At 44.3% G+C, this 72,089-nt stretch overlaps 1 long non-coding RNA gene across 1 annotated transcript; it reads right to left on the bottom strand.

Moving 5' to 3' along the window:
- Window positions 1–50,070: 50,070 nt before the first annotated feature.
- Window positions 50,071–53,173, bottom strand: LOC142295695 (uncharacterized). The gene is made up of 3 exons (XR_012751522.1): window positions 53,111–53,173; window positions 50,235–50,567; window positions 50,071–50,156 (listed from the first exon to the last, which is right to left on the bottom strand). It is a non-coding gene; the product is annotated as an uncharacterized LOC142295695 (long non-coding RNA).
- Between the last annotated feature and the right edge of the window lie 18,916 nt (window positions 53,174–72,089).

The following is a 72,089-nucleotide window of genomic DNA, read 5'->3' as shown; positions in this document are numbered from 1 at the left end:
CTAACATCTATGCACTTTTGGCAAAGGCTTCCAAAAATTAGAAGGAGGAATCCAATATACCCTGGAAGACATGTACCGGAGGGCCTTAAAAAAAAATAAATTCCCATTATTAAGAGTGAGACTCCTGCACTAGTAAAGACTATGCACTACATACAAGGGCTGCCAAAAATTAGTAGGAGGTACTCCAATATACCCTGGCAGACATGTAGAGGAGGGTTTCAGAAATTTTTTTCTTCCCATTTTTAAGAGTGGGACTTCTACATTTGTAAAAACTATGCAATATATGTAGGGGCTGCCAAAAATTAGAAGGAGGTATTACAATACACCCTGGAAGACATGTACAGGAGGGCCTCAGAAACCCACTTGTTCCCATTGTTAAGGAGTGGGACTCCTAGAATGGGCAAACCAAGTGCAAGGGCTGAAAAGCATTTACCTATAGAGTGTAGACACATATATATGTATGAGAATTTTTGAGGTAGGCCCTAATAATTATGAAGGTGAGCATCATACAAACCCTTGGAACATTAAGAGTGAGGGTCACATGATCACCTTATTGATATGGTGGAGAAGGAAGAGGACACAATAAAGAAGAGATCGTGAGAAGGGGTGCATGGGAAAACCTCACAAAAAAATGAAACATTTTCATTGCCTTTTTGTTCCACGACTGTCATCCGGTGAAGTTGAGAAGTCTGGGCCAGTCCAGGCCTTGTCCATTTGGATAGATCAGCTTGTCAGCATTTTCAGTTGTCAGGTGAATGCATGTATCAGTTATTATTTTCCTGGTGGCACTAAAAATCAGCTCAGACAAAACCCTAGTGGCAGAACAGGCCAGCACCTTCAAGCGTAGAAGGACAGTTCATGCTATGTGTCCAGATTGGATACCCAATTGTTTTTCAGCACAAAGGAATCACAGAAGATGCTCATATGGTCAGCTCCTACGTAGAGCACCCCACACATTAGGGTTTGGTTGCTGGGTGGGTCTAATGAAACTGTTCTAGACCTTGGATAGTATTGCCTGCCTCTGTTGGACCTGGTGTGTGTTTTTTTTTCTTTTCTTCTTGGTTGCGAAAAGAACTATGATATCTGCTGCCAGCATTGTCAGATGGGAATATTTGGACTAATTGTTCAACTAGGGCCTTTTGGTATTGCAACATTTTACTAGCACCTTCCATCGCAGGAAAGAGAGATGGAAAGTTCTCCTTGTCTGCTACATCCAGAAGCTGTAGTGATGGAAAATGTGACCGATCACTGCAGCTTCTCGAACTCACTGAGGAAATCAGGGGACCCAGATGTGAGGAGCGGTGACATCAGTCTGGTCACCAAAGATCACAGCCAGGTTTCCACGGTATCGCTTCTCACAGTCGGGTCCCCTGCTGCCTTCAGTGTGTCTTAGAAGCTGCAGTGAGTGCTCGCATTTTCTATCATTGCAACTTCTGGATGTAGCAGAGCTAGGATCATTGTTGGACTACATCAGACCTTAGAAGGTGTTTTGGGGTTAATAAATTTAGGAAAAAGGGTGTTTTTTTTCTTTTTATTAAAAATGCATGATTTCTGAGTGTTTGTATTTTTTTTTTCTTTTTACTTACAGGGTTGGTAATGGTAATGGTTGGTATACACCTCTCCATTACAAAACCACGGCTTAATGGCAGCTGTAATTTTTTGAGAAATCATAGTTGACATAAACCCCATCTATTACCCTGATTGCCACAGTTCCAGGTCAATTGGGATTATCCATCTGAGCGCCAGGATTGGCCCATCTAATAGATGCGCCAATTGTGGGGTGGCTGCAGGCTGCTATTTTGAAGCTAAGGAAAGCTCAATAACTATTGGCCTCCCCAGCCTGAGGATACCAGTCACATCTTTCTGCTTTATCTTGGCTGGGTATAAAAATTGGGGGGCTACTGCACATCATTTTTTTTAAATTATTTAGGTTAAACAAAAAAAATGCTTGGGGACTCCCGTATTTTGATATAAAGCCAAGAAAACACACACAGCTCGGGGCTGCAGCCTTTAGCCGTCTGTTTTATCTTCACTGAGTATCAACATATGCCATTTTTTCCACTTATTTATTTTTACACTCCACTTCCTGACCCAGACAGCTAAGTGAGGGCAACCAATGACACATGCTGGCACAAAGGGTGGGCGGGGGAAGCAGTGAATATTCATGAGATCTAATAAGTGGACCCAGAAGTACTGTGACAGCCGTGGGGAGACTCAGTAAGTATACTTTTCCTGCTTTAATCCCAGTAATACTCTAGTAACATTATTGCCAGAAACCAACTGTGAGTCAGAACTGCATCCAGTCATCTTCCCCATTCAGTTTAAGCACTTTTACATCCATTGTAGCATTTTTACAGCCCTGTGAGACCTACTTACAAGGTCCTCTGGAAAATTATTCGAGTTTCCCATTGACTTGTATTGGGTTTCTTATTTGTGGCGAATACATGAATAGTGGAAATTATTCAGCTTGAATAATCCAAACCCGAATATTTCACTATTCGCCCCTCTCTAGACACGTCCACTTCCCTGTTCCTTACTGCATGACTTGTTCATATTAAATTAGGTAAACAGCTAAGAGCGATATTAATAGGGGCTTGGATAGAACATATGTATGACTGAAAAGGAATTTTTGTTTTACATTGGAACAGTAAAAACTTTAAAGGGAATCTGTCAGCCTGTTTTTGCTATGTAAGCTGAAGACCGCATGTTACAAGGGATAAAACATTGAATTCAGGGACATCTATCCTGTCAAGATCCGATCTTTTGTTTATTTGCTATGTTTATTTAACCAGCAGGACTTCTCATTGCTTGGACTACAATGTCACATGTAGTCTGTCACTGTCAATGCTCAATCTCTATGGAAAGCCTGGTGTGGCTACACAATCAGAATTTTTAGATTGAGCCATCAAGCAGAGCTATGATGGCTCAATCTAAAAATTCTGATTGTGTCAGAAAAAGTGATGGGCAATCCCGAACTGTAAAGTTCGGGGTTCGGACCGAACACATAGTGATTGTGTACACGATCCCGAGCTTTCCTTGGAAGCTTGTGTTACAGTTCGGGTCCAGTTCGGGTCCAGGGGCTGTAAAAAAAAAGCACATTATTAAAAAACATTCTGATTACACTTACAGGTCACAGGACGCGTCCTGCAGACTTTGTCTCCCGGCCGCTTCTGTTTCTGCGTCCAATCATTGCTGTACCGCCAGTAACCACCACTGACCAAAAGGATCTGCCATGACGTCATAGCCATGTGTGCAGTCTGGTTTGAATGTTGTACAGATATTGTGTTAGACTGGTCACATGGATATGACTTCATAGCAGGTCCTGTTAACTTCCGGGGGTATGCACTGCACTACTTGTCACTTGGCAATCTTCGGCTGTTTTCTGCCCTGTTTGTGGTGACCTCAGGGTTAACCCAAGTCCATGCCTCATGGACTCGATTGAACTTTGACTGTCACTGTGCGAGTCTCGCAGTGCATCACCCGGTACAGTTGCACACTGTCCTGAGGAGCAGTCGGCTGCATGTATTTCCATGCAGCTGAGGCACTTGTGTTCGGCGAGTGTCAGTCCGTGTCGAGTGATGCCGATGCGAGACTGGACGAGATATACATATGTGGAACTCCGGACTCAGTGTCAGCCTGCTTCTCACTCTGTATAGACGCTGTCTGTACAGAGTTATGAAGCAGAGCTGACATTGCCTTACATGTGGACTACATCGGACTAAGGATTTTTAATATTAAAGATGGAGTCTCTAAATGTTTTCTTTGTTTTATTTCTAATAAAAAAAATTTGCTCTGGTTGTGTTTTTTTTTTACTGCTTACTAGAAATTCATGGTGTCCATGTCTAATTTGGCATGATACCATGAATTTCAGGCTTAGTACCAGCTGAGAATACAAATCTGGTATTAACCCCTTTATTACCCTCATGCCACCGCCATCAAGGCCGCTGCACGAGTTAGGTAAAGTGCCTGGAAATGGCGCTAAGAAACAATGCGCCATTTCCAGGGGTGGCTGTATCATTTTTTACAATTATTTATTTTTATACAACTATATATTGTGTACATATATATTTTTTTCAGAGCTGTGTGTATATACAGTCATATGAAAAAGTTTGGGCACCCTTATTAATGTTAACCTTTTTTCTTTATAACAATTTGGGTTTTTGCAACAGCTATTTCAGTTTCATATATCTAATAACTGATGGACTGAGTAATATTTCTGGATTGAAATGAGGTTTATAGTACTAACAGAAAATGTGCAATCCGCATTTAAACAAAATTTGACAGGTGCAAAAGTATGGGCACCTCAACATAAAAGTGACATTAATATTCTGTAGATCCTCCTTTTGCAAAACTAACAGCCTCTAGTCGCTTCCTGTAGCTTTTAATGAATTCCTGGATCCTGGATGAAGGTATATTTGACCATTCCTGTTTACAAAACAATTCAAGTTCAGTTAAGTTTGATGGTTGCCGAGCATGGACAGCACGCTTCAAATCATCCCACAGATTTTCAGTGATATTCAGGTCTGGGAACTGGGATGGCCATTCCAGAACATTGTAATTTTTCCTCTGCATGAATGCCTGAGTAGAATTGGAGCGGCGTTTTGGATCATTGTCTTACTGAAATATCCAACTTGCACATTATTGTCAAGAATCTGCTGATATTGAGTTGAATCCATGTGGCCCTCAACTTTAACAAGATTCCCGGTGCCGGCATTGGCCACACAGCCCCAAAGCATGATGGAACCTCCATCAAATTTTACTGTGATTAACAAGTGCTTTTCTTGGAATGCCGTGGTTTTTTGCCTCCATGCATAACGCCTTTATGTATGACCAAACAACTCAATCTTTGTTTCATCAGTCCACAGGACCTTCTTCCAAAATGTAACTGGCTTGTCCAAATGTGCTTTTGCATAGCTCAGGTGACTCTGTTTGTGGCGTGCTTGCAGAAATGGCTTATTTCGCATCACTCTCCCATACAGCTTCTCCTTGTGCAACGTGCGTTGTATTGTTGACCGATGCACATTGACACCATCTGCAGCTAGATGATGCTGCAGGTCTTTGGAGGTGGTCTGTGGATTGTCCGTGACTGTTCTCACCATTCTTCTTCTCTGCCTTTCTGATATTTTTTTTGGCCCGCCACTTCTGGGCTTAACAAGAACTGTACCTGTGTTCTTCCATTTCCTTACTATGTTCCTCACAGTGGAAACTGACAGTTTAAATCTCTGAGACAACTTTTTGTATCCTTCCCCTGAACAACTATGTTGAATAATCTTTGTTTTCAGATCATTTGAGAGTTGTTTTGAGGAGCCCATGATGCCACTCTTCATAGGAGATTCAAATAGGAGAACAACTTGCAAGTGGCCACCTTAAATACCTTTTCTCATGATTGGATACAGCTGCCTATGAAGTTCAAAGCTCAATGAGGTTACAAAACCAATTTAGTGGTTTAGTAAGTCAGTAAAAAGTAGTTAGGAGGGTTCAAATCAAGAAATTGATAAGGGTGCCCATACTTTTGCACTAGTCAAATTTTGTTTAAATGCGGATTGCACATTTTCTGTTAGTACAATAAACCTCATTTCACTCCAGAAATATTACTCAGTCCATCAGTTATTAGATATATGAAACTGAAATAGCTGTTGCAAAAACCCAAATTGTTATAAAGAAAAAAGGTTAACATTAATAGGGGTGCCCAAACTTTTTCATATGACTGTATATATATATATATATATATATATATATATCTGGCAAAAATTAGGAGACCACTGCAAAATTTTCAGTTTTTCTGATTTTTCTCTTTATAGGTATATTTTTGAGTAAAATATAAATTGTTGTTTTATTCTATAAACTACTAGTTTCAGAAAATAAATACAAAATTTTTTGCTTGGAAATTCAGAGACGTTGTCAGTAGTTTATAGAATAGCAGAACAACTTACAGTTTACTCAAAAATATACCTATAAAGAGAAAAATCAGAAAAACTAACAATTTTACAGTGGTCTCTTAATTTTTGTTAGAGCTGTGTGTGTATATATATATATATATATATATATATATATATGCAAACAACATATAGTTGTATAAAAATAAATTATTCAAAAAAATGACGTAGCGCTCCACGGTATTTTTTATTCTAAGCGCAGATAAAGCGGACGGCTATGGGCTGCCACCGCCACCCCCAACTGCCTCACTTTACCTTGGCTGGGAATCAAAATACAGGGAAGCCCATTATTTTTTTTCAATTATTTAAAAAATAATAAAAGAAAATACGTGGGCTCCCGCCATGTTTTGATCGCCAGTCAGGTAAAACCAGGCAGCTGAGGGCTGGGATTCTCCATAACCCGCAGCTGCCCCTGGAAATGGCGCATTGTTTCTTAGCGCTATTTCCAGCCACTTTACTCAGCTCGTCCAGTGGACCTGATGGCGGTTGCACGTTGGGTGATAAAGAAGTTAATATCAGCTTTGTATTCTCAGCCCAAAATTCATGGTGTCACGCCAAATTAGAAATGGCCACCATAAATTTCTAGTAAGCAGTAAAAAAACACAACACAGAGCAATTTTTTATTAGAAATAAAACAAAAAAATTTTTGGAGACTCCATCTTTATTATAAACAAATCCTTAGTCCAACGTAGTCCACAGGTAGAGCAATGTCAGCTCTGCTTCAGATGATGCCGATGCGACACTCGTACAGTAAAAGGCAAAGTTTAGTTAACAGGACCTTCGATGACATCATAGCCATATGACCTATCTATAAGCCAATGTATGTACAACATTTACACCAGACTGGTCACGGAAGGTCCTGCAATTCGGTGACACAGCAATGATTGGACTCGAAAACAGAAGCAGCCGGGAGAAAAATTCTGCAGGACACAATACGGGACGTGTGACAATGTTTATTATTAACTATATTCTTTATTTTACAGCCCCCCCCGCCCCATCCCAAAACTGTAAAGCTCGAGCTCGGTCATCGGACGCAAGTTCAGGTTATCTCGATCCAGATCTCTATCTTTACAAAACGTTAAGGCGAGGCTTCCGATCCCGAACATTGGGGATGATCGCCCATCACTATCCACCAGTCATTGAATAATCTGCAGTTACAAGCGGGGATCCCTGAGAAGGAGGTAAAGGCTGAAAATCCAGAGGCTTCTTGGATTCTGCTAAAAATAGGGGGTAGTTAAAAGATGGACTATGTGTCATGATTCCTCTGTGCAGAGCATCTTACACACTAGGAGATGCTCTGCTGGTTTTCCTAGACTACTGAGCTGGTAGGTTGATTGAATGATCAGGTGTCTCATCTTCCTGGTAATTGCTCTGCTTCTTTATTGAGCATGCTCCCAGATAACCTTGCCAGTTGATTCTGATTCTACAGTTGTGCTGATGGCCTGTGTTTCTGCTAATGTTCTGATCTTTGTTTTTTGACCCTCGGACTGTTATTTGACTCCTTTTTGCCTGCTCCCTGTTCCTGTCTTAACCTCCTTTAGACCTTGAACCATTACCTGACCATGTCTCTGTAGCGCCCCTGAAAGCTTCAGGGCACTACAAGGAACTGCATCCTCTAGGGGATGCAGGACCTACCCCCTGGGACCTGGAGTACCAGTGCCGATTCCACAAACACACATCTAAAATCCTAGTTCTCCTCTCCACACTGGGCATAGAGTGTTAACCATGTAAGGGGAAGGTCGCCATGGGAACGAGTCCCTGGGTATAGCCAGCCTGGGGGGGAGGGGTCAGTCAGTCTGTAGTGACGAGAGAAGGAGGGTGCACACGGGAGAGGTGTGCAGATGTGCCTGAGCTGGGTCCGTGTAACGGTGACCCTGGGGGCACAGGAGAGAGGTCACCAGGACGGGTACCGAGATATCGCTGGAACCAGAGCACGCACGGGGCACAGGGCCCTAGGTCAGTAAACTAGGATCGAGGTTCGGACACTTACCTCCCCGCAGGGTCCGCACTGCTCGCCATACGGAGGAGACTTTACCCCAAAAGGGACAGTCGAGGTTACCAAACACTCCACGCTACAGGGGACTCAATCTACAGAGAGTGCCGGGGATAGAGCAGCCTGGGTCACTACATTGGCACTGATACTCCTGGGACCAGAACCAGCAAGCTGAGGGTCCATGTGAGTAGAGACTGTTAAAGTTACCTGGTGTGGTCTCCATCATTATACACCATACATCTCCCAGGAACAGCCCTACCTGTGGAGGGCCTACCACCATAGCTACCACTACCATCATCCCTGGGAGCGGTGGTTCCCCATTCTTAACCGCAACCAGCAGGTGGCATCACAAACATTAACTCTATTATCCCCTGTAAATACCCCCTTTTATTAAGCGTCCCCAGGACACGGGACCGAGCAACGGCCACCCGAAGTGACATTCCCGTTTGCAACCGCCCGGGACCGAGTACCCCCTTTCCTGGGCAACACAACTTAGTTTACTCCCTGAATCTATACATACCTTCCTGGAATTCTGACCCCTGGATTGTAACCTGACTACGCCTCTGTGTACTCCCTGTGTCCATACGTGTCCTCGTGTTACCAGACGCTACTCTTCTGTTTGTACAACCCGTAAGTAGTGACTGCATTACACTATGAAGGTCCATTTTGAATTGACGGTTTTGTTACAGGACCCAAGGTGATTGTTGGTGCAAAAACTTCCCCTAGTATGAGTATTATTCTTATTAATAATAATAATAAAAATAATAATAATAATTATACTACGGGGAATAGTAATAAAATCACTATTGAAATCCAGCGGAAGTTAATGTGCAAGTTCATCTAGGCCTTTAGCAATTCTGTTTCCTGATGGAGTAAAATGATCAAAGCTTAAATAAATATGAGCTTTTCGAGGTTGGTTTCTTGTTCTATATACAAAGAAAAGGTTTCTCATAAAAGATGGACATTACAACTAAGTGAAAGGCTAAGGCACCGCTGGGCCCTCCATGCTGGGGCATATAATTAGCCCAGGTGCCGCTATTTGACAATGTACATTTATTGTATTAATACCTTTATCATCTTAATAATGAAGATTTCAGAATAGAGTGTTTTTAATTCCACAGTCGGCAGTCCAAACCTAGATGGACCTTTACAAATTGCATAAAATGAGACTGCCAGGCAAATATTAATTAGCGTTCTCTCTGGAGTTTGCCTACTGTTCATAATATCTGCTATTACAATAATGCTCAGGTGATTTTTACATTTCGTTTACGGCATATCTATTTTGGAACAAACCACCTGTAGACACATAAGTCCAATTAAAAAGATCAATGGCAGATGAAAGCATGGTAGATATATGTACAGCTGGGTCAGTCTGACGCCCTCTGCGGTCTGTGGGTTTTGTGCTCAGATGTAACATTAATCTTTTGGCTTTTTACCAGCACAAAAAAAAAGTGGAAAAAAATAAATTGTTTCATTATTTAACAATAATCCCAAAAAATGCAGCAAGGTGCCAGTTATTTTTTAGTTTGGTTACATTACCTATTGTGTTTTATTTCACATAGTGATTCTTTTTACTTTTCCTATGAGTAAGGGCGATTTGAGATGAGAGAAGTTGGGGTCATTTTGTGATTTTTTTTCGGATTGCATACTTATTTGTCCACTTTAATGTTAAAAGGTTGTGCCACTTTTGTATTCAGGGTGAGTGCCACATAGACAACGGTGATCACCTTGTCATACCCAGCTACGCTGCTCACCACACTACTATACTTTCTGAAGACCCTCTGCACCAACACTGATGAAGGTCTTTTGACCAAAACATCTGTGCTTGTGCTGGTCCTACAAGTTCTTCCGAATAAAAAACACTATTCACATTGATCTTGAGTGCCAAGTTTCTACATCTACTTGAGTTGGTTTTGGACTCTGCTTGTGCACCCCCCCAAAAGTGCCGTGTATAAACTCATTTTTATATTGATGACCTACCCCAGGGATAGGTCATCAATATCCAATCAGATATCGTATTGCAATATCACAACTGGCACTCCCACTGATCAGCTGTTCTCTTCTCATTTCCCTTCCTTGCAATTCTCTGCATATTATGGCACCCAAGTTGTTAACTATTGAGGCATAGTAGTGTACCCCATTTTCTCTATATGACTGTTCTCAGTGCTGGCATTTGCAAGATACAAGCAGTCGCGGAGCTGAACCGCACATCTGTGCCATTTGAGTGGTGGCCGCTGCCGAGTACTGCAAAATCATACTTGAACCATACTTAAATGAATAGGAGTAAATCTACAGTACCCGACAGTGGCCACTATATCGTTGACAGAGCTGTGCTCTGCAGCTGCGTACATCCGGTTGTCACAATCACTGAGCTCAGCTGACGGGTGGTGGTGCTAGGTTTCAGACCACACTGATCTGTTATTGATAACCTATCCTAAAGAAAGGTCCCTAACATAAATGTAGTGGAATAATCCTTTAACATCCACAAATAAATAAGTGATAGATAGTTAACCAATGCGCTTGTGGTATATCAACATTTTGTAAATTATGTTTGCTTACCTGTTGGGAAAAATTGTTATCTTATACCTGGATGATATTCTCATTTGTTCTCTAGATCTCAGGTCAAACATGGAATATGTTAAACAGGTGTTGCAGATACTCAGGGCTAACAAGCTGTACGCTAAGCTTGAGAAATGTGTATTCGCTATTCAGGAACTGCCGTTTCTGAGTTACATTATTTCTGCCTCTGGGTTTAGGATGTATCCTACCAAGCCGCAGGCTATTCTAAAATAGGACCCTCCTGAAAATCTTAAGGAACTGCAATGTTTTTTTGGTTTTGCCAACTATTACAGAAAGTTTATTAAAAATGTTTCTGCTAAAGCTAGACCTCTGACTGACATGACGAAGCAAGGTACAGACTTTTCTGAATGGTCTGAAAGAGTTTTACCCGTGTTTGAAATTCAGAATAAATGTTTTACGTCACCACTGGTTCTTAAACTGCTAGATGTGTCAGTTCCCTTTTCTGTGGAGGTTGACACTTCTGAGGTAGGGGTGGGGGCTGTTTTGTCTCAGGGTCCGTCACTTGGTAAACCTCGCCAATATGCCTTCTTTTCTAAAATATTATTGTCGGCTAAAAGAAATGATGACATTGCTAATAGGAAAATACTCGCCATCAAATTGGCATGTGAGGAATGGCGACACTTTTTGGAGGGGTCCATTCACTGTCATTATGGATCATAAAAATCTACTGTATCTCGAGTCAGCAATGCACCTTTCTTTGAGGGAAGCTCAGTGGTCTTTTTTTTATCAGGTTTAATTTTTTCGTTACCTACTGTCCTGGTTCCAAAAACACAAAAGCAGATGACAAATGCTTTATCAAGGAGTTTTCCAGGTGGGGAACCCTATCAGGAAGTTGTGCCTATCTTGTGGAAGGTAGTAGTGATGTAGGCACTCAGTACACAGGTTAAGTCTGAGATCGCTGAGGCCTAGGATGAGAAATAGTCTGGGGTTCCAGCTAACAAGTCATATGTGCCCCTGAACCTTTGCCTTAAGGTTTTTGAGGAGAATCATGACTCTGTCCTGACTGGTCATCCTGCGGTAAAGTGCACGCTGCATCTACTGGTGAGTCATTTTTGGAGGCCCATCTGCAGGGATGTGGTCTCTTATGTGTCTGCTTATACCACCTGTTCGTGGTCCATCATACTCTTGTCTGTTTGGCTGTCTGCTGCCATTAAGTGTACCTAGCAAATCCTGAATGGATATTCCATGCATTTCCTCACAGATCTCTCTCCTCCTTCTGCTGGTAATATGGTTATTTTTGAATGTGGTTGACAGGTTTTCCAAAATGTAAATTTTTATTTGCCTTGCCATCTCTACCAAATGCTCAGCCGAATGCTCAGGTGTTCATATGTGAGATTGTCAGACTCCATGGAGTCCTGTCTGACATTGTTACTGATAGGGGTACTTAATTCCTTGTCAATTTCTGGAGGACATTCTGCTCTCTTCCAGGGATTAAATTATCACACTCATCGGCATTTCACCCACAGTCTGATGGACAAGCAGTACTCTTGAATCAGAACCTGGAGCAGTACTTGTGCTGTTTTGTCTCAGATAACCCAGAGGTGTGGTCCATGTTCCTCCCTCTAGCTGAGTTTCTTATTAGTAACCACCATCATGAATCTTCTGATATGTCTTCCTTCTTTTGTTTTTATGGTCAAGATCTTCAATTTTGTATGTTCCTCAAAGATAAATCTTCTGGGGTACCGAAGAGGACCAGTTGGAGCTAGCATTATCATCTACTTGGAGAAAGGTTGAGTAACATTTGCTTAGCATGGGTTCTAGGCATAAGCATGTGGCTGACTGTATACATGTGCCTGGTCCGGACCTGTGTGTGGGTGATTTGGTGTGGTTATCCACTAAAAATATCAAGCTTAAAATACCTTTGCATACCGTAAGTTAGGACTTTGCTTCATTGGTCCGTTCAGGATCACTGCAATTATCAATCCTTTGGTCTTCTGTTCGGACTTATCTGCATTATATGAAACCAACAATATGTTCCATGATTCTCTATTGAAGAGGTTTGTGGGTTCAGGAATCTACCTTCCTGCTCCTCCACCTCAAGTTTTGGTGGACGTTTTTTTGTAATTTGAAGTGTCTAGAATTGTTGATTTCTAGGTAGTTTGTCGTTCTCAACAGTAACTGGTACACTAGCGAGGTTATGGTCCTGAGGTCCTAGCTTCGGCTGTCCATGCAGAATGCCTGGTGGCGGCTTTCCACCACCATCATCTGGACAGACCTGAAACTGAGTAGAAGGAGGGGTACTGTCACATGGTGTTCAGCTCTAAATTCACCAGGTGTCATGGTGTCTTTTAACCCTCTTCACACTGCAGAGTCTAACAGGACACCTGGTCCTTTTGAGTTGTTCACTTAGAGATGGATTTCAATCTGTTGTGTTCTTACTAATGATCAATCTAGCAAGAGTTAATTTTTGCTGGCATGCAAATTGCTGCTAAGGTCATGGGTTTCTGGAGACCTATAATGGCTGCCTCTGCCCTTTAAAAGATGGTGGAATCTTCTCCTCCATGCCGATAACAGCTTCTGCAATTTCGGTCTATGTGCAGTTATTGAGCTTCTGGTGAACTGCTGTGTGCTATTTTGGTATGTTGTGGAAATACTCTTGTGTCGTTTGATTATTTTCTTCCTTTTCTTTGTTTCCTCCTGAGCACGTTTTGTCTATACCTCTGTGAGTGATTGCTGTGAGCTTGAGTTTGGGTTTCCCCCCAGTCTGTCTTTCTGTGTGTAATTTACTACAGCACTATTGGCCCTCTCCTTGTTTGGAGCTAAGGGGGTATTAAACCTAGGGCTGATCAAGAGTCACGTGGCTTTTCACATTCAGCCACCTGACCCTTTCCACAGGCATTGCTAATTAAGCACCATACTTGGTCTGGTCCGCTTTTATTAATGGTTGCTGGTCTGGAACTGTGAAGGTCACTTCTGACATTGTCCAGGTATGTGTTGCGTTTGCTGCACATGCTGGGACCTGGGCTATCTTTTATCCACAGTTGCCTCTTTTTGCAACATGAAAGCGGTTATATAAAGGTCACAGGTATGTGTTACTCTTATGGTTCTGATTTTAATTTATCTAGGAGGCCGCATGGCACATGAAATAAAAAATATAGAGTAGGAACCCCCTATTGAAATTTGCCATGACGTGGCAGGGGTTGCTCAAAAAATTGATCAATATTTTGCTAAAATTCTCATTTTGTATTATAGTACAGTTGGAATAAATCTGTGAATTTACACTTTATTTGTTGCATGTCACTCTCAGATGTGCTGGCTTCTTTCTCTTTTTGCGCATTTCTAGATTGTGAATACTCGTTCCTCGCATTTTTTTCAAGCACATCCATGGCTGGCAGAGACTGATTTGATGTTTTCCCCCTGTGCTGGATTTTAGGATGTGATTTTATTTTTTAGATGTTAATTGCATCTGCTCAGTCAACACTGGGTACATCAATCATTTTAAGCACCGCCATTTGAATCACAACTGCGATGATGACTTTAACAAGATGCTAATTTTATTTGGAATGCGTAGTCTCCGGTATGAACAGAATGATGATACATTTCTCTTTCCTGCATCACCTACTGCTCCTTCTGGGATTCGGGGTCTTTGCTCTGAAACATCCAACCCAATTGTGTATACATTAACCTGCATGAAGTCCAGTCTATTTTTGGCCTTAATGACAAAGTCATGTTTTTATTTAACCTCTTGAAATTTTCAAGGTCATACATTTTCTAGTTTTATGTTAACGTGCTCATATGGGTCTTTTTGTGGGAAGATTAATTGTACATCTTCTTTTGGAACCGTTTTGAATATATACTGTATTTTTTGCATTATAAGACGCATTTTTCCTCCCAAAAATTTGGGAAGAAAGTGAGGCTGGGCTGGTGCTGTGCAGGGTCTGCGGCAGCTGGTCCTGGGGCGGCTGTGCGGGGTCTGTGGCAGCTGGTCTTGGGACGGCTGTGCGTGGTCTGTGGTGGCTGGGGCTGGGGCTGGGGCTGTGGCAACTGGGCTTGCACTGCGGTGTCGGCTGTGAGGATTTCAAATAATGACGCCTGGAGTCGCGCATGCACAGATGGAGCTCTCGGCTCAAGATCTCATCTGCACACGCACCGCCTCTAGCCCATTGGTCTCCTAGCAGCGAACTTAAGGAAAATGGCACCCGGAGGTGGTGTTTGCACAGATGAGATCTCAGCTTGACATTGAGCCGAGAACTCAATCTGCGCACGTGCTGACTCCGGGCGCCATTTCTTTGAAGCCCTAATCGCCCGCAGCCACTGCAGCCCATGCCCCAGCCCAAACCCCAGCACAGCTTCCTCAGCCACCGCCATAGCCCCAGCAGAGCCGAGAGTTTCTGGGACAACATCTGGGACACCCACTGCCCCTGCCTCCTGTGACCCCGCTCCACCCCCACTACCGACCTCTCTGGTAAGACACCTCTGAATAATAAGATGAACCCCATTTTTTTTTGCTCTGAATTTGGGGTGCGCCTTATAATCCGGTGCGTCTTATAAACCGAAAAATATGGTATATATCCAAAATGGTTCCAAAAGAAGATGATGTACAATTAATCCTCCCAAAAAAAGACCCATATGGGCGCGTTGACATTTCTTTGAACATAATATATAAAAACTAGTGATGAGAGAATCCGAACTGCAAAGTTCGGGGTTCATACAGGATACCTATTGCTAAACTCCGAACACAGACTTCTCATGGAAGTTCATTGTACAAATCAGGATCAGATGCCGAAAAAATATCTTGAAAGCCTGCAGGTCAGCCAATCAACAAGCTTTTTGGCTGTGGGCACATCTGGAGCCATGACAGCTATGAACAGTACATGACTTGGCCTGTATAAATGCCGGATCATGGGTAGCACGACCATTCTGGTCCGAGCCTGTTGCACCACCATTCTGTTCTGAGCCTCTTGCACAGAACCCTATCAGTGCCTGATGCAGAATGCCCTAATACAGCCTGGTGCAGAGTGCTATAACAATTAAGCGGGGCCATGTACAAACAAAAACAAAGCAAAACTAGCACATACTGTAGTTCATCAGGTACAGAAGTAGTGAGGCCCTGCTCGCAAGCTAACAATCTACGGGGAAATAGGGGGACACACTTGGCTGAGCATGCTTGTAGTGTCTGGTCCAGCCATCATTAAGATAAATAATGAATTTTAAAGTTGTAGATCCAGTTATCAGACAGTAACTGTTTAAATGCACTTACATGCTATTGGATGTATAGAGGATCTGCAGACAGAAATAGGTGAGAGTTGGTTATGAGTTGAGATGAGCAAACCTTTCAAAGTTTGGTTTGCCGATATTTGGCGAACTTCCAAATGTTCGCCGAACATTTTTGAACCCCATTGGATTCAAACAGAAGAAGGAAATTCCAGCGCAGTCCAATATGTCCGATTAAAATTCATTTTTATTTAGTAAATCCATAAAAAATTAGGAAAATACAAGGCGGTCAGCAGGATATTGCATGGATGTTATACAGACCTCACAAAGCTACGCGTTTCGACGTTGAGTCTTAATCATGCTCTGGGGAGGAAGAGATGTCGGTTTCCTATAACGTGTAACACACACCCTCCCAAATTACATGCACATGTTATCATTAAGGGAGCCTTCCCAAAGAAACATCACATTCAATAAGTGCATGCACTGCGGTTTTCCATAAAGAGAAAAAAGAAGAAAGAAAGAAGTGAAAAGAAAAACACAGGAAAAAAGTGAAAGACTGAAAATCAAGAGATGAAATAAAAGAAAGTGTGTGGTGAAGAGAAAAAAGAAAAATAAAAGAGGAGAAGGGGACGGAGTGAAAGAATGGAAAATAAATGAATAAAGGAAGGGTGAATTAAAAAACTGTGATTAAAAAATAACATATATAGTTATATGAATATAAAATAAGCTGGTGCATAATTATATAGAACAAACATTATACAAAAAATCACATCCTTGTGGATACCTTATATTACTTATTAATATTCCATATAGAATGCATCAGTAAATTCGACCCCTATCTGAATGCAGTATAAGAAAAAAGAAGGGTAATAAAAGGTTTCTCCTTTTTCAGTTGTAATTATAAATATAAATACAGTTGACCTTCATACAGTGGCTATCTAATGTAAGTACTGTAGCTAGTAAATCAGCGTAGAGAGCAAAATCCAATAAATAATAATGGTTGACACACAGGTTCATTGATTTTAATTTATTATTAATAGAAATTATTGCTGAGAAATTTATAATAAGCTAATTTTATTTTATTAAGATTGCCTCCTTTTGTCTCCTAGTCTTTTTACCAGTATTGAGAAAAAAACATCACAAAACAACTGGCTTAATTTTAAGGGGTTTTTTAAATGTGGAGCAACAAAGTGCAAGGCTTGCAGCTATGCACAAAAAAATCGCAAATTTAAATCAAATAAGAACTCCAAAGAATATGTAATTAATCAATTTATTAATTGCAATACAAACCATGTTGTATATCTCATTTCATGTGATGCATGTAAACTCCAGTACACAGGATGTACAGTGGGACCACTAAAGACCAGAATAAGGCGCCATCTATCAGATACGACAAATCCACAGGCTGTGTCGGTGTCAGCGGCTTCCCGACATTTCCAAACTGTGCATGGAGGGGATCTACATAATTTTAAATTTACTGGTATAGAAAAGGTTTTTAGACCTATCCGGGGTGGGGATCACAGGAGGAAACTCCTTAATAGAGAAACATATTGGATCCTCACCCTGGAGACTAGAATACCACATGGGATGAATTATCGACAAGATCTTATTTTACATTATTAATTTCTACGATAGATTCATCCCCCCCCTCCCCCCCCCTTCCCCCTTTTCCTTTTCCCACATTTTTATAATGCCAGAATTCAACAACTTACTCTAAAGAATTTGTCAGATCAGTATTATAATGGTTGAGGGGACGATTATAATATAGTGATTTTTGGGGAAATAATAGCATACAAAAATATGAGGCTTTTGTCCTTACTTATAATCAGGAAATTGATTGAGATACCTCTATTCCTTTGCTTATACACTATAAAGGATTATAGCATAAATTTATAGATTTAATGATACCTAATTAAAATAAACATAAAAATAAAACTACAAATTAATAACTTAAATTAAAATAGATAATTGGATTAAAGTATATATAGTAATAATAAATATATCCCAGTAGTTTTCCACCAAAATATATACAATGTATGGAATTAGGTTGCCGGGTCCCAAATAAATAATAAATAAATAATTTTATATACACTATACCAGCAGATCATTCCATGGAAATTATTCCTTTTAGGAATTCCATCCAGTTATGATATATAAATTGTATCTGAATGATTACGATATTATAACACATAGTAATATTATATTAGTATATTAACTGGGATTTATCTTAATATTATTAATACAATAAAATTAGCTTATTATACATTTCTCAGCAATAATTTATATTAATAATAAATTAAAATCAATGAACCTGTCTGTCAACCATTATTATTTATTGGATTTTGCTCTCTACGCTGATTTACTAGCTATAGTACTTACATTAGATAGCCACCGTATGAAGGTCAACTGTATTTATATTTATAATTACAACTGAAAAAGGAGAAACCTTTTATTACCCTTCTTTTTTCTTATACTGCATTCAGATAGGGGTCAAATTTACTGATGCATTCTATATGGAATATTAATAAGTAATATAAGGTATCCACAAGGATGTGATTTTTTTGTATAATGTTTGTTCTATATAATTATGCACCAGCTTATTTTAGATTCATATAACTATATATGTTATTTTTTAATCACAGTTTTTTAATTCACCCATCCTTTATTCATTTATTTTCCATTCTTTCACTCCGTCCCCTTCTCCTCTTTTATTTTTCTTTTTTCTCTTCACCACACACTTTCTTTTATTTCATCTCTTGATTTTCAGTCTTTCACTTTTTTCCTGTGTTTTTCTTTTCACTTCTTTCTTTCTTCTTTTTTCTCTTTATGGAAAACCGCAGTGCATGCACTTATTGAATGTGATGTTTCTTTGGGAAGGCTCCCTTAATGATAACATGTGCATGTAATTTGGGAGGGTGTCTGTTACACGTTATAGGAAACCGACATCTCTTCCTCCCCAGAGCATGATTAAGACTCAACGTCGAAACGCGTAGCTTTGTGGGGTCTGTATAACATCCATGCAATATCCTGCTGACCGCCTTGTATTTTCCTAATTTTTTATGGATTTACTAAATAAAAATTAATTTTAATCGGACGTATTGGACTGCGCTGGAATTTCCTTCTTCTGATCGTTAATTGGCAGCCTAGCCCTCCGTGTGCAGCCCCTGACAGACAGCGGATTACAGCAACTCGGTGAGCTGAACTTTTCTTTCTTTCCATTGGATTCAATGGTAGACCAAACCTAAGTCAGAAAAAACACCTTGGGGGGTCAAAAAGCTTTCAAAACAGCAAAAATACTGTTTTGGCATAGCCATTAGCTTCCTTGGCTATTGACATAAGAAATATTGATGTGTATGAAAGACAGGTGTAGGGCTGGTGCTCACAGACCCCTCCTAGTACAGACAAGGCATTACTTGTCCTCCCCCAGTGTCCCATAGTCTTTTTGCACAGCATTGAGTTATCGCCCTTGCAACACACAGGGTGTGGTGTGAAATTTCCATGTTAAAAATCAAGAGCTAGATCAATGACAGGATTAGGCCACTTGCTCCCACACCCCCGCCAGTACAGACAAGACACAACTCGGAGACCCGTCTGGGAGTCTTGACATTTAAAAATATTTCAGGCAAGCTGCAGGACGGTGGCATGAATTGAACCCCCCATTTCCCCATAGTGTCTTTGCACAGCGAGGTATGGTCCATGCAACACACAGCATGTGGCCTGGCTTTTCCATTTTAAAAATTCATGAGGTGGATGAGTGACAGGAATAGGGCTCTTGCTCCCACACCCCTGCCAATACAGACAAGACACAACTCGGAGAGCCATCTTGAAGTCTTGACATTTAACTTTTTTTCAGACAGCCAGTAGGGTAGTGACACAAATTGCCCCCCCCATTTCCCCATAGTGTCTTTGCACAGCAGTCAGGTATGGCCCATGCAACACACAGGATGTGGTCTGGCATTTGCCTATTTAAAAGTGAATACACAGTGACCGTGCATTCTGCAGCAGTGCAACCAGGATAGTGACCTACAAATTGGTGTACATCCAGATTGAGGATGTAAGCCATGCATGACACACGTGTGATGTTGTTTAGGAGTAGGGCTGTCACCAGGTTTGCACTATTATCACACTGGCTCCAGGTTCAGTGTAGACAGCCATTTACGAAACTGGACTTGGATAGCTGTCCACAACTCTGCAGCTGTGTGAATGTGTTCTCCAATGCATAATGCCTGATTGCATTGAACCCTGGCTGAGCTGCGCGGAGGTGTGGGGATTCTCTTTGCTCTGTTGGAACATGTGTTACATTAAGGGAGAGGTTGAGGTTGCAGATGGAGGCCCTAGAGGAGGTGGAGAAAGCAAAAACAGTGGAGGAAGCAGTAGATCCAGAGGTTTGTCCTGCAAACCTTGGGGATTTGAAGACTTGGGAAGCAGCCTCTTCCCTGACTGCCCCCGAAGCCACCAGAGTAACCCAATGCCCAGTCAAAGAGAAGTAATGACCCTGGCCATGCTTGCTCAATCAGGTGTCAGTAGTGAAATGCACCCTGGGAGACACAGAGAGACTGAAGGAGATGTGAGGGAATTGGGTCACTGGTGCAGGTTGTAGGGCAAGAAGAAGTGAGGAGACGAATAACTTTTTCTGTGACAGGCTCGAAGATGGAAAGTGAGCTTAAGGTGCGGGAGGGAAGGGGGTCTGAGCTCTGAAGGGATTGTTTAAAAATGTATTGACTGATATGGTTGATCCTTTATAACAAAAACGTGGCCAGATCATTAGAACTGAGGTTGGTGACTAGGCCCTGTACTTTAGGGCTCAGTTGGAAGTGCAGGGTTTCAAAGAGTCATTTTGAATAAAAGGCTCGTGATGTGATAAAGGTGATGACGTAGATTTGATTGGCCAGATAAAGAGCAGAGTTATAAGTTTTGAGAATGAACATATAATCTATGAAGTCTTCTGCTAGAATTCATTTTCTCCATAGATGCTCTACACAACTTGAACAGCGCAGTAGAAAACAGGTTTGCAGTGTGTGTGAGGGTTGCACGAGCTGCAGTGGAGTATGCACCTGAACAACCAGGAAAGATCTGAGGCTCCTCCTGCTCCCTCTTCTGCTGCAGTCTTGGCATCTTCCTCCCCCTAAAGAGAGAATTTGACATCTTCTCACCTACAGGTGTAAAACGGAGTCAGCAAATAATGAACTAAGGTTCATTAGTACTTACAATCATGAGTGGGACACTATGAGGGAGATCCTCCATAGTCATTGGCCAATTCTTTTATCGGATCCAGTGCTTTCGGGGATCCCCACAGATGCCCCACTCATGACGATGAGATGTGATCGCAATAAAAAGGATATGTTGGTGAGAAGCCATTACATCACGAACATTCAAAATCCCTTTAGCACTCGGGGTCCTTCCCTGGGGTGTTTTAAGTGTGGCCACTGTCTGGCATGTAATAATATTGTCCACAGAAAGACATTCCACTCCTCTGACCACAATAAAAATTTGACATGCGTAAATACATCTCATGTGGCACCACACATGTCGTATATTTTGCTACGTGCCTGTGCTTCCTGATTTATGTGAGTCTGACCTCGTGTGAGCTCCGCGTTATGGTCAGGGAGCATGTGCACGACATTACGGTAGCCGCAACACAGTTGAAGATATTTCTCTTCTCGAGACTCTCCCCCGTCACTTCAAGAGTTATCACAATTGGGATTCTACATTTCTTGAGGTGCGGGAGATTGACACGGTCAGTTATGGATCCAGAGGGGGGAATGTGAAGAAAAACCTTGCCCAGTGTGAGGCCCGATGGATTAGTGCCCTGGACACCCTTGTTCCTAGGGGGATTAATGAAGTCATCAGCTTTGTCCCATTCTTATAGGTGGTTCCCTCCATTTCCTCCATTTAGGATTTTTTTCGCCACCGTTTTTGTTGTTTGATTTTTTATAAAACCTTTTTAAATAATGAATATTTGTGCATGGTTTGCTCCGTTTTGGCCTTTATATTTTATTGCACTTCTTAATTATATATCTTACACCATTGCCTTCAGAAACAGGCGGCGTTTAGGACTGATTGAGAAAGAATCCGTTTTGGTGTCCCAGAGGCCCTGGATTTATGGACTGTTAATCGTGAAAATATTTTCTTGAATTTTATATTTGCAACTAATAACATCTGCATATACGGACCCTGGGACTCTTTGCGATAGCAAACATCTTGAACATGGATATGACACTGGACTTATGCACATGCCTATTAACAGAGGCTCTTGTTCCATTCATGATGCAGTCATTATATCACCGCCTTATTTGATCATGCGATTGGCATTATGTCATGTGTTTTTCTGTTTGTATAGCCATATGACTCCCCTGTTTGCTGCTCCTTGAAAGCATGTGGAGGCTGGGCTCACCCCTTCTCTCTGACGCGACCGCTGGATGGGGGCGCATGCGCGGGACATGGGTGACGCGTCCCTGTTGCCGTGCATGCGCTCCATACCTGACGGCGCTCCCGTCATTGATGAGGGTGGTGCCGGCCCCTGCAGTGCGTCATTGAAGTGAGCAGCACACCCGGAAGTCATCTGCAGGTGGGATTATAAAAAGCTACGCCTCGAATGCCTCTACAGTCGCCTCCCCTCCCTGATGAAGCTGCAACCACAAGGGAATTTATACACTGTGTGCAGAATTATTAGGCAAATGAGTATTTTGATCACATGTTAATTTTTATACATATTGTCTTACTCCAAGCTGTATAGGCGTGAGAGCCACCTACCAATTAAGTAAATCAGGTGATGTGCATCTCTGTAATGAGGAGGGGTGTGGTGTAATGACATCAACACCCTATATAAGGTGTGCTTAATTATTATTCAACTTCCTTTCCTTTGGCAAAAAGGGTCAGAAGAGTAATTTGACGAGCTCTGAAAAGTCCAAAATTGTGAGATGTCTTGCAGAGGTATGCAGCAATCTTGATCCGATGTAGCAGTTCCGGATCCGAGCAGCCCGGCTGCTGGCACGGGGGTGTTACACAAGTGTTTCATGGCAAATAGCCAACAGGGTCGCAAGAAGCATGTTGGGCAAAAAAGGCGCAAAATAACTGCCCAGGATATGAGGAAAATCAAGCGTGAAGCTGCCAAGATGTCATTTGCCACCAGTTTGGCCATATTTCAGTGCTACAATGTTACTGGAGTATCAAAAAGCACAAAGTGTGCCATACCCAGGGACATGGCCAATGTAAGGAAGGCTGAAAAATTACCGCCTTTGAACAGGAAACATAAGATAAAATGTCGAAACTGGGCCAAGAAATAGCTTAAGACTGATTTTTCAAAGGTTTTATGGACTGATGAAATGAGAGTGACTCTTGATGGGCCAGATGGATGGGCCAGAGGCTGAATCAGTAAAGGGCAGAGAGCTTCACTCCAACTCAGATGCCAGCAAGGTGGAGGTAGGGTACTGGTATGGGCTGGTATCATCAAAGATGAACTTGTGGGACCTTTTCGGGTTGAGGATGGAGTGAAGCTCAACTCCCAAACCTACTGCCAGTTTCTGGATGACAACTTCTTCAAGCAGTGGTATAGGAAGAAGTCGGTATCAAGATTTTCATGCAAGACAATGATCCATGACATGCATCCAACTACTCCACAGCGTGGCTGGCCAATAAAGGTCTAAAAGATAAAAAAATAATGACATGGCCCCCTTGTTCACCTGATCTGAACCCCATAGAGAACCTGTGGTCCCTCATAAAATGTAAGATCAACAGGGAGGGAAAACAGTACACCTCTCGGAACAGTGTCTGGAGGCTGTGGTGGCTGCTGCACGCAATGTTGATCGTAAATAGATCAAGCAACTGACAGAATCTATGGATGGTAGGCTGTTGAGTGTCATCATAAAGAAAGGTGGCTATATTGGTCACTAATTTTTTTTGTTTTGTTGTTGCATGTCAGAAATGTTTATTTCTAAATTTTGTGCAGTTATATTGGTTTATCTGGTAAAAATAAACAAGTGAGATGGGAATATATTTGGTTTTTTTTAGTTGCCTAATAATTCTACACAGTAATAGTTACCTGCACAAACAGATATCCTCCTAAGATAGCCAAATCTACAAAAAATATTAAGCTTTGATATTTATGAGTCTTTTGGGTTGATTGAGAACATAGTTGTTGATCAATAATAAAACAAATCCTCTAACATACAACTTGTCTAGTAATTCTGCACACAGTGAATTTTGGCAAAACGTGCGTTGGATGGCTTGGGGGCTTATTTTGGTGGAGACACCCTTAACTGGGACTCATAGCAGTTTGTGTTTACAGCCCCTTTGTTTCTAAGAAAACTGGTAACTGTTGTGATTGTACTCTGCATGTTACTAAGACGTTCACTGTGTGTTTGTTATCGCCTACTTGACATCTACATGTTAATATATTTTTGCCACACATGTTGTACTAACTTAGTTACTGATGTGTCTTGTATGAGACATTCCTAACAGATCCAGATCTTTTTACTATCCATAGCTACATGGCCAGTCTGTGGTCCCAATTTTGGTTTTAGGTGTTTTTATCTATGACCATTTGATTCTCTGTGTGTCTTGTTTGTATATTTGTACATCTCAATAAATATTGTTATATTTTTTTGGACAATTTATTACTCCGGTTCTCCCATTTTTTATCCTTCTTCTGCTGAAGTCTTGGCCTCCTCCTTCCCCTAAAGAAAGAATGTGACAGCGCCTCCACCACCAGCAGTGTCACCAAGAATCTCAACTCCATCTCTTGGAAGCGTTTAGCTGTCCATCTCCAAACACTAGATAGAAATAAATAGTACCCCCATACCCACCCAGGAACCCTGGTCCTGAATGACAGCATTTCAAAACTTCTTGCCTTTCAAATGCTGCCATTCTGGCTGGTGGAGATGGACACTTGGCAGTGGCTATTCCACAGGACTTGGTTCCCAGCTGCCACTACTCATCCAGGTGGGCCATCCTTGCCATGCACAATCATGTTGCAGAAAATATCAGATGTGCACTGTGTGACGCCCTGGCCTATCAGGTCGTCACAGGGTATTGTGCAATCTGTCTTTCCGCACAGTATCCACCCTCCTTCGTTAACAAATCCCAGTCCTCTGGTGATGTTAACAGCTAGTCCAACCAAAATCCTAGGAACACTTCCCACTTGAACCTATCAGACACACCATTGGGGGGCCTGAAGGGAATAGAGCCGCCCACATGGGGGGTTGGTGAGGAGGAAGTGAGGACAGTGTCAGTTGAGAATGGAGAGTCGAGAGTGAAGGAGAGAGGAGGTGACGTGACTCTCGTGAGGAGAGGCCACGGAAGAGAGCTCCTGTATACTAGGTGGCAGACGTTGGTCTGGGCTTGGTAGGAGCTGGAACCCGGTCGCAGGGGACAGTGTCAAGGGGCACGGACTGCCGAGAAAGGCAGCCGGCGGCCTTGAGTTATCACCGAGCAGGGACCAGGGCACGACGGGGTACGTGGACTCCAGGCCGGAAAGTAGCTTCACGCGTCTCAGTAATTTACCCGACGGGGGTGAAGACTTCAAGTGTCATCTCCAACCCGCTCCACAATCGGGGTACTAGCGCACCGATGGGATAGGAATTTCCCATTGCAGTCCAAAGAAATCCTACACGTGAACCCTGAGAGCACGCTCACTCTGTTAGCCATATGGGTGAGCGGGACCCGGAGAGTTTCATACCAACGGGTCCAATCGAGACTAAGGTGTGTTCTGATCCGAAACCATGGAAGATCACAATAGATCATTGGCAAAAAAGGTGACAAGAGCATTGGCAACTAATCTGGCCGCCATCCCCTTACTAACCATCAACCATCAACACTAGAAGTAGCTGAGGGGTGAACTAACATCCTATGCACCACAAACCCAGCCGGAGAACTAACTATCCTAAAGGAAAAAAGGATCAATAACTCTTTGCCTCAGAAATAGACCGCAAAAGGTATAGCAAGCCCCCCACATTCAAAGACTACGGTGATATAGGAAAACACAATACACAGATGGATGATAGAATTAGCAAAGGTGAGGCCCCATTGACTAAATAGGAAAGAATAGGAAAGGGGCTGATGGTGTCCAGAGAAAAACCCTACAAAAATCCAAATACCTGATAGTACAAAAAGTCCTCAGATCGCACGATCTGAACTCCGTCCTATATCAGGTGCTCTTGTCAAACCAATGAACAGAAAACAGGAACAATTACAAATTCAAGAAGCAACAAACACATGGACTTATAGGAGCAAACTCCAAACAAAGCTGCAGGGAGCTTACTAGCTAAGCAACAGAGAGGGAAGATTCCTGCATGCAAATAAACTGACAATAACCACAGCAAATGACAAACCCAGATAAGAACAAAAGAACAAAACAACATAAGAAAGAACCAAACACTTATCTGGGGTAGATGTGGTCTGGAGCAAGATGAGAAGGCTGGTAACTAAAGAACAAATGAGAACCGGCTCAGACCGCCAGCAGACCAAGGTTTAAATAGGCAGAATTATCAATGGAAACGCCCATTGCTCCAGCACACCTGGTCTCTGTCCAAACCATTCCTGGACGCAAGAGGGAGCCTCACAGCAGCAAAAGCATAACTGTCATTCACGACAAAGGTGCCAGGGATAGGGCCACAGACCAACAACAACACCAAGGGCACGGATCCAGGCATGCTCCCCGCAGACTACGGTGGGGCTCAGAACTTTGGTTTACAAGCTGTTGGTGTGGTTATTCTGGGACTGAGTGAGTACATTGGAAACCTCCTGCACCTATCCCCCAACGGCACCCAAACACCATTCATCACCAACGGGCCCCGGGACACAAACCCACTACCCACGAGGGTTTAAAACATCCGGCTGCACACCATCATCACGGGGCTCCCCAATGGCAGTGGTGGTCCCTCACAGTACCATGCACCGTTGGTGGCGTCACGAACTTTCTAAAATCCCCCTGTACATATTTCCCTCCCTTCTTTTAATCGAGTGGCCGCGCGACCCCCGGGTCCGGAGACCCCTCGAGCCACTGCGTATCTGAATCCGAGTGGCAGCAGCAGCCCGGCCACTCGCACGGGGGTGGTACACCTCGAAAAACCTGGCGTCACGAACAGGATACGAGCAGGATCCACTTACCTGGGTGACGTGTGCCTTGAAAGCTGAAGACCGCGAGTCAAAATTCTGTTTCCCGCCAATTCCGCCATTTTCCGCCATTTTTTCGCGCCAAAACCCCGTCTTCTCCAAGAAAGCGCGCGAAGATTAAGCCCTGCCCCTCATCTTCCTGAAGAGGCTAGAACAGGAAGTTCCCAGAGGGCCACGGTCAGCGAGAGAGTGCTGCGAAAAGACCGAGGGGGCGGGCCAGAATGTGTTACTAGCGGAAGTGGAGCAGGGACGCCAGGACACTGTCACAACGTTCCTGGAAGACGCAATGGCAAGATGGTGGAGCGAGACTGGTCCCCGGAGCGTGCTGTCCCCGGGACCACGGCATGGATAAAGGAGGAAACAGAGCAGCTGTGCCGAAGGATGCAGACGCATATCCTCTTCATTCTGAACCACTGGAGGGAAGAGATGAGGAGCCTGGCGGTGGCGGTGCGAGCCCGTGAGATTGAAATCCCATGTAAAGAGAGGGTAACCGGTTACCCAGTCCCTGCTGATTGCACAAATCCAGCCAAAGTGGCTGAGGGATCCGGACCGTCCCCGCTCGCGGTGAGCGCTCTACAGCCGACTACCCCGTCCTCAGCGGACGCCGAGCTGCCCCCACCAACCCCGGCAGCGGAACCTTTAGTATGTTTACCAGAGTCTCCAGCTGCAGAGATCCAGAGCAAGGCCCTCATTCCAGCCTCGGCAGCGGTCCCCCAGACACCGGCCAGACCAGACCTGGCCGCATCACCGGTCCCGTCCTCTGAGGTGGAGCACCCGGACCCTGCAACCCCGGCTGCGGAACAGTCAGTTAACCTGTCTACACCAGCGGGAGCAGACCAAGATATCTACCTGTTCCGCTACCGCGTGGCATCCTGACAGCTGTTGGGGCCGCCAGAGCTCAAGAAAAGCCAGAGACAGATAGGGAGCTGAGGCCGGACGCTGATGCTCCCTACTGGGAACGACAACCACACCAGCAACAGATGATGCCAGTGATGACCACGCAAGAGCGACAACGGCAGGAGATGCTTGCCCGAACCTGGAGAGAAAAAGAGTACATGAGGAAGGCCACCTTCCGTGTCCGTGGGCCGCAGCAGCTCAGAGGGTACATCAGGCGGTTTGACCCCGAAAAGGATGGGGTTTTCTGTGGGAGGTAAGTCTCTCAGAAGAAATGTTCATTACCCACCGAGATATTGAGCAGCATCTCCCCAGTGGTCACCCAGGTCGTAACTTGGAGGCCGAAGAAGTAGTCAGCTACGCCCGCTATTGGGGTGAACGGGGCTGCTACGCCCTAGATGCGCAGTGTCTCACTATGGTCAATGAGCGAGTAGTACTAGCCACCGCTGTTGATTACCTGCCTCCCAGTGAGTGTGAATGAATGTTAAATGCTACAGTACTAACAGTTGCGATGCCATAGAATGTTAGGTATCAGTGTTTTGTTTATTATTTTCCACAATTTGTTTTTTTTCATATAGAAAATGTTAGTGAATCAACTAGTTTTTAATGAAAAGAGTGAAAGTTACCAGATTTTCTAAAAAAATTGCCAAAGTGTGTACACCGGTACATTGACCCCGTTCAGTTTTATATATATTAAGTAAAAATAGGCCACGGTCACAGGACTGGTGTGACCAACACAAACTTGTCTCTTGTATAATAGTTGCACCTCCTGTGCCAGCCAGAGTCGTCAAAATCACAACACCCGGGACCTTAACCCAGTCACAGACACTTTAGGTTTCCAGGGGGAACAGGTTGTTTGGGTGGCGGGTTATTGGGATCCGGGATGTTGGGCGACGAACTCTAAAGTGGTATTTTAGTAATATTAAGTGCATTACCTCCCCTGTGTGGGATGGATCAGTTAAAATAAAAGCATGTTTACTTATTTTCTTTCCAGTTCCTGCAAAACAAAATAAACCTCTGTCATCCTGTAGCTCGCGGACGAGCTATGTATAACCAAGGGGGAATGTGACGCCCTGGCCTATCAGGTCGTCACAGGGTATTGTGCAATCTTCCCTTCCGCACAGTATCCACCCTCCTTGGTTAACGGATCCCAGTCCTCTGATGTTGCAAACAGCTAGTCCAACCAAAATCCTAGGAACACTTCCCACTTGAACCTACCAGACACACTATTGGGGGGCCTGAAGGGAATAGGGCTGCCCACATAGGGGTTGGTGAGGAGAAAGTGAGGACAGTGTCAGTTAAGAATGGAGAGTCGAGAGTGAAGGAGAGAGGAGGTGAAGTGGTTCTCGTGAGGAGAGGCCACGGAGGAGAGCTCCTGTATACTAAGTGGCAGACGTTGGTCTGGGCCTGGTAGGAGCTAGAACTCGGTTGCAGGGGACAGTGTTAAGGGGCAAGGACTGCCAAGGAAGGCAGCCGGCGGCCTTGAGCTATTACCGGCAAGGACCAGGGCACGACGGGGTATGTGGACCCCAGGCCGGAAAGTAGCTTCACGCGTTTCGGTAATTTACCCGACGGGGTGAAGACTTCAAGTGTCATCCCCAACCAGCTCCAAAATCATGGTACTAGCGCACCGATGGGATTGGACTTTCCCATTACAGTCCAAAGAAATCCTACTTGTGAACCCTGAGAGCAAGCTCACTCCGTTACCCATATGGGTGAGTGGGACCCGGAGAGTTTCATACCAATGGGTCCAATCGAGACTAAGGTGCCAGGGATAGGGCCACAGACCAACAACAACACCAAGGGCACGGACCCAGGCGTGCTCCCTGCAGACTACGGTGGTGCTCAGAACTTTGGTTTGCAAGCTGTCGATGTGGTTATTCTGGGACTGAGTGAGTACATTGGAAACCCCCTGCACCTATCCCCCAACGGCACCCAAACACCATCCATCACCAACGGGCCCTGGGACACAAACAACCTACCCACGGAGTGGTTATAATATCCGACTGCCACACCATCGTCACTGGGCTCCCCAACGGCAGCGGTGGTCCCTCACATTACCACACACCGTGGGTGGCGTCACGAACTTTCCAAAATCCCCCTGTACATATTTCCCTCCCTTCTTTTAATCAAGTGGCCGCATGACCCCCAGGTGCGGAGACCCCTCGAGCCTCCGCGTATCCGGATCCGAGCGGCGGCAGCAGCCCGGCTGCTCGCACGGGTGCGGTACACACTGCGCAACGCCATAATTGGAAAAGTCCACATAACCATCGATAGGTATGTGAATCTATAAGCATGGGCAGGGATGTTATATCGCCCTAATTGCCCATTGGGTAAATGTAGTAGAAGGTGGGCCTGAGGTGGAAGGTGTTTTGACCCATGTCCTACCACCACCGAGGATTGCTGGATGTTCTCTGTCTGTGTTGCCTTCTCCTACTCCACTTCCTCCACCACTTCTTCATCCAGACAGGGTAAGACATGCACAACCAGCTTCAGCACAGCCATGGGGAAACGACAGCTCTGAAACTCATCTGTTTGGGGGAAAAATCCACACCGCACAGGATAAAACAACAATCTGATGAGAGGTTGGTGCCTCTGATTCTCAATGTTGTAGCAGCTCTGGGACTAGCCGGTTTGACGCACATCCCTTGCCTGACACATGTACTGAGTTTGGTAGGGCAGAGCTTCCTGAATAATGACCCTGAGAAGTCAGAGTTGCTAAAGAAAGTCTAGGCCTTTTAGCATTCTTATGCAGGTGTCACACGAGACAATATATCATGCGATATGTCGGCGGGGTCACGTCATAAGTGACGCACATCCAGCATCGTTTGATATATCGTTGCGTGTGACAGCTACGAGCGACAGTGAACGAGCAAAAATACTCACCTTATCTTTGCTCGTTGACACGTCGCCCATTTTCAAAAAGTCATTTCTTCTTCTCTGCGCCGGATTTTCATCGTACCCGGGGCAGCGCACACATCGCTCCGTGTGACACCCCGGGAACGATGAACACAGATTACCTGCGTCCCACCGGCTATGCGGAAGGAGGTGGGCGGGATGTTTACGTCCCACACATCTCCGCCCCTCCGCTTCTATTGGCCGGCCGCTGTGTGACGTTGCTGTGACGCCAAACGTCCCACCCTCTTCAGGAAGTGGATGTTTGCCGCCCACAGCGACGTCGCTCAGCAGATAAGTGCGTGTGACGGGGGCTTAACGACTTTGTGCGTCACAGGCAACTAATTGCCCGTGACACACAAAACAATGGGGGCGGGTGCAATCGCTCGTGCAATCGCATGATAGATCGTCTCGTGTGACACCCGCATTATCCTGCTGCTGCTCACCTATATGCACTACAGTATCAATTATACCTTCTCAGACACAGTCTCATATGCAACAGGTGGAACTCCACCTTGCATATGCTAGAGAGACTGTGCGAGCAATGGCAGGCAATAGAGGAGTTTCAGCTGCAGCATGCACGTGTTCATCAATTTGTGGGACACCGGTTCATGACCAATGAGTGTGCATCCATGCAGGATGTGTGTACCGTGTTGGATTGCTTTGAGTACTCAATGAACATAGCCAATGCTGATGACACCATCATCAGTGTTACTATCCCACTTGTATTCCTCCTTGAAAAAAGACTTCAGGCAATGATGTATGAGGTGGTGGCAAAGGAGGAAGAGGAGGAGGAACAGTGACTTTTCACACAATTATCAGGCCAGTCATCCACACATGGCTCAGAAGGAGGGTTTATTTACCAACAGCGGCCAGGTACACAAGTGTCCAGCCAGGGGATAGTTTTGGATGTTGAGGAGTAAGGACCCTATTAACAGCAGGGTGGCATCTAAAGCAGCTTACGGGCATCACTAGTGCATGGCTCGGGAGATGCAGAGAACAAAAATTATACATCTCACACTGAGGAGAGCGTCTCGTGGCATCTGAGCAACCTGGCATACTGTACATGAGAAAATACATGCTGCACAGCCTGGGGAAGGACTGCCGAGTGTCCCGGATTGTTATCAGTGCTGATTACTGGATGCCCACCCTGCTGGATCCCCGCTACACGGATAACATTCCAAAGCATGCTGGTAGACGCACTGCTGACAGCATTCCCACCTGACAACAGGGGCTCAGTTTAAAGATAAGTGAAGGTGCCAGACTGGGGAACACCCAACCCTTGACCTATGAACTTGCCATGTTTGTGTGCTATGAGAAACAGTATAAGGGTGCATGCCCACAATCCGTGTTGACAGCGTTTTAGATGTAGCATATGTCAGCTGCATCTAAAACGCTGCTTTGTACAGTACAAGCATAGTAGACGGGATTTCTTGAAATCCCGTGCCCACTGTGCTTCTTTTTCCGCAGCAAACACTGACCTGCGATGCGTGTTTCCAGACTGCAGCATGTCACTTGTTTGCTGCGGAATTGCATGCGTCCTCTGTAGGGAGAACATAGCGAGGAGACCACAGCGCACTGAACCCTGATCGTGGGTACAAGCAGCTGCGTTCTCCTGCATTCTCCCGCGGAGGAGATGCACGGCCATGCAGGTCAGAAGACTCACTGTGTTCTGAATGCAGAGAGTCCTGATTGTGGGCACATACCCTAAAGCATCTCCAACTGGCCACCCCACTGCCTCTTACCGCCTGTTGCAGTGCTGCTGATGCCTCTCCTTCTGCAATGCTGTGCATCAATGCACGATCACCTTATGTCCCTCTTGAAACGTTGCAGGGCGAGCAGCCAGATTCAATACATCCATATGTAAAGAGCTAGTCGGAATGTACCATGATGCCATGGTAGGAGACAGGAGGATCAGGGTAAAGACTATATGGTCCAGACTCTTGGCTACAAAGACTGAACCGTTTGTTAGACAGGTTGGTGCTGGGAAAACCTGAGTGGAAGCATAATCTGTTATCCAACTCACCTCCTGTTCACACAATTCTGGCTTCAACAATGGTGTCTTGCTATTTCTTGCAAAGTAGGACAAGAAACTAGGTCTAGATGATGAGTGTGTTTGTTGTGCTCCCACAGTAGGTACAGTTTGCCCTGGTCCATGGCCACAGCCTCTGCTTGCTTCACCATTAACGGGATATCTACTTCCTCATACCTTACTGCACATCTTGAGAATTATAAATTAGGTATGCATCTAAGAGCAGTATTAATATGGACTAGAATAAAATAGATATAGGATTGAAAAGTTATTTTGGTTTTAAGTAGCAGCAGCAAGGACTGTAAGGCAATAACCCCTGCTTAGATGCCTCTAATGCTAAACTAGCCCTTCTCCAGCAAATCTCCCTACACTAAATGTAGATAAGAGTGGTACTGTATTATTAGAGAATAGAATATATTTTTTGACATTGCAGCAGTAATCCCTGCCTACATGCCTCTAATACACTATCCCTTCTCCAGCAGCTCTCCCTATATTAAGTGCAGCTAAGAGCTGTAGTTTTGGAGAATAGACCTTAGCCCTGAAAAGTACGTTTGGTCTTACGTTGCAGCAGGAAGGTCTGTAAACCTATAAGCTCTGCCTAGATACATTTAATACAATATCGCTTCTTCTGCAGCTCTCCCTACACTAAATGCAGTGGTAGAGTGAACCAAGCAGCGCATCACCGGGTCTAATATCACAATAATGCCAGTAGCCAACATTACCATGATTGGCAGGAAATATGCACATGTTTAGTGGCTAAGAAACAGATGCAAAATATGAGGGCAGGAACTTAAGCATGGTGCTTGAGCACCAGGGATACTTGATCGTGTAACGAGCGTGCCCAACCACCCCAATGCTCGATCGAGTATTGAGAAGTGGCAAGCATGCTCGCCCATCACTATCTTAAATCTCCAGGCTCAATTTTGACAGCTTTTTTAAATACCGCTAGTAAGGATGAGCAAATCTGCAAAAATTTCATCTTGATGATTTGTTCAAATTTGCTCAGTAAATTTGACTTGCATCAAATCTATTTGATGATATTTGAATGTGCCTTATTATGGTCTGATATCTCCAATAAAAAAGTCAGGTTTTTTATTGCGAATCGAGGCAAATTCAGTTCTCTTTGAATTATTTGCTCATCCCCTCTTCCCAAAAATACATGCAATGTGCCAAGTAAATAACATAGTACAATAATGCCAGCAAAGCCAGAATCTTAAAAATTGATTGCAGCCTTTAACCTTATTTTGGTGATTTTAATGAATGTATTTTAGAAATTGCACCCTGAATAGAGAATTTTAAATGCTCAAAGCAATCAAAATATCTTCCATGGGTGCGTTTCTCCACACAGGCATGGAAAATCATGTAGCAAATGACACTAAAATGCAGGAAATGTTCACATTCATTAACAGCTTTGTGATAATGAGTCCACAGAGCATCACATATCACATTGTGGTTAGCAAGGCGGCAGTCCTCTCTGGTAATGCACATGTACTGTAGATATGCCCATAGCTTGAAAAGTTAATTTGCTGTTATTGTGCCACCTGCCATGTTACTATGATGCCAGGAGCAGAACATATTTATCATCTTGTGGTTTGGGGTAAAATTCTCCTCCTCCTTCCTGCGCGTTTCACAGCATGATTTTACTATAAAATGATGTCTGACCTGAAATGTATTTATTGTTCTGTTGTAAGGTGGTCTTGTGCTGTATGACCATTTTATTCATGGAGCTCTGATTGTTATTTCTTTCCTAGTAAAAACTAAAAAAAAAAAATATTTCAGAGGCGCATGATGAAAATATTGTTTAGGAACCTGTGTCGCCCAGGGAAAGGGGTACTCGGTCCTGGGCGGTTGCAAACGGGAATGTCACTTCAGGTGGCCGTTGCCCGGTCCCGTGCCCTGGGGACGCTTAATAAAAGGGGGTATTTACAGGGGATAATAGAGTTAATGTTCGTGACGCCACCTGCAGGTTGCGGTTAGGAATGGAGAACCACTGCTGCTCAACGTTGGTACTCCCAGGGATGGTGGTAGTTGCAGCTATGGTGGTAGGCCCTCCACAGGTAGGGCTGTGCCTGAGAGATGTATGGTGTATAATGATGGAGACCACACCAGGTTAACTTTAACAGTCTCTACTCACATGGACCCTCGGCTTGCTGGTTCCGGTCCCAGGAGTATCAGTGCCAATGTAGTGACCATGGTTGCTCTATCCCCGGCACTCTCTGCAGATTGAGTCCCCTTAGCGTGGAGAGTTTGGGAACCCCGACTGTCCTTTTGCGGTACAGTCTCCTTCTCCGTACGGTGGGCAGTGCGGACCCTGAGGGGAGGTAAGTGTCTGAACCCCGATCCTAGTTTACTGCTGATGCCCCCGGATTATTTGGTTCGATGAAGTCCGTGAAGGTGTCCTCACCGTGCAGGTATTTATCAAACCATTTGAAACTTGACATTTAACCTAGGGCCCTGTGCCCCGTGCGTGCTCAGGTCCCAGCAGTATCTCGGTACCCGTCCTGGCGACCTCTCTCCTCTGCCCCCGGGGTCACCGTTACACGGGCCCAGCTCAGGCACATCCACACACCTCTCCTGTGTGCTTTCTTCTTTTAAACCACTCTCTGACCGACTTACCCCTCCCACCAGGCTGGCTATACCCAGGGATTCGTTCCAATGGCGACCATCCCCTTACATGGTTAACCCTTTATGCCCAGTGTGGAGAGGAGAACTAGGATTTTAGATGTGTGTTGGCGGAATCGGCACTGGTACTCCAGGTCCAATGGGGTAGGTCCTGCATCCCCAAGAGGATAATCACCAATTTTGTTAGAGAACATATCCCATACCAACACCCACAGAATAAGTAAGACTATAATTTATAATACATACATAATCATGGGTGTGGGGGTATATAGGACCAATAGGACCATTCGAAAAAAATCATACAAACCAAAAAGAAAAAAGCGAACAAAAGGTCACAAAATAACAATAACTTTATTGGTATTCGATAAAAGAGCATATATTGGATAATTATTTTTTTTTTAAAAACACAACCATTGGCTGGAAAAAAGAAGGGCGTCACAAATACGTTAACCCGCAAACCACAGTATGCAAAAAAGAGGTGGGGGAGGGTATTTTTGTGCAAAATAAATAAGAATATGTACAAAATTGATTAAACAGTAAAGGGAAGTAAAGTGTCACGTGCTAAAAAGAGTAACCTTATATTAAATCACAGTATATACACCTAATTGCTGCCTTAATATGCAGCAGTGGTGATAACACAAAATTATTACCCAAATATATGTAACATACACCAACTGGAATTATCATTAGTATGAGGCTATAATAACATATATACTAACCACATGAGGTTGCAGGTATAAAGTGTGAGAGGAAATTACTCCATAGTATAATTAGTAACCGGATATTAACTAGTCATGTGGAAACATATAGAACCAGTGATAGGTACAAAGTAAATACCGTTGAATGAAGGGATTTACCGGAGTATAGTTGGAGCACAGATCCTGGTGTGTGACGCCCACCCCGACGCGCACGTTTCAGTGCCGTCTTCTTCAGGGTGTTTTTCTGATGGTCACCTGATTACTGCAAACAATAAAAGATGGTGAGTAGTTGAACGGAAACATCTCTACCTCCTGTGCCAGTGTTGGATCCAGGTGGCGGCTGGTAGGTGAGAGATAATGACATTTTTAAACATCCAAACCTATATGCTACCTTTAGTTTTAGCCTTATAACTCAATTTATCATTCATATAATTGAGTTGTCTGTCTAATGCAGGGCAGGACATGTTCTCCAAAGCAAGAAACTTGCAGCCTTGACCCATTGATTTCAATGTAGCTGAGTTGCAATACTCAACAAAACCCACCACATTCTGCTTCTTGAATAGATCCATTATATTTTTTAATCCTGTACAACCACTTTCAGGTGACGTTTTCCTCTTGCTGGGTTCATGTCACATCTCCACCAGAGTCTGCAGCTGTGATTTCGGCTCCGGCCACCAGACGCTGCTGCATTCCCATGGTGGGCGGTGGTGCTGATAGAGGTGGAGTCAATACCAGAAGCTCTGGTGAGGGAAATCCCCTGGCTGACTGTGGTGGTGTGTCACTTCCAGGTGAAGTTATCAGCTTTCAGCTCCAGCCTATTTGAAGGCTCCATACCCTTCTTATATCGTCAGTGGTCTGCTACTCCCTGCCAGATAAAGTATAGTTATTACTTCTGTGTCACTGGATCACTCCCTGCTCTGTATATTTGATCTGACATGCCCACCAGGGCTGTGAGGCACTCAGTATCGGGCCAGTTCTGTTGGGAAGTCACGGCGGCAGGGTCCAACTCCGTTCCCCTGGCGGTGTCGTTTAAATGAGGGGTATTTACAGGAGATGAGTCGTGATGCCACCTGTGGTACTCGGCAATGAATAGCTGGCGCTGCTGGATGGGACCGCTGGGGCAGATGGTGATGCAGCAATGATGGTACAGCTCTCCACAGGTGGAACAGGGCCCCAGGGCATCTGATATAGTCTATGATGGAGGAATTAACATTGGGGTGCAGGACCGAAGACACAGACAATAACTGTACGACACAGGGACCGTAGTTTCCTTTACCTTTTTACTTGGTAGTGGATGGTGCAAGCCAGGGAAACTAGTTCAGATGGTAATGGAGGTCCGGGTAGCCTGGAAGCAATTGGAGATCCACCTTGCCAGGTGGGTTCGGAGACCTACCTTCTGCACTGTCCTGTGTAGGTCCCTGCTGCTTTAAGCTATGCTGCCGCAATCTTCCTGGTGTTGTACTGTTTCTCACCCGTATGGCAGGCGGCGCGAGAATTTTACAGGTGCCTCTCCTCTGGTCACGGCTCCGGGCTCTAATATGCTGCTGTGCCCCGGGCATTCTGTGTGGCCAGAAGACATACAGTCTCCTTCCCTCTGGATTCAGCTGCCAGGCCTTCAGTAACTGGACAACCAAGGACTCCGGCATCCTGTTTCTAGCCCTCTGCTCTGGGGCAAACTCTGTTCTTGCTCTTCTCTCCAGGCTCTTTCTCCAGAGACGGTCTGCTTGATTCTGCTCTACTCTCCTCTTCTGTGTTTCTCGCCCCTCCCCCAGGCCAGAATGTATAGGGAAGCTCCCCTTAAACTAGGTTCTTGAGCTCCCTCTTCTGGTCTGGTGTCAGGAAAGTGTTGACTGCTGGTGCTATCTAGCGTGGAGGACCTCTTCTTGCTTCCAGGCATAACATTATCCCCTGAGAGGAGGGAACATTACTGTGGCAACAGGACCACTGGGGTGCCACAGATCCGTGTGTTTTCTCCTCTGCCTGCTCCCTGACGATTCTCCTGCCTGCCGTTTCTGTACTTTGATGCTATCTCCGATTTGACCTTAGCCTGATTTTCTGACTTCTCTCTTCCCTGCCAATTTTGTCCCTTTTTGTACCTCTGATTTTGACCCTGCCTGATGACTACTCTTCTTGGGATTGCAGCCTTCCATAGGCAGCGATCTTCTGAATCCTGTATAAAATCCAGATTTCTGTACAGTGGTTAAAGGGTTTTGGGGTTCTCAGTATCCTGCTGAGTGGGAGGCTAGCCTCTAGTCCGTCCGTGACAGCTATCCTGAGACTGTGGTCTCGGGCAGACGTTACAGTTCACCTGATTGTATATTTTCTAGGTAAGAGAAATGGATCAATTATCTTAATGACACTCCGATCAAACTCTAATCAGAGTTTGAGCTTACTGTGATCCATATCTTTCGCATGAGTTAATCGTAGTACATGTGAGGTGAAAATAAAGAACTTAATTTCTCCATCTTCTCCATTCTGAGGGTCACAGAAATTAGACTGCATTTGGATGTCATCTGAGTGCAGTCTGATGATTTCCACGCACCCATAGACTTGAGTGGGTGTGTGCAGTCCATTTGTGGTACCACTCAAAGCAGGCTAAGCTTTTTTTCTCATGCGGATTGGCGCTAACCGACACTGCACCGTAGTATAACTATGATACTCGTGCTATCTGATAAAACATCAGATAGCGCTTGGCTGTGTTATACACTCACATGAGCGAGCCCTTAAAATTCATACATCTGATAATATATCCCCATTTCCTTGTACTATTTGACTCTGAAGTGAAGCTAAACTTTAGTCTTTGTCTTTCATTTTGTTGTCAGCTCTGTGCATAAAATGTAAATGTGAAGGTGAAACGTTTTCATTAACCAATATGAAAATATGGGGAAAGTAAATGAGAATTGCACGCTACCTAATGACATAACTCTGATTAGTTCTGCTTTAAATAGCTTGTAATTTATTAAAGACTCTCCTTTAATGTATTGTGACAGGTGCACTTTATATGTGAAAATTCCACTTATCCTCCTTAGAAATCATAATTTAATTAGGAGAAAGAAAACAGAAAATAGCGAGACATTTATCAGAGGAGGTAATGCAGACAGTATGTCTACAGTTCACCCACATTAGAGAAATTAGGTATATGTATATATATATTTACATACATACAGTTCAGATACACAGGTTTAATATTGCTTTTTCCCTGCTTGCCATTTTACAGTTATTTCTCATCATTACAAATACTAGTTATGAGCAAATCTTTTTGAATTCAGCGAACAAATCACAAAACTACAGCAAATTGCCAAGAAAAGACATTTGTAACACTTTAAGGTATCCTAGGACTTTACAGAAACTCTTTCAAGCTCTTTAATACAAAGCAAACCTTGGTAAAGTTAAAGTGAACTCAACATATACACAGTGTGCAGAATTATTAGGCAAGTTGTATTTTAGAGGATTTTCTTTTTAGTATTGATCAACAACTATGTTCTCAATCAACCCAAAATACTCATAAATATCAAAGCTTAATATTTTTGGAAGTTGGAGTGGTTTTTTTTTTAGATTTGGCTATCTTAGGAGGATATCTGTTTGTGCAGGTAACTATTACTGTGCAGAATTATTAGGCAACTTAATAAAAACCAAACATATTCCCATCTCACTTGTTTATTTTCACCAGGTAAACCAATATAACTGCACAAAATTTAGAAATAAACATTTCTGACATGCAAAAACAAAACCCCAAAAAATTAGTGACCAATATAGCCACCTTTCTTTATGATGACACTCAGCAGCCTACCATCCATGGATTCTGTCAGTTGCTTGATCTGTTTACGATCAACATTGCGTGCAGCAGCCACCACAGCCTCCAGATACTGTTCCGAGAGGTGTACTGTTTCCCTCCCTGTAGATCTTACATTTTATGAGGGACCACAGGTTCTCTATGGGGTTCAGATCAGGTGAACAAGGGGGCCATGTCATTTTTTTTATCTTTTAGACTTTTACTGGCCAGCCATGCTGTGGAGTAGTTGGATGCATGTGATGGAGCATTGTCCTGCATGAAAATCATGTTTTCTTTGAACGATACCGACTTCTTCCTGTACAACTGCTTGAAGAAGTTGTTTTCCAGAAACTGGCAGTAGGTCTGGGAGTTGAGTTTCACTCCATCCTCAACCCGCAAAGGTCCCACAAGTTAATTTTTGATGATACCAGCCCATACCAGTACCCCACCTCCACCTTGTTGGCATCTGAGTCGGAGTGGAGCTCTCTGCCCTTTACTGATCCAGTCTCTGACCCATCCATCTGGCCCATCAAGAGTCACTCTCATTTCATCAGTCCATAAAACCTTTGAAAAATCAGTCTTAAGATATTTCTTGGCCCAGTCTTGATGTTTTATCCTATGTTTCTTGCTCAAAGGTGGTGGTTTTTCAGCCTTCTTTACCTTGGCCATATCCCTGAGTATATACTCCAGTAACGTTGCTGCTCTGAAATAGGCCAAACTGGTGGCAAATGGCATTTTGGCAGCTTCATGCTTGATTTTCCTCAATTTATGGGCAGTTATTTTGCGCCTTTTTTGCCCAACACGCTTCCTGCAACCCTGTTGGCTATTTGCCATGAAAAGCTTGATTATTCAGTGATCATGTGGCGCCCTGGACTAGCCAGGTAGCCACAGACAAAACACACACACACCCCCACCCCCGGACAGTAACATTAGTCAGACACAAAACCCTTGTTGCCTCCCTCCAGAGTCTGATGTTCACACCAGGTGGGGCGGAGCCCGGCGGTTGGCCCCACCCACCAAGGAGTTCACAGGCCTGGAGGCGGGAAAAGTGTCAGTTTAGTTTTGGAAATGGAAGTGAGAGGAGTAAACACTTCAGGTGTCTGGGTAGGAGCCCAGGCACTGACAGCAAGGTTGGCAGACGGTGGTGGCCGTCTGCAGGAGTTGGTGGAACTCCGCAGAGCCGTAAGGACCGGGGTCGGGAGTCGGCCCGCCGGTACCGGACTGGGGAACGGAGTGAAGCTAAGCACACAGGCAGGGCCATCGGACCCCGACCAGGCTTGGAGCCGCCGTCAATAGTCAAATCCAAATATGACAGGAACCCCAGGGGTTTCCCAACTACTAAGTCCCGATTGAAGGCAACCGTCCACCCAGAGAGGATATACAGCCACCGCCACAGGCTAGAGATCCAAGGGCCAGCGCCTGCGGGCAAACGGGCTCCTATGTCACCTATACGCCGGGGAGCGGACTACCGGTGGGCAACCACAGGAGTTAAGAACATTCTCAAAGGTGCAGGGAAAGACAGCCACCATCAGCCATCCGGGAAGAGCACAACACTGCAGCCTGCTGCGGGACCTGGCCATTTTGGTTTACTTACGACTCTGTCAGTGATTGTCTGAGTGAGTACACCAGTGCCGTCCGGCACTGCGCCGCGCAGTCCCTGCACCCCAGCCATCCGGCCTCCCCGTTACACCATCGGGCCCCGGGATCACCAACTCCTGCCCACGGAGGGGACAACATCTCAGCTGCACCCTACCATCTCTCCCGGGATCCCCGTTACCAGCAGCGGTGGTGCCATTATCACCACGACCCGTGGGTGGCGTCACGAACAATCTCCCTAAACATACCATCTCCATTTCACTCACGGGTGAGGAGCGCTGCTCGAGTCCCCGGGTCTGTTCCACCGCTCGAGCCACCGAGCAGCAGAAGCAGAATCCCCGGACCCGAGCGTGGCGAGCGTGTCCCCTCCGCCCGCGACAACTACGCTACAAAAGTTTGGCAATTTCAAGACTGCTGCATCACTCTGCAAGATATCTCACAATTTTTGACTTTTCAGAGCCCATCAAATCTCTTTTCTGACTAATTTTGCCAAAGGAAAGGAAGTTGCCTAATAATTGCACACCCCTTATATAGGGTGTTGATGCCATTACACCACACCCCTCCTCATTACAGAGATACACATCACCTGATTTACTTAATTGGTAGTTAGCTCTCAGCCTCTACAGCTTGGAGTAGGACAACATATATAAAAAGTATCATGTGATCAAAATACTCATTTGCCTAATAATTCTGCACACAGTGTTTGTCTATAGGTAAATGGATGGTAAAAGGTGGTAACCAAAAACCTAACTTATAACCCACTCTGCTAACAGACTTTTTTTTTGCTTTTTAAAGGGAACCTGTCATGTGCAATATGATTATGCACCCACAACCAAGAACAGTTCTGGGTGCATATTGCTAATCCCTGCCTGACCATCCCTATATACACTAGCATAGAAAAAGGGATCTTTAGAAAAAGTATTTTTAAAGATGCCATATGATATGCTAATGAAGCCAGGGACTAGTCGCAAGGGCATTAGTTCCAGTGGCTAGTCGGCCCTAGCATGTAAGCACACCCTGTGGCCGTGCTAACATACTAATGAATGTGCAACATCAGAGGATGGTTGCTCTCACCTCTCTGCTGCCATCGTGTCTGACACTGTACGCTGGACCTCAGTGCGGATAATCCCAGTACTTTTGGTCATGCGCACTACACGAGATTGAAGCCAGGACACGTACACCTGGCTTCAGAGAGCGCATGACCGGAAGCCTGGGATCATGCACACTGAGCCAAAATCCAGGAGTCAGACGTGATGGCAGCACAGAGGTGAACACGAACATCTTCTGACGCTGCGCATTCATTAGCATGTTAGCACACCAAAAGAGGCTAAGGCCTCTGCCACACATATGTGAAAATGACGCACGTGCCGCGAGACACGTATTTTCCCTGCGTGTTGCGTTTGGTAAGTACGTGTCTCCGGTATGTGCGGCCCACGTGTGTTCTACGTGTGTTATCCGCGATAACACACGGAGAACCGGTAATTTACATACTCACGTGGTCCTTGCTGCTGTCCAGGGTACTGATCTTCGGTCTCCAGCCCTGCCGACTCCCCGCTGCTGCTGCCTTCAGCCGCAGTGAAGTGAATATTACATGACCATAATGAGCGGGGGTCGGCAGCAAGTGACAGCAGCGGCAGAGACAGGAGGGCTGGAGAAGGTGAGTAAAGATTTGTTATATTTTTCTCTGACACGTGAGTTTTCTCCGGTGCGTGTCACACGGGACTCATCCACACTACATCCGTGTGGTACGGGTGCGGGCCGTGTGACACCCGTGATGCCGTAGAAAAATGGACATGTCAGTGTGAGAAACACACGGACACACTTAAGTACGGAACGGACACACTTTCTGTTCCAAAATACTTACGTGTGTCCAAAACATTAGAAATACATAGGTCCACGTGTGTATGTGTCTCCGGTACGTGAGAAAACTGTCAAACACGTACCGGAGGCACGAACGTGTGGCAGAGGCCTAAGGGGGCAAATTAGCCAAGAGAACTAACGCCCTGGCAACTAGTCCCTGGCCTCATTAGCATATCATGTGGGATCTTTAGAATTACTTTTTCTAGAGATCCCTTTATTTATGCTAGTGAATACAGGGGCAGTTAGGCAGAGATTAGCAATATGTACCCAGAACTGTTCGTGGTTCTGGGTGCATATTACATCTGACAGCTTTACTTTAAAACATAAAAATTGTTCCAAAATGATCCCTTTTTATGGGGAGATGTATTCTGTGCTGGTGTTTATACTCAGCCAGTGTTCACAGAAAAAGGCACAGCTTTTTTATGATAAGATTTTGTCCAAAAATTCTCTTTGGGGAGTTGCAAATGGGTTTATTGTTTGTTAAATATCCCTTTTTTGGGAACAGCAACAGGTCTGCTGTTTGAAAAGTAAAGTAGTAATGGATTTTTAAAAAAGCCTTTTGTGGGATCAGTTTCAGGTTTATTTATTCTGTACATTATTGATTTTGTTCCTGAAGAAGGGGTTATACAGCTCCGAAACGTGTAGAACAACAAAATCAGATGTTTTAATCCCCATTTTCAGGGATCTTCTTTTGGCAGCATGGATTAACCCTTTGCTTCCATCTCCTCCAAAGGTATAATGTATTGCAATGATTGTGCATTGCAATACTTTATACCAGCAATCAGACAAATTAAAGTTAATGTCCCATATTGAGACTTAGTAAAAAAGTGAGAATATATATATATATATATATATATATATATATATATATATATATATATATATAAAAAATTATTTATATATTTATTTATTTTTTTAAATAATCAGAAATTAAAGAACAAAGAAATTAAAAAAATATTATACTAATAAATACATATATTTATGTGTACACAAAAATATAAAAAAAAAGTATACACATATGCTATCGCCAAGTCCAGAACAATCCAATCTATAAAACTGTTACACTAATTAACCACTTCAATGAACAGCATAAAAAATATAAATAAAAAAACTTGTATCTTTTCATCATACAACTTTCAAAAAAGTGAAATAAAAAGTGATCAAAAATTTACATTTGAATAAAAATGGTATTGCTGAAAACATCATCGTGTCCCAAAAAAAGCTCTGTGAGCAAAAACCACCACAAAAATGCAAAAACAATTTTGTTTTTTAATAATTTTTTTGTGATGTAAAAGCTGCAAAACATAAAAAAAACCGTGATATCGCTGTAATCGTACTGACCCAAAGAATAAAGCTGTCTGATCACTTTTACAACTCAGTGAGCACCAAAAAACAAACAAAATTACTGAATTATTGTTTCTTCTTGATTCTTACAAAAATCGAAATAGAGAAATAGAAAGCGGTCAAAAATATTTTGTGGCCCGAAATGCTACTAATAAAAGCACCAACTAATTCCGCAAAAACCAAGCCCTCACATGATTCTATCAACAGATATATAAAAATTATAGCCTTTAAAATTCAGCGATGCAAAATACCTTTACTTTGTACAAAAGCGTTTTTTAGCACGACAGTAGCCAAACCTAAAAAAACCATATAATTTTGATATTGCTCTAATCGTACTTATCTGACAAATAAAGCTGCATAATCACTTTTACTGCAAGGTGTACAGAGGAAAAACTAAATAAAGCCAATTCTTCAACTGGTGTTAATTTGTTTATTCTGCCTCCCAAAGATTGCAATACGGTATGGCTGATACAGTGGCATGCAAAAGTTTGAGCACCCCTGGTCAAGTTTACTGATATTCTGAACAATTAAGCAAGTTGAAGATGAAATTATCTGTAAAAGCCATAAAGTTAAGGATAACACATATCCTCTGCATTTTAGATAAAAAATATATATATATATATATATTTTTTACATTTTTAAATTCACAACAAAAAATAAAGTTGGCCAATGCAAAATATTGGGTACCCTGCATGGTTAGTACCCTGCAGCACCCCCTTTGGCAAGTATCAAAGCTTGTACATGTTTTTTGTAGCCAGCCAAGAGTCTTTCAATTCTTGTTTGAGGGATTTTCAAGCTTTCTTCCTTGGAAAAGTCTTCCAGTTCTGTGAGATTCCTGGCTCGTCTTGCGTGCACTGCTCTTTTGCAGTCTAGCCACAGATTTTCAATGATGTTCAGATCAGGGGACTGTGAGGGCCATTGTAAAACCTTCAGCTTGTACCTTTAGACATAGGCTAATATGGATTTTGAATTGTGTTTAGGATCCTTATCCATTTGTAGAAGTCATCCTCTTTTCAACTTCAGCTTTTTTACAGATGGTGTTATGTTTGCTTGAAGAATTTGTTAAACTTTAATTGAATCCATTCTTCCCTCTACCCGTGAAATGTTCCCAGTGCCATTGGATAGAACACAACCCAAAGCATGATTAATCCACCCCCATGCTTAATGGTTGGCGAGATGTTTTTGTCATGACATTCTGTCTCCTTTTTTTCCCAAACATTTGGTTTGATCATTGTGGCCAAGGAGTTCTATTTTAACCTCATCAGTTAACACGACTTGTTTCCAAAATACATCAGTCTTGTTTAGATGTTATTTTGCAGACTTCTGATGCTAAATTTTATGGTTAGGATGCAGGAGAGGTTTTCTTCAGATGACTCTTCCAGGAAGGCCATTTTTCTGTAGGTGTCTCTGAACAGTAGAACAATGTACCACAACTCCAGAGTCGGCTAAATCTTCCTGAAGGGCTTTTGCAGTGAAGTGAAGGTTCTGATTTGCCTCTCTAGCAATCGTACGAGCAGCTCTCACAGAAATTTTGCTTGGTTTTCCAGACCTTATCCTGACCTCCAGTGTTTCTGTAAGTGCCATTTCTGAATTACTTTTCGAACTGAGGAAAAGGCAACTTGAAAACGCTTTGATATTTTCTTCTAGCTTTCTTCTACTTTGTGGGCCTTTGTTACGGGGGGCTGTCTGATAATAACTTAAAGGAGTATCAGACAGTCAGGGTCCACCGTGCAAAGACTCTGCTGCCGACTATGGCAGAGTGCAATACCTCTGTTAACTCACAGAAGGATATAATAAGTAAGTAAAGCAATTCCTCCCTTACTTGGAGGGTGTGTGGAATGATCTCTGTTAATAATCACAGAGACAAAGGCAATGTGTGCGAAATGGCACCTACCTAGGTCCGCTCTTCTAGTGGTGCAAAAGAGACGAACAGCAGCGTAAGCCGCACAAAGCTCCTACCTGCGTTCGCTCCACTAGTGTGCGAGGACACGAACCACTAGATATGGCACCTGCCTAGGTCCGCTCTTCTAGTGGTGCAAAAGAGACGAACAGCAGCGTAAGCCGCACAAAGCTCCTACCTCTGTTCGCTCCCCTAGTGTGCGAGGATACGAACAACTGCCAGACGCAGTATAAGGAACGTTACCCTAGCGGCAACGTCCACCTACGAGTCGAATCACAAGGCCCAGCCAGACCATGTGCCTCAGGCACCTGCCTATGTCCGCTCCCCTAAGAGGTAAGGATACGGACAGCAGCCGAAGCTGTAAGGTATAAGAACGCTACCCTGCCGGTAGCGCTCACCTTGCATAGACAGAGGAATGCCTAGAGGAACGTGCACAGGGCGTCTACCCTCATGCATGAACCAAGAGGACTGAGCGCCATGCGGCGTGTGTCAGGGTCTTATATAGACTCTGTGCCTCATCCAAGATGGAGGACACCAGAGCCAATCGGCTGCCAGAACGACAAGAGTGACGTCATGCTGGCCTATCACCGAGCAAGGCGTCACAAGCACATGACCAGCGACCAATCGGCATAGAAGGTGTCAGAGACATGTGACCTCGTGTCAGCGATGATGTCACCCGCACATGTGCAATGGCTCCAAGATAGGACTTAGTCTCCAGCGCTCGCACATGTGCAGTAGCAAGAAATCTGGACTTAGTCTCCAGCGCTCGCACATGTGCAGTAGCAAGAAATCTGGACTTAGTCTCCAGCGCTCGCACATGTGCAGTAGCAAGAAATCTGGACTTAGTCTCCAGCGCTCGCACATGTGCAGTAGCAAGAAATCTGGACTTAGTCTCCAGTGCTCGCAGCAACCGTAACAGCCTTCACCATTTTGATTTTCAGAGTGCTAGGCAGCTGCTTTGAAAAACCCATGGATGTTGTTTTATTTGCACAAGGTTAGAGGAAGCTGGGTTTTTATAAAGCTGTGAAATTTGCATCACCTGCCCTTTCCTAACTATGATAACAAGCCACAAACCTAACAGGCTAATTAAGGTCTGAAACAAGAGTCAAAGTTATCCTAGCACACAAATCTCCAAGGGTGTTCAAACTTTTGCATTGGCCCATTTTCACAGTTTTTAAAATGTTAAAGATGAAAATATTTTTTTTTGTTCTTACCTAAAATATAAAGGAAATGTGTCATCTTTAACTTTATGCCTTTTAGAGATCATTTCATTTTTAACTTGATTAACTGTTCACAATAACAGTAATTTTGACCTCTATGCTGAGCGCTTACACCATGGATTACACTGAAATCCCTGAAAATTGTGACTCAGGCAAAATTCCCAGCAAAAAATTTGCTGTAATAAGGCAGAGGAAGTCACTTTGAACTGTCATTTTCCTGTGGTCAGGCAGTGTCCATCTTTTTGTGCATCTTTGTAGGTGTGCACAAAAATGCAGTTTTTGCACATCAATTTTGTGCACCTTTGAAAAGAAAAACAAAGGCCAAGCAGAGTCCGGATTAACTTTACTGCCTCATTTTATTGAATGGATCCATTGGGGGTTTTACCTGAATTGAAATAAACCTAGGAGTCTAAGGGGTACTTTACACACTGTGATATCGGTCCCGATATCACTAGTGTGGGTACCCGCCCCTATCTGTTGCGCGACACGGGCAAATCGCTGCCCGTGCCGCACAACATCGCCCAGACCCGTCACACATACTTACCTACCCGGCGACGTCGCTGTGACCGGCGAACCGCCTCCTTTCTAAGGGGGCGGTCCGTGCGGCGTCACAGCGACGTCCCTGAGCGGTCGCCCAATAGCAGCGGAGGGGCGGAGCTGAGCGGGACGTAACATCCCACCCACCTCCTTCCTTCCGCATAGCGGCCGGGAGGCAGGTAAGGAGAGGTTCCTCGTTCCTGCGGTGTCACACGGAGCGATGTGTGTTGCCGCAGGAACGAGAAACAACATTGTTACTGCTGCAGTAACGATTTTTGAGAACGGACCCCCATGTCACCGATGAGCGATTTTGCACGTTTTTGCAACGATGCAAAATTGCTCATCGGTGTCACACGCAACGGCATCGCTAATGCGGCCGGATGTGCGTCACCAATTCCGTGACCCCAAGGAGTTCGCATTAGCGATGTCGTAGCGTGTAAAGCCCCCTTAAAACACAGTTAACACCCACACGTTGGAGATTGTTGTAGTGAGAAAGCCTGCTTAACTTACTAGTTGTGTGTCTCCAGAAGCACCAAAAATACAAAATTATCCCCGGCACTCCAAGAGAAAAAAGAAACAATGTCTGGGTATTTTTGATGTTTTTTATTGTGAATAGTCTTATCTCGACGTTTCGGTCATACCTTGACCTTTATCAAGAGAATTAATCAGACTATAGAAAGAGAACATAAAAAAACAGAAATTAATACATAATACAGGAGAAAAATTACCAGGAGACACAGCTCCGGTTATTTATATACATTGTACACAAAAGGAGTATACGTTACAATGGTGAGGTACAGAGTCAAAGATATATATAAGATAATAACATCTGTATACACCCAAGAAGAAAGAACAACATCCGAAGTAATTGTTTACCAACTGGAAACTTATCATGTAAGTATCAGAAGAGACTAACAGGTAGACGTACCTATGAAGCAGAGAAATCGGTATGTGCATACTACTCGAGGGAGGGAGCAATACGAGTCACCACTCATATGAAGAGGAACTTATCAGGTGCGTATGAGCGCTAGGTGAAAGAAAGAATCATTAACAAAGGAAACCTATGCAGTGATTCTTGACTGTGATCGGTGAATAAGTAATGTGTGAATACCTGTGACTGAATAATAGACAATCGGGATCAGCCAGTCAATAGTCTATGGGGTAATCATGTAGTGGTATTCCACCGAGGTAGAAAGTCGTATGTCGTGACTGGTTGTAGAAAAAAGAGAGCGAAATAAAGTAAGTGAGTAAAGCATGAACGGAGAAGAGGAGTAGAAGAAGGAGGGGGGGGGGGGGGAGGGTTGGGTTGGGGGAGGGGGGGAAGGAGAAAGGAAAAGATGGTGAGATCAGGCTGAAGGTAAAGATAAGTGTATATGAGAAGTTAAGACAAGGTACCTGTCCAATAATTGGCTACTGTATAGGTGCCATGCCAATCTTGTTAGTGAGCAGAGGGCCTAATGGAGAAATTCTCGAATGAACACATCAGTGAATAGAGAGACGTGTCTCTAAAATTGGTTATACTCCATTCACTACCTGTCAAACAGCATGAAATGGTGTGCGGGAGGTAATGTGTCTCTGGAAACTTGTGACACCAATACATTAGCTATAAGACATATAGCCCACAATGCCAAATGTTCTAAAAATAGAAAGATCTCATGAGAAAAAATCCACACACTGTATAACATCCAATGAGGTGAGTAACCTCCATCAACATGACTAATATTACTCACAATCTATGAGCAGCCGTGAAATAAGGTCGTATAGGAGACCTTCTTAAAGGAGTAGTGGAGTAGGTGAAATTGTCATGACAGTGTCGGTATTACACCTATGCTGCGGACTAGTGACATAAATAGACAGAGGTTAATGCAATGGTGTACTGATAAGTCACCAGACCATGGACAAAACTGATAAATAGCATAACAATACCTCAAAAGGGAAACAGCCTATATGGTAACAGTGTCCTATGCCAGGGCTATGCTCAAAAGTGGTAACTTGGAAAAAGGTCAAAGACCTATGGAGAATAAAGAGAACCTGTTAAAGAACATAGATTAACGGTCACAAAAATGAAAGTAAAGGCTCTTACTGATACCTGGTGTATGAGATGATACAGGCTTGTGTCCAGGGGGAATGGTGGCTGGCTACTGAGTTGGTCTGTGTAACTGAGCCGTCTTAAATGCAGGTGGTGATGAGGAGATCGGCTCCAGGTGGAGCTGACTTGCTGCGCATAGGAACGGTAGTGGTGAAGGTTGGTACTGCAGCACTAGGTTTACATAGAGGACTATTAGGTGTTGTGAGTCACGTGAAATACAGTGAGAAGTGGCATACAGACCTCCGTGATGTGAGGGAGTGAGTGCCTCACATGTGACCACTAAAAGCACAGGGGTGAACCGGTGATGTGTGGAAATCACGTAGTGAAGAGAGCCTAAAAGAGGGGGAGAAAAATAAATTAGTAGGCATATGACAGGAAAGAATTTAAACCTGGAAAACATAAGAATGTAAGGAATTCACAAAAAAACAGGTACCTTACAATTACCATAGATCTGTATCTAAAATCACTCTCGTAAAGTGATATTGATAAATTACATAACTAATCAGAGACATAAAAATCACAGTCATAAAAATGGGAAAAGAGGTTTATCTAAAAGGAGTCTACGGAGACCACAACTAGGACCTGAGCATGTCAGAGATGGACCTCATATTCTCGGTTCAGTCCTCGGGGTTCCAGGGTACCCAACGTGAAAATCCAATATGCTTCTCTTTCTTTTAATCTACGGACCCTATCGCCACCCCTACGTAATAGTGGAACATGCTCAATGACCTGAAACCTCAATTGAGCTACTGTATGATGGAAAGTGTCAAAATGATGGGGGATGGGTAGTAAAAGTTGCTTACATCTGATCGTTGATTTGTGTTTACTGATGCGATCTCGGATATGTTGGGTAGTCTCCCCAACATACCCGAGACCGCAGGGACACTTGATCAGGTATATCACATAGGAAGACTCACAGGTGTGATACCCTCTGATAGTGAAGTTTTTTCCAGTATGGGGATGTGTGAACTTGTTACCCTTGGTCAAATTATTGCATTGGAGACAGTGTAAGCATGGGAAGTTACCTGTTTTGGGTGGTCCCTAGAAAGTCTGTCGTGGTGAGATTGATGACCCTATGTCGGCTCGGATCAGACTATCCCTCAGGTTCCTCGCTCGTTTGTGACAAAAGATAGGGAACATCCCGAACTCTTTTATAGAGGGGTAAGCCTTCTGTAGTAATGGCCAATGTCTTGTAATGACCTCCTTAAAAAGTGGCGAAAAAGGGTGGTATGTCTGGACACAATGCATCCGTGGTGAAATGACATCATCATTGCGGGCACGGGTAGAGCGATTGAATGCCACGGAAGAAGGGTAGCCTCGTGAGAGGAATTTATCACCCATCTCACGAAACCTTGTTGCTTGTGTTTGAGGATCAGAAACGATCCTTTCCACTCTCTTATGCTGTGAAATGGGCAATGACTTTTTAATGTGTGGAGGGTGGCAACTGGAGTACAGCAGAAGGCTGTTCTTGTCGGTGGGTTTGACGTATAGATCAGTCGTGATAGTCCCTTCAGGGGATAGAATGACAAGGGTGTCCAGAAAGTTAATCTGGAAGGGATCACTGTGTACTGTAAAAGTGAGACCCGGACGGGCGGAGGAGATATATTGGTGAAAGGTATCCAGGGATAAGGAATCACCGTGCCATATGACAAAAATGTCATCAATATATCTCCTCCATCCAATGGCATGTTGTTTCCACAGCGAATGGCTGTACACAAATGTGTCTTCGAAATGCGCCATGTAGATATTTGCATACGGAGGCGCTACGTTAGAACCCATCGCTGTGCCCCGTTGCTGCATATAAAACTGATCTTCGAAGAGGAAAAAATTATTGCCCAATACCAATTGCAGGAGATCAAGACAGAAAGAATGCTGTAGAGGGGACAGTGACCCATAAAGTTCCAAGAACCAGTTGACGGCTTGGATGCCATCGCTGTGTGCTATACTTGTGTAGAGACTGTCTACATCAAAGGTCACGAGAAGACAATCGGGAGGAAGAGAGGTGAAAGATCTGATATGAGACAGAAAGTCAGACGTGTCCTTTAGGTATGACGGAATCACAGGAATTAGTGGTGTGAGAATCTTATCCAGGGAGATGGCCAATGGAGAAAGGATAGATTCAGTGGAGGCTACGATAGGTCGTCCGGGAGGTTGCTGAAGATTTTTATGAATCTTGGGTAGAACATAAAAGACGGGTGTTACGGGGTTAGATTTAATGAGATACTCAGCCAATTTCTTGTCAATCGTGCCTTGTGATAAGTGGTAGTCAACAGTATCCCTGATCCGTTCGCGTATTTGAGGAGTGGGGTCTCGAGGGACGGGCAAATAAGTGGAATTGTCACGTAGTTGTCTATAAATCTCAGAGAGATAATATGTTTTGTCCAGAATGACAATGGATCCCCCTTTATCGGCTGGCTTAATAATTATACTTTTGTTATTCTGGAGTTCCCTGATGGCTGTATCTTCTTCAGGGGTATAGTTGTGTCTGATCTTGTATAGGCCCCTATCTATGTCCTGTAAAATCTTATTCATATCATTGGAAACCAGAGAAATGTAAGTCTCAACGGGATGATAGGACCTGGGGGGATGAAAGGTACTCGTGAGACTGAGTTTAAGATCCCGGAGACTAAAAGTGCCAGAGCCCGAACCTACGTCCTCAGGGGTAGTATCCCCCTCTGAGGAGGCAAAATGGGCCTTGAGACGAAGGTTCCTGAAAAAGCGTCTCATCTCCTGGTCCATCCTGAAGGGATTGAACTTGGGAGTGGGACAAAACGAGAGACCCCTTTGCAACACCTGTGACTCAATGGGTGAAAGGTTATATGACGAAATGTTAAATACCAAGTTATCAACAATATTGTCATTTGCAGTGGTCATACCTGTGATCTGGTCTGCATACGAGGAACATGACCTGGTCTTCCTCTGGCTCCTCCTCGTTTTTCTCCTGGGGTGTATCTGGCCCCTAAAAAACGATTGGATGACGTGGGGTAAGAGTCCAGAAGCACCAGCTGGGCACAATGTACCGGCACTACAATGTCTTGGGAACTACAACTACAACTACAATTGTACAATTTGCCATTTTTAATTCTGCAACATTGACTCCATTTGACTCAATGGATGATTTCCAGAAACTAAATCTTCACTACACCAATAGATTAATTCCCAAAGGAGTATAATTTTAAAAATGTGGTCACTTGAGGGGGTTTCTGTTGTTCTGATCCTGAGGAGCTCTGCAAATGAAGTCCACAAACTATTCTAGGAAAATCTGTGTCCCAAAAATAAAAGGCGCTCCTTCCCTCCTGACCCCATTCACATATGGGGTATTGTCACATTCATTAGAAATTGGGTAACACATTATGGGGCCTTTTTTACTGGGCACTTTTGTAAAAATTGGAAATATGGGGTGAAAAAAATATTTTAGTGGTAAAAATAATTTTTTCTTCACCACCCAATGGCAGAAAATTTTGTGACACATCTGTAGTGTTAACATGCTCTCTGCACATCTGGATGAATTTATTGAGGGGTATTCTTTGTAAAATGGGGTCATTTATGGGGGTTCTGCTATTATGGTGCCTTAGGGGCTCTGTCGATGTGACATGGCAACCACAAACCATTCCAACTAAATCTGCACTCCAATATGGTGCTGCTTTCATTACGTAGTTATAAACAATCAAGACATCAGATGTACTCAAAATTGGTACAACAGTGTCAGCTTACTGTGCAAAAAATGTCGTCAGTTAACTAGAGTTGAGCGCGGTTCGTGGTTCGTGGTTCTCCAGTTCTAGGCTCGAGTGATTTTTGGGCTGTTCGAGATCGAACTAGAACTCGAGCTTTTTGCTAAAAGCTCGATAGTTCTAGATACGTTCGAGAACGGTTCTAGCAGCAAAAAGCAGGGCTTTTTACAGCTACAGTGAGCAGGAGCCATCGCTGGCAGCCTGCCACAAGCTGGTAACCAAGATAAACATCGGGTATCCAAGCAAAGCGCTTTGGTTAGTAACCCGATGTTTATCTTAGTTACGTGCAGGAAGCCCACACTTTCCCGCTCAGCTCGCTCCACCCCCTCCTGCCCGCGGCATGTACACATACATACACATACACAAACACACACACACACACACATCCACCCCCCCCCCCCCGCCCGCCCGCTCGCTCGCTCGGCTTACCTGCGGTGATGAAGTCCCGCCATCCCGACCTCAGCGCTGTCACTGTCCTCCATGGCCGCCGCTTGTCACATCACCTATCGCTTCCGACCCGAGACTGACACTGGCGGTGACGTCACGGACCTCTCGCGATACTTGATGTGAAGGCGCCGGTCATTGACCTCAGTGACAGGGGCTGTCAGTGTGCTGGAGATCAGCGCAGGTAATGTACCTCACTGACAGCAGCACTTGTCACCCCCCTGCAGTGACCTGGGCTGACCCATTGATGTTAGCTCAGGTCACTGCACTGCTCTCCCAGCCAATGGGGAACATCCTGCTCTTCATTGACTGGGACAGTGTGCATCGTCATGGCAACCCCTTGGATTACACCAGACCTGGATTTGTTTTTCAATCTAATAAATTGGTTAAAGAGGGAATGTTTTGGGGAGTGTTTTTTCAAATAAAAATGTGTTTGTCGTGTATTTTTTTTTTATTACTGACTGGGTTGGTGATGTCGGGTATCTGATAGACGCCTGACCTCACCAACCCCAGGGCTTGATGCCAGGTGACATTACACATCTGGTATTAACCCCAAATATTACCCCGTTTGCCACCGCACCAGGGCGCGGGATGAGCTGGGGCGAAGCACCAGGATTGGCGCATCTAATGGATGCGCCACTTCTGGGGCGGCTGCGGCCTGCTATTTTTAGGCTGGGGAGATTCCAATAACCATGGACCTCCCTAGTCTGAGAATATCAGGCCCCAGCTGTCTGCTTTACCTTGGCTGGTGATCCAATTTTGGGGGACCCCTACGTGTTTTTTTTTTTAATTATTTATTTAATTTAAAATAACAGCGTGGGGTGCCCTCAGTTTTGGATTACCAGCCAAGGTGAGGTTGCCAGCTGTGGTCTGCAGGCTGCAGCCGTCTGCTTTACCCTAGCTGGCTACAAAACTAGGGGGAACCCTATGTCATTTTTTTTTCATTTTTTTGGCTAAATACAAAGCTAAGCACCCCTTAGTGCCACATGAAAGGTACCAAAGGGTGTTCCACTTTTTCTCCATTTTTTTCTCCACTTTCTCTCCACTTTTTCTCCACTTTTTCTCCATTTTTTTCTCCACTTATTCTCCACTTTTTCTCCTCTTATTCTCCACTTTTTCTCCACTTTTTCTCCACTTTTTCTCCTCTTATTCTCCACTTTTTCTCCACTTTTTCTCCACTTTTTCTCCATTTTTTTCTCCACTTTCTCCACTTTTTCTCCACTTTTTTCTCCACTTTTTCTCCTCTTATGCTCCACTTTTTCTCCTCTTAATCTCCACTTTTTCTCCACTTTTTCTCCACTTTTTCTCCACTTTTTTCTCCACTGTTTCTCCTCTTATGCTCCACTTTTTCTCCACTTTTTCTCCACTTTTTCTCCACTTTTTCTCCACTTTTTCTCCTCTTAATCTCCACTTTTTCTCCTCTTATGCTCCACTTTTTCTCCACTTTTTCTCCACGTTTTCTCCACTTTTTTCTCCACTTTTTCTCCTCTTATGCTCCACTTTTTCTCCACTTTTTCTCCACTTTTTCTCCACTTTTTCTCCACGTTTTCTCCACGTTTTCTCCACTTTTTTCTCCACTTTTTCTCCTCTTATGCTCCACTTTTTCTCCACTTTTTCTCCACTTTTTCTCCTCTTAATCTCCACTTTTTCTCCACTTTTTCTCCACTTTTTCTCCACTTTTTCTCCACTTTTTTCTCCACTTTTTCTCCACTTTTTCTCCTCTTATGCTCCACTTTTTCTCCACTTTTTCTCCACTTTTTCTCCTCTTATGCTCCACTTTTTCTCCACTTTTTCTCCACTTTTTCTCCTCTTATGCTCCACTTTTTCTCCACTTTTTCTCCACTTTTTTCTCCACTTTTTCTCCTCTTATGCTCCACTTTTTCTCCACTTTTTCTCCTCTTATGCTCCACTTTTTCTCCACTTTTTCTCCACTTTTTCCTCCACTTATTCTCCACTTTTTCTCCTCTTATTCTCCACTTTTTCTCCACTTTTTCTCCACTTTTTCTCCATTTTTTTCTCCACTTTCTCCACTTTTTCTCCACTTTTTCTCCACTTTTTCTCCATTTTTTTCTCCACTTTCTCCACTTTTTCTCCACTTTTTTCTCCACTTTTTCTCCACTTTTTCTCCACTTTTTCTCCACTTTTTCTCCACTTTTTCTCCACTTTTTTCTCCACTTTTTCTCCACTTTTTCTCCTCTTATGCTCCACTTTTTCTCCACTTTTTCTCCACTTTTTCTCCACGTTTTCTCCACGTTTTCTCCACTTTTTTCTCCACTTTTTCTCCTCTTATGCTCCACTTTTTCTCCACTTTTTCTCCACTTTTTCTCCTCTTAATCTCCACTTTTTCTCCACTTTTTCTCCACTTTTTTCTCCACTTTTTCTCCACTTTTTCTCCTCTTATGCTCCACTTTTTCTCCACTTTTTCTCCACTTTTTCTCCACGTTTTCTCCACGTTTTCTCCACTTTTTTCTCCACTTTTTCTCCTCTTATGCTCCACTTTTTCTCCACTTTTTCTCCTCTTAATCTCCACTTTTTCTCCACTTTTTCTCCACTTTTTTCTCCACTTTTTCTCCACTTTTTCTCCTCTTATGCTCCACTTTTTCTCCACTTTTTCTCCACTTTTTCTCCTTTTATGCTCCACTTTTTCTCCACTTTTTCTCCACTTTTTCTCCTCTTATGCTCCACTTTTTCTCCACTTTTTCTCCACTTTTTTCTCCACTTTTTCTCCTCTTATGCTCCACTTTTTCTCCACTTTTTCTCCACTTTTTCTCCTCTTATGCTCCACTTTTTCTCCACTTTTTTCTCCACTTTTTCTCCTCTTAATCTCCACTTTTTCTCCACTTTTTCTCCACTTTTTCTCCACTTTTTCTCCACTTTTTCTCCACTTTTTTCTCCACTTTTTCTCCACTTTTTCTCCTCTTATGTTCCACTTATTCTCCACTTTTTCTCCACTTTTTCTCTACTTTTTCTATGGTCGGTCTACCCATTAGCTCTGCCATGCATAGTGTAGCTCTACACCTACTGCACATGTTACTTTATGATTGACATCTCTTTTGTACCAGAGCTGTCTAAGTCTACTCTGACCCCATATTTGTCATTACTATATTGTCCTTGTACTGTATTATGACATTTGTATCATGTGTTTCATTTCTTGCTGTGTTGCAATTTTTTTGCTGCATCCCAATTGTACCTCTACATTGTTCGAGTTTATGTTATTGTTCTCTCACTCTTATGTGATACTGATTATTGTCATTTTTCATGATTACATGCAGATAAGTCCAATCTGACGAAGGCTCAGGCCGAAACGTCATTTGTAACTTGTTTTGGACAAAAACATATATGCTTATGAAAAAAAATTTTTCTTAATACGGACCAATAAAGAGTGATTTTGCATTACTATCCGTTGTGACTTACTGACTTAGTCTGGGAGATATAGAGTGCCGAGGTTACTCACTAATTTTATCTATTATTACCTCTGAGCACCTATATACCAGTGAGCAGAGCTTCCTCTACAGTAGTTCTCCTGATTAGGCATGCCCTTACCTCATGAGCAGGGCATTGCAGCTTTGGTAGCAACCATTACGACATGGACTCTGCTGCTGTGGACCCGGGGAGAGTGAGTGCAGATTCATTGCACCCACACTCCTCACATGAAGGGTCCGCACTCCTAGAAAATGGGGGATACGTTCCCTGAGTGTCTCCCCCCCATATTCTAGACGGTCCAGAGTCGTCGTGGGACCCCTTTATTTTTTTTCTTACAATAAATTGGTGAAAGAGGAAATGTTTTGGGGACTGTTTTTTCAAATAAATTTCTTTTGTCGATTTTTTGTTTTTGTTAGTACTGACAGTTTATGATGTTGGGTATCTAATAGACGCCATGACATCACAAACTGCTGGGCTTGCTCTCAGGTGACTTTACAGCTAGTATCAACCCGATTTATTACCCCGTTTGCCACTGCACCAGGGCACGGGATGAGCTGGGGTGAAGCGCCAGGATTGGCGCATCTAGTGGATGCGCCACGTCTGGGGTGCCTGCGGCCTGCTATTTTTAGGCTGTGAAGGCCCAATAACTATGGACCTTCCCACCCTGAGAATACCAGACCACAGCTGTCCGCTTTACCTTGGCTGGTGATCCAATTTGGGGGGTCCCCTACTTTTATTGTGTAATTATTAATATTTATAAAATAATTATAAAAAAGAGCCTGAGGGGACCTCCACATTGGATCCCCAACCACGGTAAAGCTGCCAGCTGTGGTTTTCAGGCTACAGCCGTCTGCTTTACCCTAGCTGGCTATCAAAAATGGGGGGACCCAACGTAATTTTTTTTTTTTAACTATTTTTTAAATAGAAAAAATTAATGGGCTTCCCTGTATTTTGATTGCCAACCAAGGTAACGGCAGGCAGATGGGGGTGGCAACCCATAGCTGTCTGCTTTATCTGCGCTGAGAATCAAAAATACCGCGGAGCGCTACGTCATTTTTTTAAAGATTTATTTTTACAGCACTGTGATGTCCAGCAATCAAAATACAGGGAAGCCCATTTTGTTTTTAGTTATTTAAATAAATAATTAAAAAAAATATATGTTAGCTCCCTGCATTTTTTGTATTGCTAGCTAAGGGTAATCCAAGCAGCTACTGGCTGCTAACCCCCACTGCTTGGTGTTACCTTCACTGGCAATGGAAAATCCAGGGAAGCATTTTTTTTTTTTTTTGCCAAAAAGCTACAAAAAAAGGACGTGAGCTTCGCCATATTTTTGTATGCTAGCCAGGTATAGCAGGCAGGTGCTGGAAGAGTTGGATACAGCGCCAGAAGATGGCGCTTCTATGAAAATGCCATTTTCTGAGGTGGCTGCAGACTGCAATTCGCAGCAGTGGGGCCCAGAAAGCTCAGGCCAACCGGTGGTGCGGATTCCAATCCCAGCTGCCTAGTTGTACCTGGCTGGACACAAAAATGGGGCAAAGCCTACGTCATTTGTTTTCTAATTATTTCATGAAATTCATGAAATAATAAAAAAAGGGCTTCCCTTTATTTTTGGTTCCCAGCCGGGTACAAATAGGCAACTGGGGGTTGGGGGCAGCCGTACCTGCCTGCTGTACCTGGCTAGCATACAAAAATATGGCGAAGCCACATAATTTTTTCAGGGGGCAAAAAACTTCTGCATACAGTCCTGGATGGAGTATGCTGAGCCTTGTAGTTCTGCAGCTGCTGTCTGTCTGTATGGAGAAGAGCAGACAGCAGCTGCAGAACTACAAGGCTCAGCATACTCCATCCAGGACTGTATGCAGAAGTTTTTTGCCCACCAAAAAAATGACGTGGGCTTCGCCATATTTTTGTATGCTAGCCAGGTACAGCTGGCAGCCACGGGCTGCCTCCAACCCCCAGTTGCCTATTTGTACCCGGCTGGGAACCAAAAATATAGGGAAGCCCGTTTTTTTTAATTATTTCACTTATTTCATGAAATAATTAAAAAACAAATGACGTGGGCTTCGCCCTATTTTTGTGTCCAGCCGGGTACAACTAGGCAGCTGGGGATTGGAATCCGCAGCACAGGTTAGCCCGAGGTTTGTGGGCGCCTCTGCTGCGGATTTCAGTCCGCAGCCGTCCCAGAAAATGGCGCTCTCATAGAAGCGCCATCATCTGGCGCTGTATCCAACTCTTCCAACAGCCCTGGAGCCGGGTGGCTTGTTGGGTAATCATGAGTTAATACTGGCTTTGTTTTACCAGCCAGTATTAAGCCAGAGATTCTTAATGTCAGGCACGTTTGACCCGGCCATTAAGAATCTCCAATAAAGGGTTAAAAAAAGACACCACACAGAGAAAAAATACTTTAATAGAAATAAATACACAGACACATTAGAGACTCCATCTTTATTACCCCTGTCAGCCCTCCACGATCCTGCTCTTCTGTCTTCTTTCTTTCTAGTGTAGTAGTAGTGACGATTGTAGTGAGGGGCATCACTTGGGGCTGGGGAACCTCCATCCTAACTACAATGCTCACTACAATCGGGAAGCAGCGTGCAGCCTTCACTCCGTGAGTGATCACTGCTGGCTGCTAGCGGTAACGCTGACAGACGCGTTACCATAGCAACGGTGCTCCCGGAGCCGCGGTTAGCTGTGACGTCACCGCTAACTGCGTTGCTATGGCAACGGTGATCTCCGTTAATGACCGGCTGTGTCAGCCGGTCCCTAACGGAACGGGGAGTCCACCGTGTGCTAGAGCATGTCGCCGGTACACGGCGATACACATATGTGCACCGTGTACCGGAGAGATGCACTCGCAGGTCCTACATGACGTGTCATAGTCATGTGACCAGTCTGTAGCCAATGAGATAATAGCCACGTGACTGGTCACATGGCTATTTTGACGTCACGATAGGTCCTGCTTCTCTGCTGGCAGTGCAGGTCACCGGGAGGATTCAGCGATCATCGGATGGAATAGCGGCAGGAGACAGAGTGCAGAAGGGATCGCGAGGACCGGTAAGTGTTATGGCAATGTTTATTAACTGTTTGTGTACATTTATAATGCATTTTTATGTGTTTGTGATTGCCTCCCATTATAGCCTATACGTTCGAGTTCGGTTCGTCGAACGTTCGACGAACCGAACTCGAACGGGACCCCCGTTCGGCGAACCGGCCTCGAGCCGAACCGGGACCGGTTCGCTCATCTCTACAGTTAACCCCTTTTTTTTCAATATACTGATTTATTTTATTGCTTAAATAGAAAAAAATGCATGTTTGGTATTATGAGAATCAGACTCACATGGACAATTATTGTTCTGCCTTCTGCATTCAATCTGCATTCATCCGTGTTTGCATTGTTTCATTTGCTGTTCATGTTTATTTACTAGGTTGTACTTTGGTTCCCTCTTGTAACCAAAACTTTAGCAGCACCAGCCTTACCATGCTTACCTTCTCCTGCCCCTTGTGGTGCATTCTGGGTACAAAGCCCTAATTTCCTCCTGGCTTGCAAGCTGAGGACAGTCTCCATTTTAATCCCCTAAGTAGCATCGCTGGTAAGAATATATGTGTTTTTGTTGCCATCTGCAGCCTTGGACTCTCACCACGTTAGGTAGCTGCATTTACTAAGCTAGGATTAAGCTGCTTGTACATTTCTTGATATATTGTCATGCTTATGTATGTATGTACCCCATTATATTATTCATGTACTGATTGTACGCATCTCATTGCTCTAGTTTCACCAACCGATCACTATGCAATACATCTGCTAATGTTCAATAAACTACAAACTTTCTTCAAGCAACAATCTCTTCATTGGGCTAAGGCAAGTTTCACACATCCTTCTTTTTGCCGGATTAGCGGATCTGGCGAACTCAAGTACAGTGTAATACAGTACAATGGCAGCATGGCAACTTCCGGGTCACAAGCTCCGGTCACATGACAGCTAGTGACCGGAGCTTGTCGCGATGCCATTGTACTGTATACACTGTACTGCAGTGCGCCGGTTCTGCCAATCCGGCAAAAAGCCGGATGTGTGAAACTAGCCTTAAGGCCGCTTTACACGCTGCAACACCGCTAAAGCGATTTCGTTAAGGTCACAGAATTCGTGATGCACATCCGGCCGCTTTAGCGATGTCGTTGCGTGTGACACCTACGTGCAAATGAAAATCGTCGCAAACGCGTGCAAAATCGCTAATCGTTGACATGCTCCCCTATTCCCAATTATCGTTGCTGCTTCAGGGACGATGTTGTTCATCGTTCCTGCGGCAGCACACATCGCTATGTGTGACACCGCAGGAATGAGGAACCTCACCTTATGTGCGGCCGCCGGCAATGAGGAAGGAAGGAGGTGGGCGGGATGTTTGTCCCGCTCATTTTCGCCCCGCCGCTTCGATTGGGTGGCCGCTTAGTGACGCTGCTGTGACGCCAAAAGAACCGCGCCCTTAGAAAGGAGGCGGTTCGCCTGTCACAGCGACATCGCTAGGCAGTAAGTAGTGTGACGGGTCCGCGCGATTTTGTGCGCCACGGGCAGCGATTTGCCTGTGGCGAACAAACGATGGGGGCGGGTACGCACGCTAGCAATCGATCGCAGCATGTAAAGCAGCCTTTAGTGGATAAAGGTCTAGCTGCCTGTTGAACTATATACGCCGCTGGGCCTGTATAGGGAGGACAGAACAATTATGTTTCTGGTTCATTTTAACCTCACAATGAATTTTATAAGAACACACCCTCCTTACACCCCCCCAAAAAAAAAGAAAAAAGTGGAATTGCATTCCTTCCACCATTACGTCCCACTTGGAATTTTTTCCTTAGGTTGCAGTAAGTTATATAGTGCAATGAATTGTGACATTAAAAACGTGTTCAGCAAAAAAAAACAAACCCTCGTATGTTTATGTTGACATATGTAAAAAAAAAAAAAAGTTGTGCCTTTTGGAAGGTCAGGAAAAAACTAAAATCGCTAAAGTGAAAAATTCCCTGCTCCTTATAAAGGGTTAATGAACTTTTCTACTAATTAAAAATTGACCATAAGCAAAGACTCCCTTTGATTTAGATCATAATATCAACTACGCTTCCGATATCCACCTTCATTAATTTTAAGCGTTTTGATCCAGCAAGTCCAACAGAACTTTTTCTTTTATAGTGGAGTCCAACTGGAAAATATTCAAAGGTGTTTTGCTTATCATGCCGGAACGTTTTTGAAGCTGGTCCCTGTGACGTGTATTTGGCGCTCTCACGCTGTTTGCAATTATTTGACATATTTTTGTTGTTTTTTTTTAGCATTGACATAGACCCAGGCCTAAAAACAATAGAAATTGCCTGCGGCGATGCCTTCACATCAAAACATCAAGAAGAGATGCAGACAAACATTGTCGAGTTGAGCAAAATTTGTTTGCAAGAGTTGATCTCTTCATTTAAAGGCTTCACTTTGAGTCTTTAAACAGCCCATTCTGTACAAGGGAAGATGAAGATTCTTAGTCTTGACGAGGAAATACCCCTTTAATGACCCGTGTGATTGTGGAATGACCTAGAGATGAAAGATCAATTCTTGTGCCGCATGAACCGTTCCAAGCTTCGACATTAGCCAAGGAAGATTGTTTTGAAGTGAGTTTGTGAAATCTTGTCTCTGAGGTGTGTTATATCTCAAGGCTTGGAAAATAAATACTGTACCGCATTGCCTGAAATGCATAAATGAACCTTAGATTTTAACCGCGTGTCACATATGATATTTCTCCGCAGAGGATTCTGTATCCAGTTGAGAGAATGAACGCTATCTGTCTATAATAAGTACAAAAAAAAGGAAACTATGGGTTTGAAAGAGAAAAATAGAAAAGTTGAAGGTTTGAGTAAGCGCTATAATCTCTTCACTGCGCGACTCGGTTCTAAGGAAGCCGCAATAATTGTTTCATAAAGTAAAAAAATAACCTACCGTATAAAATAAGTGGGTGTAGTAAAAATGATTGCAAGAAAATGGAAATATTCTGCTGTGATGACATATTATAATATTGTGGATTTTTTTTAACTTGCAGTAAATATAAAAAGTCTACACGCCCCTATTAAAATGCCAGGTTTTTGTCATTTAAAAGAATCATACCAAGAAGAAGAACTTCAGAACTTTTAATGTCCCCTATAATCTGTACAACTGAATTGAATTGAAAAAAAAAAATAGGGGGGTGGAAAAAAAATGATGAGCTAAAAAAATGTGGATTCATAAATATTCACACCCTGAAACTAATAAGTGATAGTGATGAGCGAGCGTGCTTGGCACTACTCGTTACTCAATTGTGCATTGGGGTGCACAGCAGGCTCGATACATGGCTGAGAATCAGGGATGCTTGAGTACTATGCTCGATTCCCCATGCCACATGTCTTACAGCTGATTTTCAGCCACTAAACATGTGGGGATTGCTTGCCAATAATGGTAATGCTTTAGCCAAGTTGGCTACTGGCATTACAGTGATAGGCTGGCCACATAACATCATTGGGTCTATATAAGATCCAGTGACGCCATCCTCAGCGCACTGTACCCGGAAATAGTGCAGGGAGAGCTGCTTGAGAAGGGATAGTGTATTAGAGTGATTCTAGCCTATTCTTTTCTATAATATTACTGCTATTATCTGCATTTAGTGTAGCCTAAACTGCTGGCGAAGTGTTTTAGAGGCATGTAGAGAGTGATTATTGCCTAACAGACCTTGCTGGGGCAATGTTAAACCAACAGTCCCATTCAGTGCTGATAAAAATAGATTCTATTTTTTAATACTGCTCTTAGCTGCAATTAATGTAAGGCTAGCTGCTGGAGAAGAGATAGTGAATTTGAGTCATGTACGCAGCGATTATTGCCTTATAGCCCTTGGTTCTGCAATGTAGAAACAAAAATCCTTTCAGGGATTCTATTGTCTAATAATACCACCCTTAAGGTACCGTCACACTAAGCAACATCGCTAGCAACATCGCTGCTGAGGCACAACTTGCTAGTGATGTTGCTTAGTGTGACATCCAGCAACAACCTGGCCCCTGCTGTGAGGTCGCTGGTTGTTGCTGAATGTCCTGGACCATTTTTTAGTTGTTGCTCTCCCGCTGTAAAGCACAGATCGCTGTGTGTGACAGCGACAGAGCAACAACTAAATGTGCAGGCAGCAGGAGCCGGCTTCTGCGGACGCTGGTAACCACGGTAAACAGCGGGTAACCAAGAAGCCCTTACCTTGGTTACCCGATATTTACCTTCGTTACCAGCGTCCGCCGCTCTCACACTGCCAGTGCCGGCTCCCTGCTATCTGCACACGTAGCTGGAGTACACATCGGGTAATTAACCCGATGTGTACTGTGGCTATGTGTGCAGGGAACAGGGAGCCGGCACTGGCAGTGTGAGAGCGGCGGATGCTGGTAACGAAGGTAAATATCGGGTAACCAAGGGAAGGGCTTCTTGGTTACCCGATGTTTACCGTGGTTACCAGCGTCCACAGAAGCCGGCTCCCTGCTGCCTGCACCCGTAGCAGAGTACACATCGGGTAATTAACCCGATGTGTACTGTGGCTAGGTGTGCAGGGAGCCAGCGCTAAGCGGTGTGCGCTGGTAACCAAGGTAATTATCGGGTTGGTTACCCGATATTTACCTTAGTTACCAAGCGCAGCATGCTTCCTCGTGTAGCGACGCTCCAGCGATCCCTGCCAGGTCAGGTTGCTGGTGGGATCGCTGGAGCGTCATTTAGTGTGACATCTCACCAGCAACCTCCTAGCAACTTACCAGCGATCCCTATCAGGTTGTATCATTGTTGGGATCGCTGGTAGGTTGTTTAGTGTGACTGGGCCTTTAGTCTACAGTTAGTGTATGGTTAGCTTCTGGAGAAGGCATAGCATACTAGAGGTATCTAGTCAGAAAACGTTGCCTTTCCATATGTTGCTGCTGCCACTTGCAACCAAAATTTCTTTCAGAGCCAATTAAAATAGAATCTATTATCTTATCATATTGCTCTTAGCTACAATTAATGTAGGGAGAGCTGCTGGAGAATGTGCTCAATATTAAAGGCATCTAGGCAGCGATTATTGACTATAGTCCTTGGTGTTGACACTTAAATACAAGTCCTTTCTGGGCTAATTCAAATAAATGCTACTGTCTAACCATATGGATCTTAGCTGCAATTAGTGTAGGCAGAGCCGCTGTCTGCAGGCTCCGATTCTGGTTGGAAAACACTGAAAATTGTATTTATTATGTAATCTATAAATTATATAATAATCACAGCAAAAAAACTGAGAGGTAGATGAAAATATATTTTTTTCTAAATATACATTAAAATGAAATCCCAATAATATTAAAATTGGTGATTATGCAACCAAGGAAATTAACTGTCACGGTTTGACACCTAGATATGTATCGGATGTAGAAGATGTTCATAAAATAACCTAATTAGAGATGAGCGAACCGGTCGCGGTTCAGCTCGAGGTCGGTTCGCCAAACGGAGGTCCCGTTCGAGTTCAGTTCGTCGAACGTTCGACGAACCGAACTTGAACTGCATAGGAAACAATGGCAGGCAATGACAAACACATAAAAACACCTAGAAAACACCCTCAAAGGTGTCCAAAAGGTGATAAACAACTCACAACACAAACACATGGGAAAGTGACAAGGACATATACTCATGCGAAAACAAAAGAGCTGGACAAGGAAAAAGAGGAGGAGACACAGATATATGAGTATATGCAAGGAAACATCGATGCCATTACTGTGCAACTTGAGCCCTGCTCATTTTAGGCTTCCAATCTGGATAAATTGCCAGAGCTTGCCACGTACGCCTTGGGGATCTTGTCGTGTCCTGCAGCCAGCATTCTCTCGGAACCTGTCTTCAGTGCTGCTGGGGGTCTGCTGGCAGATAAGCACACGTGTCTGTCCACTGACAATGTGGACATGGCTCTCAGAGGACTTTTCTTCCCCTGGATCAGCCAGGGGATGGGAAAGGCACGCGTATTTTTGAGAGTGCTTCATGCAAAGCATCTGTTTCATTTTGAAAAGGGGGATCAAGTGATGCCAGTCAAGTGGGGTGTGTGTGGCCCAATTAGTGGCAACGAGGAAGACTGTGGTTGGAGTCCCCTCGCTGTGTTTCCAAAAGAACCAAGCTAAACAAGTCATGGCTCTCAGAGGACTTTTCTTCCCCTGGGTCATCCAGGGGACGGGAAAGGCACGCGTATTTTTGAGAGTGCTTCATGCAAAGCATCTTTTTCTTTTTCAAAAGGGGGGTCAACTGATTCCAGTCAAGTGGGGTGTGTGTGGCCCAATTAGTGGCAACGAGGGAGACTGTGGTTGGAGTCCCCTCGCTGTGTTTTACATGATTTTCGAAGGGCATGACATGCCTAAGAGGTTGAGTTTCATCATCTGCAACTTGTTGGCAACAGAAAGGCTGCCTTTACACCCTTTTGAGACCGAAGATTTTCGAGACCTTATGCCCATTGCAGTCCCCCAAGAGCCGATGGCCAGTCGTCACTCCTTCTCCAAGAAAGGCGTGCCCGCGCTACTACAGCAGGTCGCACACAACCTCACCGATTCCTTGAAAAACTCTGTGTGTGACAGGGTGCATTTCACCACAGATACTTGGACCAGTAAGCATGGACAGGAGAGTTACATGTTGCTGACTGGGCACTGGGTAACTATGGTGAGAGATGGAGAAGGGTTTGCTGTACAAGTCTTGCCGTCCCCACGACTTGTGTGTCAATCCTTCCTCTGTATGTACAAGTTCCTCCACTGCTTCTGCCTCCTTAACCTCGTGTGGGTCCTCCACCTCGGCCCAAACCCTGTGTGGTCAGGCCACCCTTCCTTGTAATTGCGCCCAAGGAATCCCACACACTTCCTTACTATGCTGGCAGCAGAGCTCAAGGCCATCAGGTGGTCAAATGTTTACTTTGAAATGTAGGGGAAATGTGAGACACTGATGAGGAATTGTGGACGGTTAGCTCTGGAGAGTGAGACCGAGTTTCATCAATGGTTGTCTACACTCAACCAGCAGTCAGGGAAGGTCGGGTGCGACAATGATGCAAACCTGTCTGCGGCCCTTCGTCAGGGCAATGTGACACACGTGCCTTGTATGGCTCACGTGTTGAATCTGATTCTCCAGCAATTTTTAAAATACCATCCCGGCCTACATGGCCTTGTGCAGCGGGCACGCTGCTATGTGCTCACTTTCATCCTTCGCACCCAGCAGCTCAACAACTTTCATCGCTCCTGAAGTCTTAGGGTCTGGCGGTTAAACGCCTGAAATGTTCCGACACGCAGGAATTTGAATCTGCACATGTTGCAGCGTCTCTGGCAGCACCGCAGAGCCCTGCTGAAATACGGTATGACGTATACCCTGGGCTAACTTGATCCAGAGGTGGTGCAGATCACGCTGCTGGAGTGGTGTCAGATCAAGGACCTATGCACCCTTCTACACAGTCTACAAATATCGACGAAGATCTTTAGCACTGGCGATGCCTTTCTCAGTGTGACAATTCTGGTCATCTACAAGATGGAGCACACTGTATGCATTATTCGGAGTCAGGTGTTGGTCCAAGAGGAAGGGGAGGAAGTACAGGAGGAGTCATATGCAGAAGGGATAATAAGATCTACAAGGTCCAGACGGTGAGCGGCACCTAGGCGGCAGTCATGGTGGGGGAGAGGGATTAACAAGGGCGCATAGTATCAGCAAAAATTGTTGAGGAAGGTGCAGGAGCCCATGAAGAAATGGAGGACGAACTGGCGATGGGCATGGAAGACTCAGCAGATGAGTGAGAGCTTGCTCACATTTCGGTTGTGCGAGGTTGGGGGGAGAGGGCAGAGGAAGGAGGCACGATTCTCACCTCTCTGCCACCAACACACCAAGGACTTGGTCCTCCTGGATGCACAAGACACATGAGCGCCTTCTTGCTGCACTACCTACAACATGACCCTCGGATTGTACGAATTCGAAGTAATGCTAACTACTGGGTTGCCACACTGTTAGATCCCCGGTACAAGACAAAATTTGGCGAAATAATTCCTGCCATAGAAATGGACGCACGTGTACAGGATTATCTGCAGAAGGTGGTAAGGATTCTTAGATCTGCTTTTCCAGTAAACACCAGTGCTGCACAGAGTGAATCTCAACGCTTTGTCATGGATAGGAGGAAATGGTCTTTTACTTGTCCACATCTGAGGGACCGAGGGGTGGCTGTTGTGCTGAGATGCCATTGAGTACGGTGTCCCTGCAGAGTTGCACTTTTGGTCATATACCAAATGAGTTGAAAAAGGACAAATGCTGGTGGAAAGGGGAACAGGTGTGTTGGAAAGGGGAAAAAAGTTTTTGTCCGTGGTTTTGGTGGTTAAGCAAAAGTAACATTTGATGAAGAAACACCATCTGTTACGGTGGGACTGGCAGATTTGGATAAGGTGGTATATACTATGTTACCGCTATATAACGAAAATTAATAAGAAAAGAAAGAGAAAGGTATATATCCCCATCAGCAGTCAGTGTCCACCGTGCTCCCAGATGGAAAAGGAGAGGTTGGCAACTGGAAGGTTCGGTGGAGGATACAGATCTGTGTGGCTATGAAACTAATAGTTGCCTGAACCGAGTTAGACGCCACTCGGATCTTGAGACTGGGAGCCCTGTTAGCGTCACAGGGTCCACACGCCCACCCAGCCCAGGAACTCCCTGTTAACATCACAGGGGCCATTCAGTATGCAGACCGTGTGCATTGGGGCCACACCTGTGGACAGCAGGCGCATCAGCAGCAGCAGGCTTGTTAATGCCACTGGGCTGCACAAGCAGGACTTGTAGGACAGGAGCTGGTCTTAACCGTTCTGCGTTACCAACTGTGGTGGCGGCCTGCATCGACGCCCTATCCCTGCCTACCTCTGGCCTAAAGCCGCAATGGGTTCAACACATGGAGGTGTGCTCTTTCGGAGCATAATAGAAGACTGCGCACCTCCTTGTTGGCTCCAGCCCATTTTATAACCTGGGTCCGCCCCAAACCAGGGTGGACCACAATGCACCTCCTGAAGACAAAAGCAGGGTGACACGTCATGAGTGGCATAACTAGCATCCTATTTGGAACTGCAACTTCAATAATGACCTCATGGCTGCCATGACACAAACACCTCACCAGTCATCGTCTGACCATCAATAATGAGGTGACAAGTCATAGGGGCGGGCCTCTGCAAGCCATTTGGGAGTGGCCTGGCCACATCGTCAGGACACCTGATGCCCTGTGGTCTATATGGGCCCCCCCACATCAGGGGCAGGGCCAAAGAGTTCATTACCGGACCTAGTTTCTGATGCAGTAAGTGCCTGAACATGGTCAGTTGCATGAAATAGAGTCTCTGAAAAAAGACAATCAGCTTTAGCATGGTGTCTCGGCACAAAACAGGACTTAGACCCGGCACGGAATGCAAGTACCTGTGCAAAGAGGCTTTTCGCACTAAGTGTGGGAGCATGCGCTGTATCCCGAAATGAAGACTTAGCCTCAGGAATGGCACAGTCAGGCTGAGCATACTCACTAGGCGAAACACTGTAGTTAGGCTGCAGCTGGGGTAAATCGGCACACGCATGCGCACTTGCTGCCTCTCAGCACTTACACGTGGAGGAGAAATTGTGGACTTGGAGATGCTGTCTATGAACAGAAGGAAAAGCTAAAGGAAGCCTCACTTTCTATCCCTCCAAATTATCAAATGCAGCAATGAATTCCCTGAGTTTGCTATAACATTAGCGTAGCAAAATGTGCATGAGGGTGTCCTGCACAGGTGCTAGAAATAGCTTGGCACCAGTGGGACAATAATGAAATACAACATCCAGTTCTATGATGCCACTAAATGGCAGTATTTTTTGCTATCATTATAGCTTATTAAAAACAGAGCAGGAGGGTGTCATGCAGAGGTGCTGTAAATAGCTTGGCACCAGTGGGGCACTAATGGAATACAACAGCCAGTTCTTGTATGCCACTAAGTTTACTCAATTTTTGGTATTCTAATGTCTTAGTAAGCAACAATGAGTTGGAGTGTGCAATGCTGGCAGAGGTGCTGCAAATATCTTTGCACTTGTGGGACGATACAGAAGTCCAACAGCCACGTTTAGGATGCCACTAAGTTCACTCGGTGTTTGCTAGTATAATGGCTTAGTTATAATGAGTTTGAGTGTGCAATGCAGGCAGACGTGCTGCAAATATCTTTGCACTACTGGGGCAATATAGAAGTCCAACAGCCACGTTTAGGATGCCACTAAGTTCACTCAGTGTTTGCTAGTATAATGGCTTAGTAACAATGAGCAATAACAACTCCTTGTGGCAACACAAATCGGTGCTTTTTTTTGAATAGCGCTGTGTGTAGAGCGTACACAGCAGTATCGGAGACAGGAGCTACGCCAGCGGTGACTGACACCCAGACGCAGAAGAGATAATGGCATCCGGACTGGCAGATACCCTTTTTTACAATGCAGGGACATGTGACATGGACATCCTATCACACATGCCGTTGCTTCTCTGGCTAAAAGTCCACTAAGCTGTGTGTGTGTCTGGGATTGGCTGACATGCTGTCCCACCCCACTACATGCGCGCGCTTAGGGAAGGAAGACAAGGAAAAAAAAAAAATGGCGATCGCCATTATCCCAGCAGCAGTGATCTGAATGCGCTGTTCCCGCACACTATACGCTGAAATTTCATAACAGTGTGAGTCACAGAGTGACTTACACTATTACAGCGGAAAGCCAGCTAGTAATTAGCTTGGCTTTTTGCTGCTAGAACCGTTCTCGAACGTAACTAGAACTACCGAGCTTTAGCAAAAAGCTCGAGTTCTAGTTCGATCTAGAACAGCCCCCAAAATCACTCGAACCGCGAACTGGAGAACCACGAACCGCGAACCGCGCTCAACTCTACTCTTTAGATCCACCCCCTGGATGGGCAGAAGTGCTCACACCCAGCCCTTTAACATTTTCTACTTGTAGCTCCTAGTATAAAGAAATTTCTCTCTCACACTGCCCGTGCCAGCTCCCTGTTCCCTGCACACATAGCCACAGTACACATCGGGTTAATTACCCAATGTGTACTCCAGCTACTTGTGCAGGGAGCAGGGAGTCGGCACTGACAGCTGAGAGCGGCGGACGCTGGTAACGAAGGTAAATATCGGGTAACCAAGGTAAGGGCTTCTTGGTTACCAGCGTCCGCAGAAGTCGGCTCCCTGCTCACTGCACATTCAGTTGTTGCTCTATCGCTGTCACACACAGCGATGT

This window comes from Anomaloglossus baeobatrachus, chromosome 3, assembly GCF_048569485.1.
Source record: "Anomaloglossus baeobatrachus isolate aAnoBae1 chromosome 3, aAnoBae1.hap1, whole genome shotgun sequence".
NCBI lineage: Eukaryota > Metazoa > Chordata > Amphibia > Anura > Aromobatidae > Anomaloglossus > Anomaloglossus baeobatrachus.
This window is presented reverse-complemented; position numbering and strand designations above follow the sequence as displayed.